This window comes from Oryza glaberrima, chromosome 10, assembly GCF_000147395.1.
Source record: "Oryza glaberrima chromosome 10, OglaRS2, whole genome shotgun sequence".
NCBI classification, from domain to species: domain Eukaryota; kingdom Viridiplantae; phylum Streptophyta; class Magnoliopsida; order Poales; family Poaceae; genus Oryza; species Oryza glaberrima.
The window spans coordinates 9,265,833-9,337,921 of NC_068335.1; the positions used below are offsets into that span (position 1 = coordinate 9,265,833).

General features: G+C 44.1%; 2 protein-coding genes and 1 pseudogene across 2 annotated transcripts in view; 2 read left to right on the forward strand and 1 right to left on the reverse strand.

The window, feature by feature from the left end:
• LOC127753241 (dirigent protein 1-like) overlaps window positions 1-1,430 on the forward strand; it is a 1,514-nt gene extending 84 nt beyond the window's left edge. Inside the window, exons 1-3 of the mRNA XM_052278717.1 lie at window positions 1-294; window positions 522-711; window positions 1,101-1,430. The exon at window positions 1-294 is cut by the window's left edge and continues 84 nt beyond it. Coding sequence (XP_052134677.1) covers window positions 2-294; window positions 522-711; window positions 1,101-1,145 — 528 coding nt within the window. The 5' untranslated portion in view covers window position 1 and the 3' untranslated portion in view covers window positions 1,146-1,430. The remainder of the gene's footprint in view (window positions 295-521; window positions 712-1,100) is intronic.
• An 11,878-nt stretch (window positions 1,431-13,308) lies between these two features.
• On the reverse strand, window positions 13,309-14,870 carry LOC127753048 (dirigent protein 6-like). Its single transcript, XM_052278505.1, has 3 exons — window positions 14,404-14,870; window positions 14,052-14,247; window positions 13,309-13,641 (listed from the first exon to the last, which is right to left on the reverse strand). The coding sequence occupies exons 1-3, from the start codon at window positions 14,781-14,783 to the stop codon at window positions 13,597-13,599; spliced, it is 621 nt and encodes a 206-aa protein (XP_052134465.1). The 5' UTR covers window positions 14,784-14,870; the 3' UTR covers window positions 13,309-13,596.
• A 7,151-nt stretch (window positions 14,871-22,021) lies between these two features.
• LOC127785813 (uncharacterized) lies at window positions 22,022-57,736 on the forward strand (annotated as a pseudogene).
• Window positions 57,737-72,089: the final 14,353 nt, after the last annotated feature.

Below are 72,089 nucleotides of genomic sequence, written 5' to 3' on the forward strand. Positions count from 1 at the left end.
AATGGCCTATTATGAGATTGCTCCTGTCGAGTGCCCACTTCAGCAAAACGAGCTGTACATGCACCTGTACCTACGCCAAGCTGACAGGGGACCAAACCGTGACCAAGAAGTAATACTGAACCCAAAAGTGCGACCCAACGATTTTGGTCTGACAGCTACTACTGCATGGACAATTTCTGATTCTCTTGATCCCAATGCAAAGATTGTTGCACGGGCAGAAGGTTTCCATATGCAGACTAGTTACAACAATACAAGCTGGTACGCTTCCTTCAACATAGTGTTTGAGGACGACAGGTAATTAATCCACAAGTTCTTATTCCAGTGAGGCTACCTAGCTAGAGTTTATTTCAATATATACATTATTCCCTGTTATATAGAGTATGCAAGTTGTATTCCAACCACAGTGGTTTATCAATGTGGTATATGAATTTTGATGAAGCTATTAAATTGTCTACTGTGAATAAAAGTAAATTTTTATCTAGCTGGTTTCACGGCAAATAATGCTCATGTACATCGAACAGGTTTAAGGGATCTATGCTTCAGGTGATGGGCACTACTCCGGCAGAAGGTCAGTGGGCCATCTCTTGTGGAACTGGGGAATTTGCCTTGGCTCATGGCATTATCAAGCAGAAAGTTATCCAGTCAACTCCTGGCGAAAATGTCAAAGAACTTCATGTCCATGCATTCTACACTCCAATGAATGATCCTGTGGTATCCATACCACCTTTTTGAATCTCTATATATAGGCCCTTTCCATTTTGTCATTATGAAATTCAGAAATTGGTATTTTGGTTTCCAAGCATTTTAATTTATTCAAATACAATATTTACAACTATAATTAATTACTTACTGAATAGTAATACTGGTGGTGTTTAAAATGTAGCTTTGTTTGACATACAAGTAGGAAATTATATATTGAAATTATTTATATATATGTAGCTCATTCATCTAACTAATTTCTTCTACGATTTACATGTTACATGGGAAAATGTGTGTTAATATAGACATTACTTGTGCACCTTATCTAGCTGCATATATATGCTGGAGCCTGGAGGTGATCATAACAATTGGAATGTTTTGGTTTATTCCATCATTCCTAGGTTCCTGGCGCTACTGATGGGAAGTCCTGGACGCTCGGGGCTTAAAACCAAAAGCTACTTCCATGCATGGTTTTGTGCTGTTCCAGTGTGTTACTTTGTATTGTGACGAACAATAATTTGGGCACCAAAGCATTATTTCTCAAGAGTAGGAAAAAATCATATCCTACTTCTTAAGTCGAGTAAAATTTGAATGGATTCATGGAAAGGACAGGTTCTATATCGATCCTGGCCTACTCAAAGATCCGTTGTGTAGTTGTAATTGTAATGTTGATTTCGAGCTCTATGGATGAAACTAGTAATAAATTGAAGTGAAGTTTGTTGTGTCGACAAAGGATTATGTGTACTGGATCACCTGGATTAATTATATATACCGTAGCACTTGGTTATTGTTAATATATTAATACTAATTAATAGGTTTACACATGCTCTCTGAACTTCTGACGGCCTCACATTTTCATAAAAAAGCCTACCTATGAATTACTTTTCAAAATCAGTGACTTTGTATCTAGGTAAAAAGCTATTCATCAGAGGTTTTGAAAGGATCGTTTAAACTAGGTCCATGTCTCTTGCACGCAGAGAGCTGTGGATGTCATATATTTTTTAGTACCTAAAAAATGTTTTATGCAATTATAATAAATCATCGGGAATAGAGTAATTTGTGAGGGATAAATTAAACTCGGCTAACTGACCAAGCCGACGAGGTATTGTACTGACGTACTATTTCGTTGATTGATTGCATGTCAAAGGGCTCAATATTTGTGCTACGCCAGAGGGTTGTCCATTGCCTCCAGCAATGGAATGATGGAAACAGACAATGCTTCGCCGACCAGAGCAAACGCACTCCAAATTAAAATACGCACGAGTTTATACGTAGTATCAAATACCTCTATACCTCATCAGATCTACTAGCTATAAGAGCGCGCTACGCCACAGGTAATTTTATCAAGCCTATATGATTTATGAGTTTAATTAGCATGTTTCAGTGCATATATAAAAAGGTTTGTCATGGTTCTCGTAATAATTCTTTTCCCCCAAGATTAATAAGAATGATGCAAACAGGGGGCCACCAATTATTCAAAGGTGGATAAGATGGCAATGAAGATAACATGCATAAACATTTTTTACATAAAAGAAAACAGAACAATATTTTACATGAAGTCGACATGTATGTGTACATGATATGATATTTATACGAAGGACATCAGGTACGATGAGTACTGCAGGACGCGATGTTTCTACAACATTAGCATTAAAACGGTGGTGATAATATACAGGGATATGGTGTTTTGCTCATCAGCAACGATGGCTTTGGCCGTTTGACCACATGCATGCTACGAAGAAGGGCACATGCAAGCTAGTTTAATTTCGTGGACACATTACTTGGATGGTTTAGCCATGTTTGGATTTCCTACCCACCTGACATACAGCATTGTTTCTCTTGCAAAATGGAAATCCATGTGATTCATTATTTGGGATGTATAGCTGGGTCAACAATAGACAGTGTTTCGTAATATGTTGTTGGTACACTGAAAATACTAATATGTATAATAATGTAGGAAGATGGATAATAGTTGCCTATGTGGGAAGAAATTAAGGATGATTGATCACGCTTGTCTTAAAAAATATACTCCCTCCGTCCCATAATATAAGGATTTTGACTTTTTACTTGCACTGTTTGACCATTTGTCTTATTCAAAAAATTTGTGCAAATATAAAAAAACGAAAAGTTATGTTTAAAGTACTTTGGATAATAAAGTAAGTTACAAATAAAATAAATAATAAATAATAATTCTAAATTTTTTCGAATAAGACAAATGGTCAAACAGTGCAAGCAAAAAGTTAAAATCTCTTATATTATAGGACGGAGAGAGTAGTAGCCAAGTCCTTCACCTTCTTTTTGAGAACAAAATAGTAGTCATAATTAGTGATACTAAATATAGAATATGTTCAACATCTTTTTTTGGCTATAAAAGTGACATTCTCAAATCAGTAGTTTTTTCATGACTACTAATCTTTGGTAATTGGTCACAATTCCATTTTAAATCACTATTACATAATCGATTTTTCTAGACAATACCCTCTCCAGGCTTAAGGCGGCTATAACTGTGTCTGGATGCTAAATTCGCTCTGTCGGATTGGTTCAAGGCTACATGTGAAAGTATACATTATCACAAACAGCCACTTAAGAGGTCCGCTTCCAAGTCTGACCATCCTCCTCTCGTCCCTCTCAGCATCTTCAAAGTTTTCCAAGTCCTAATTCTTATCTCCTCACCCCTCTCCTCTCCTCCTCATCTTTATCTCTCTCATCTCCCCTCTCTCATTTCTCACCTCCTCTATATCTCTTGCCTATACCTCCCAAGTGGCAGCCTGACAGCGGGCAGGTGCGGGCAGCGGTGGGCTCGAGTGGGAGTGCAGAACCTCCCAGGGGACCTAGTCGATGGCAAGAACCTCGAGCGGGGCGGCAACGGGCTCGGTGGCGGCGACAACAGAATCCGTTCTTTCTCAACTCCCCTCCTGCATGGATCCGTTTGTTGCCTCCCCTTCGAACGGGATCTACCGCCAGGTGGCACCACGACGGGATCGGCCGCCGGGTAGCCCCGCGATATAGGAAAAATCCGCTAGGGTTTCAGGTTTTGGGTTTCAAGTTTTAGTTTTATTTTTTTCATGATTTTTCTTTTAACAATGTAGTGACATAATTTACCGCTTGAGAAAAGTGGAATTTCGTGGACGGGAGTGCTATCTGCTTGTAAAAATAGCTACTTTTACTCACACCTCTGGGCAGGCAGACGGCCCAATTGCATGCAAAAATTAGCTTTGACGGTATGGGAAAATGCACTTTGTAGTTTTGAATTACCTTCTATTTAATCAATATATATACATATTCAAGTTGTCATGAATACATTTTCATTTTCTGAAATGTCCGGGCTGATTAATTTGTGATAGCGAACAGAATATGTATTTAATTAGTTCACATGTACATAGTATCTTCCTCCACATGGGCATATTCCATGTACTATCTGATCTAAATATTTAATGCATATACAGCCATTATTGATGGCTGGAAATAAAACCAAAATAGCACATCCATTCAATTGGTTCGCCAGATCCAAATCCTCGTGAAACAAATTATATACTTAAAGAACAAAAGTTTGTATGGCCAATCATCTCCAGCCATTTAATCTTGCATTCTGCAAGTATATATGCTATTTGTACGTACTTGATATACCCTGAGGGTGACAACACGTAGATCTTATTCACGTATCCTCACAAACTCTATACCTCACGCAGTCAAGCAAAGCATAAGAATGCGTAATTATATGTTATTTTAAGAAGAGAAATGGTTGTCAATAAGTCAATAGTGTAAAAACCGGAGGTGGTATATAATATGAATGCGTTGCACCTCCCTAGCTGCAACTATTCCACAAATTATATAGTACAAGTCTTCCAACCATATATTTTTCTGGATTAGTATCACTGTAAATATCCAGACATTAAATTTGTAAAAATCTCACTACGAGAAAAATCCATTTCACATACTATAACATTGATAAAAAAAAATCTGAAAACAATTGCAAAATCAAAAGCAGACAGTATTCAATCATGAAGTGAAAAAAACAATCAAATTTTCAGTATGCACTACTAATGGAATCCTCCATAGGTGCCAGTTTTTTCAATCAGTATCCGTCAGGTGGCACAGATGACTCTAGGCCATTGACGCCGATACCACAATCAATACCTCTGTGGTGCATGCGCGGCAAAAAATAAATTAGCTCGAAAATCACAAAATAAATCATGCGGGAGATCAGACAAGAAGCGGAAATCACAAAATAAATCACACAAGAGATGAGAGGAGAGGGAGGAGCGAGCGGGAGGCCACCGCCGCTCTTGGCTGGATCTCCTCCTCGCCGCTTCTCTATCGCATAGGACCTAAGCTCAGGAGCTGGATCTCGAGCCACCGCGTCGTCGGCAATACGCCGACCCATCGCGTGCTAGGGATGCTGTGCAGAGGAGATGCTGAGAGGGAGGAAGGCGACGACGATGAGGCTGAGGAGGCGCAACAGAGACGGGTGGGGGGAAGCGGATGCGCCAGGTAGGGGTGATGGTGAGGAGGTGTGCATGTGGTGGCGGTGGGGAGGGGGGGTGGAGGTGGGAGTGGGGAGGCAGGAGCAAATGTGGACGAGGAGGAGGAGGAGGAGGGATTAGAAGGAGGGGGCGGAATAAGAGTTGGGGATAAGGACTAGACAAGGGAGTAAATAAGGTCGGTCGGCTTGGATGGCTTCGGCCGGTTTTTTAGGTGTCGTATTTTAAAAAAACGATATCTATAATATAAATATAGATACCGGTTCTTAAAAATCGGGACTTATAATATATTATAGGTGCCGGTTCTTTTGTTAATATATTATACGTATCTTTTTTTTTAAAAAAAAAAGAACCAACACTAATACCATAGTGGCTGACTTTTATTTAGAACATACACCTATAGTTTCTCAAAAGTACCATTGTCATATTTTTCACCCTGCACAAGTGAGAAATGGTCAATAGATGCCGGTTTTAAATGAACCAGCATATATGACCAGTCCCCTATTAGAAGTATTTTAGTAGTGATGGTAATGTTTCTCAGCTTCTTGAAATAGAAATGGGTTTAAAAACATCATTATTAATTTTACAAAACTGGAATATTTATAAAGAATTGGAGATTTATAGACCTGTATTTATTTCTAAGTAAACTAAATTATAATTTGTGGCCAGCAAAAAAAATAAACCTGGATTAAAACACAAGTTAGATAAAATGAAGTGGTTGTTCTGGTGGACACCTACTGGTGATGATTATGTTCAGCTAATAGCTTTGTAAGATCATGGAAGATGAAGAATATATCTCGGGCCTCTGCACGAATGCATTAACACTATGTTCAGGAAAAAGAGAGCATTTGGACCAATGACGGATCCAGCCTAAAATTTAAGGTACGACGGAGTTTAGTTAATCGATCTAGATGTATTTGGTAGCAACCGACCCAAAACAACAAATAGAGCACATCTCATCATGCAAATAAGCTCAGTAACGTCAAGGTGGTGTTCATTGTCTTTCATATCTCAGTGCGCTCCCGACAATGGGCATCGCACTCGATCGAGAAAGGATCAGTGGATCTGGGGTGTGGTGTTGATCTCACCATCGGCCAGCAATGGCAGCCACCATAGTATCGCCAGAGTGGTATGTCCGTCCCTGATCGGTTCAAGGGCTGCATGTGAAATTAGCATTCCCTAACATGTGAATTACAAAAACAACCAGTAAAATGTGTCTAGTGCATATTTGTAAACGAAACTAGATCTAGTGACGGTAGCCCTTTCCACATCAGTGACCTTTGCTTAGTGACGGTAGCCCTTCCCGACACTCATGAGGCTGTCCGCCCGATTGAGATGACCTATCCCGTGGTAGTGAGAGAAATAGACGAAAGTTAGTAATGTTCCAATCAACCAAAGCCACAACGGATGACACGTAGTGGAACGGTATGACGCAATAACACGGGCAAGCAGTAGAATGTGTGTGAGCGTGAGCATTAACTTAAAGGCCAAGGCTCTCGCTAATGTGGTGTACTGTTACTGTCTATGTGTGTGCACGGCTGCCTCACGGTATATTTATCTCCCTAAACGCCATAGGATCGGTGAAAAGGTAACTTGCCACGTCATCAATTTTATAGATAACATCCCAAGCTTCTGGTTAATTGCATTTAGGTTCTAGCTATCGTGACCTGTTCGATCTCGGGCTAGGAGCGATCTAGCTATCCACGTGGCCAGCTTGGCTGCTCTTTCGGAGCCGTAGGATCAGCAAAGCAAGATTGGACGGTCCAGATCTCTCAAGTACGTCAGCACATAAAATCCCTAGCCGCACTCCTGACCCAGCCGACCACACCATCTCCTCCTCGCGTATCTCTCATGAGATGAGGAACCAGCGAAGAAAGCGTCGCCGCTTCACCCGTGTCGCCTCCTCCGCCGCCATCCCTTCCTCCCTCTTACCCGCTAATTCTGCTGAGCTTCTTCGCCGCAACCACCGTTCATCGTCCAAGTTTCACCGATGGTTGGATCCAGCACCTCACAGGTGGGGAGGTACGTGTGCTCTCCATCCCGGTCTAGAGCATCTACCGCCCTTTTTCCCTTCCCCTCCCCTGTAGTCATGTCCTTGCACACTGCTACTACTACTATACTACTACTATAAAAATATATTTTTATATGTATAAAAAAATATATACAAGTATGCAAATTTTATATACGACGTATACAAGTTTGTATATTGTCGTATATTAACTTTGCATATGACGTATACAAACTTTATATCGATGTATACAAATTTTATACACATATGTATTAGAAATTAAAAAAAACTAAAATACATCACGTATACAAATTTTGTATATATATATATATATGTATATATACACGTATACAAACTTTACATACGCGTATACAAACTTTACATACGCGTATACAAACTTTAAATACGTGTATACAAGCTTTGTATCCGTACGTATAAAAAAAGAAAAAAATGACGGTAAAAAAAAATGAAAAACCAAAGCAGGGACACATGTCCCCTACCCCTGCGCGTCCCGCCACCGCCCCCTTCGAAGCGCCACGTGCCGCGCCGCACCGGGGCGCGTGCGGCTGATCGCTAAATAGCGTTCCTGTTACAAGTAGGCAGATACTCACTTCCTATCGTGCTGGCTGGTCTGGCGAGAAGGCCATGTCTGGTTCATGATACGTACATTGCTACCAGTTCGTATCATGGCCGGTTGTAGTAATAATATATAATTCAATTCACCATAATTATATAATCCTTATATAATTCTCCATATCGTAACCGAATAAAAAATTCAATTCTCCATAAGTCATGTCTAATCAACTAAAATAATTGTCCTGTATTACATTGCACAATGTTGAACTAGCTCACAGTATAATTTCAGTGAGCTATGAACTAACTCACAAAGGGCTTGCAATTAACGCTGGGTTTTTTTTTAATGCATACGGACATTTTTGTGCTAGCATATGTATTAGCGAAAGATTAATAAGAATACTCTGCATACGGACACAAAGAGGCTGATGTGTTTATCAATTCCAAATCCTCGTGAAATGAAGAAAATAATTTTAGAAAGCAAAGACAATGGCCACCAGTGCCCAGCTAGCCTTTACTGAAGAAACAATCTGTCTTCTTTCCTAGTACACATGAGTATTCTACATTTGTACGTAGTTCATTACAAGTTGTCCATTCCAATGTGCACACCTTGCCCGACCAAACGAACAAAAGAATTATTATAGAAATTATTTTTTTACAATTTTCGATAATCTAGAAACATATATCTTCCAGTTGAAAACATTCTTCTTGTTTTGTCCGTGAAGTCATGGACAACCATTAAAACTGTTTTTCTCTGGCAGAGTACTAAGTATATATCGCCTTGCTTACACGCACAAGGTGTTTTCCTCTCTATAGGCTTGCTAATAAGCCGATCCATGCATTTCTTTTATGCATATATGGACATTTTAGTGGCGGCACAATCAGCCAAATTAGCATAATATTTCCCTCAAGGATCCAGAGCAACATGGTGGGCTTGCATAAGATCCAAACCATCCAAAAAATAGTAAATCAAACAATCCAGAAATAAATGTCTTTTTGGCAAGATAGAAATGTCCAGCTCTTATTTTTCTTTGAAACTAATCGCACAAGATAGTGCAAGTTTTATGTATTGATAAAGCAGGAGAAAAATACAAATCTAGTCCTGGAAGACTATAGTCAAGAAAAAAACAACCACACCACGCGTCTACGACAACACCTTCCGCAAGTGCGAAAACAAGAACGAAAGATCTTCGAAGTGACACATCCAAGAAGGGAAGGATACCGAAAGCGCCGCCGCCTTATGCTCTAGGGAGCCAGGACATGATTTTCACTTGAAGAAAGTAACTGGGCGAAATGAGATTATGCAGCAATGCCAGAGGAAAACGGCACCCATAGCCATCGTCGTTGCCGACCCGAAGGCAAAGCTTTCGCCCATAATTATTTGCCCCTCCCAAGAAAGTTTCCTGTCACACTCCTGCTGCAACCACTATTCGAAAACCTTCAATGCGTGGCCACCACGGGCGACGCCTCTCTGTTGGTCGGCCATCAAGAAGGGGCATGACCCCCTCCCCGATGCGCTCCAGCTCCATCCATGCAGTTGGGTTGGATGGGGAGAGGATAAGAGAGAGGAATGGATCCCCTCTCCCCCACACTAGTCCGCTCAACCTGGCCATCTTTTGTCGGCAAAGGCGCCATCGCAAGAGGACAATGTCCAGAATGGGGGCCATCAAAGAACCGCAGCACCCCCTTTGGCAGTGCAACCACCGAAACCGCCACTGTCTAATTGCCCGCATCCTCAGGCCATCAAACCGTCCCGTCATCGCCTTGCCACCCTCCACACCACGCCGATGTCCCCTCCGTCACCGCGCTCTCGCCATCGTTGCAGACACCACCATGCCCGCAACACCATCAAACCACCGGTGGCCTCCCCGCCGACGCTGACTCTGCTGCACCACACGATGCCGGATAGCTGAGTTACCTCACCGTGCACCTCGCTGGCCTCCCACTGCTGGCGTCGCCCACGCGCCACGGCTCCTCCCACCGGCCGCCGCCGCCGGATCCATGGTCTCCACCACCGCCGCCCCTCCGCGGTCACCATCCCCACCGTCATCGGCCACCGCCGCCTGCGCGCAGCTTGCCCCTACCATCGCCGTCACCATCCCCGCCACCGTCGCCGTCCCCGTCGCTAGCTGACTCCCCGCCAGATCCAACAGGAGCAACGCGGATCTAGCAATCACCGTCGCCACCACCCTGAGCGGCTCCCTAGGCCGTCTGAGCACGAGGTCAACGAGAAGCGAGAAGCCCCGCCGCCGCCGTCCTTGTGGCCGCGCGGCTTTGCCGGCAGCCTCTCGGGCGGCGGTGATGCGGAGGATGAAGGTGGGGGAGAGGGAGCGGTCGGGTCATCACCTCCTAAGCCGCCCCTGGGGAAGGGCGACGTGAGAGGAAAAAGTAGGCTCAAGTGCGTAAAAAGAAGTTGTCCAGCTCTCAATTAACCAAGTAATAAAGAGAACTTGCTCCCTGAGCAATTGTGTGGCGTGATACATTTGTCCAGTCTGATGACACCCGGATTATTACCCTATCTGCCTATCAACCCATAGATCGAGCATGTAAAAACATTCGTGGTATGTATAATAAATAATGAGTGAAGTGCACCAGCGGTCCATAAACTTGTCCAGGTGTGTCATCTAGGTCCCTTAACTCTCAAAATGCATTTATGGGTCCCCAAACTTGTCTTGGGTGTCATATAGGTCCATCCGATGACGTGGCATGCTACGGTGGTGCCTACGTCTCGATGGGGCCCCCACATGTCAGTCATATATATAAAAATAAAATTAAAAACCATATTTTCTCCTCTCTACCTCCGCGTCGAGCTCCGCCGCCTCAGCTCACCGGCATGCGCCAACACCACCAACCAATGCCGTGCGGAGCCACCTCCGCGTCGACCGCAGCCAAGTCCGCTTATGTCCGCCTGCGCGAGCTCCTAGCGGCGCCGCCATGAGCGACAATCGGCACCCTCCGATGGCACCACGCGACTCCGCAGCCTCCGCTCGATAGCACGTGTGGATAGATGCATGCAGTGCATGGCCCTATTCATGTGGCAAGGTGCAGGAGCGAGGCAACCTGCAGCCATGCCTGCGTGCTCGCGCGAGGCCACCTCCGCGTCAGCTTCGCTCCGCCGCCGCGGTTTTCCCCGGTTGGCCATGGTTGCACTTGGGTGGGGAGGCGACGTAGCCGTGCGCTGCGCGCAGCCGGCGGAGTCGCACGTGGTGGCGGCGGCGAGCCGTGCGAGGTCGCGACGTCGACAGCGGAGGTGCAGAGGAAACTGCCTCGGGCGAGGCCAGTGCGGCGTCGCTTACGGCGCAGAGGCCGGTGCACGGAAGCCAGTGCAACCGGCGGAGACGGCGGAGCTCGACGTGGATGGCCACGGCAGAGGTTGCCCGAGCCGAGGCGGGTGCGGCATCGCCCGCGGTGAGGAGGCCAGCATGGTGGAGCCGACACACGTAGGCCGGCGTGTGCATGCTGGTGAGCGGAGGCGGCGGAGCTCGACGCGGAGGTAGAGAGGAGAAAATATGGTTTTTAATTTTATTTTTATACATATGACTGCCATGTGGGGTCCCCACCAACACATAGGCGCCACCGTGGCATGCCACGTCATCAGATGGACCTATATGACACCCAAGATAAGTTCGGGGACCCAAAAATGCATTTTGAGAGTTTAGGGACCTAGATGACATACCCGTACAAGTTTAGGGACCGCTGGTGCACTTCACTCATAAATAATTGACAAAAAGGTTATATTTTGTTCTAAGGTTTGTCATGTTAAAAGAACTTGTTACTAAATATGTTTTCTTTGTCTTTGATGAGAATGTAAAGTGAGGGTGTGGTCATGGTGCATGAGTGACGAGGGGCCGATCTTGGTTTCAACGTTGTAGTAAAGCATTGCACATTATGGTAAAGCATTACACAAATATAAAGATTTACAAATATTCAAGCTAAAAGTTAAAGTAAATTTTTACACATTAGTAAAATTGGAGTGAAAAAAATAACATGGTTATTAATTTTCCATGGCACTATATGTTCTTAATTTAATTATTTAGTAACTATGAAATATAAAATTGTGAAATATCGAGGTCAAGAACAATCAAAATTGACAAACTCAAAATAAATGGTAGTTGCAATGGCATGATCCAATAAACCCAAAAATCGATGCATCGGTTCAAATCGAGCCGATACTTCAAGTTGCTCCCCGGTGCACAAAATCATTTGACAAGAACAAAATCATCCAAATCAAATACCGATATCATTTGATTATGCTATTTACCATAATTTTGAAACACAAAAATCCAATAAGGACATCGACTACTAGAAATCCCCAAATCAATTGCTCACTGGAAAATCCAATACTCATCTAGGTCGTTGCCGTCGGAGGCCACCATCGGACCCCGTGGCCGAACACCGGCAGGTTGCCCGGAGGAATCTGTAGGACTGTGGAGGGATTGTGTTGGCGAGGCACAGCTTCGGGCCTCCCTGCTTTCACTGACTGGCCGAGGAGGAGGAATCGAGGTCATCATGGCTAGCCGCGTGGCCAGGGATTGTGAGAGAGGAGAGGGATAGTGTGGTGAAGGGAGGTCTCGAGAGGGGGAGAAGGGGGGGGTTGTTGTCGCCCGCCGACGTAAGGTGGGGCAGCGGACGACGGCGAAGGTGAATGGGCGGCTTAGAGAGGGAGCGAGTCACCACGTCGATGGCCGCCGTGTCGGGGGTAGGTGTCTACTGTGACAGGAGAGATAGAGGGGAAGGGCGAGGTGGAGAGGGAGAGGGAGGTAGAGGAGAGACGAGTGGACACAAGAAGGATCGAGTAGATAAGGTAGGCGTCGGGTAGTCGCTCATACTATAGGTACTAGTTTTTATTTAGAATAAGCACCTGTATTTGCTCAATGGAGCTAGTTCTATATTTTTCCATCCCGCGGACGTGGGAAATGATCAATAGGTGCCGGCTTTAAATGAGCTGACACCTATGAGCCGGTACCTATTTGGAGTTTTGTTCTAGGTGCTGATTCTTACATATTATCTAAAACTTATTGAGAATTGAGGACTATTGGGTAGGGGATCTTACAGGCATGTTCTTAATTTCTATCTCGCCCAAGTACTAATTTTGTATAGAACCGGCACTTATGAGACCCTATAGGTGTTGATTCTTAGGACATGTTTGGGGAGCTTCTAGCTGCTGCAGCTTCTCTTAGAATCTCTAGCTCCTCAAAACAGAATCTCTAGCTCATCAAAACAGTCCAGATTGTCACATAGTTACTTAATCTGGAAAAATGAACTAGAACCCAGAAGTTGGAATACCCAACTTCTCTAGATTCTCAGAAACTGGCTACCAACTAGCAGATTCTCAGAATCTTAAGCTCTCTCAAACAGGACCTTAATTGTATCCCGTCCAAATGGATTCGGTAAGCAGGAAACACCTCATAGGCTCCGATGTTAGGCAAATCGGCACGTATGGTGCCGGCAGGCCTCTATGTGATGTTTGTGTACTAGTGTCTGTGCGTGCAAATCATGTGGATTTTTTTTGACCGTATACAAGTAAAACATTATTGAGGCGAGTCATTTCTCTACAAGATAAATTTCGTTGGTTCATTCATTATTCCGCGGACAAACACTTCACATAACATATGGAAGGAATAAAAAAACACATACACAACAACAAACTGGAAAATAATTCATCATCTATTCAGGACTGATGATATATAATACCACCAGAGAAGGCCACACATTATCCTTGAACTGATCAGACAGAGAAAGGCGGTAGGAAAGAACATATTGGTAACACCATATCTTGACGCTGCAGTGGTGGTGACTGGTGACACGCCACAATATTATTTCCATCAATTCTTTTCATGGCAGACGAGTAGCATTTGCGACCGATGTTGTACCACGAGCCTGAACATAATGACATAAAATGAATTACTGTTATACATTCCATTACATGCACAGTTTTATTTTCTTCATATAACAAGTAAAGTAAGATGTTTATTATGACATAATAAGATGAATAACAGTTATTCAAGCTGTAGTCCACTAAAATATCATGGTGACTACAACGAAAATTTGTTTAGATTAACAAAAACTAGCTAGACTATATAAATAGGTCGACCCTATATAGGAACAACGAAAAAAAAAATAAAATCTTCAGATTCCTGTTATCATTAAGATCATAACCTCTGCATATTAATACCGTGTCGGGGGTAGGTATATATTCCTAACCTCTGCATTAAGAGCTTGATGAAAAAATTCATTTATATTTATCGACACATGGTTGAAAACATTGGACTGAATAAAAAGCTACTTACAGCTTGTGGATTATCTGCAGTATAGATTGCTCGAATATTAAGTTCTCGAACAGCATCCTCGCTGGTAGAGCTTGGGTCCGTTGTGAACTTTATACTGCCATGGGCCATTGAAAATTCTCCAGTTCCACCAATAACAGACCACTCACCACTGCTTGCAGCAATAATCCCCATCACCTGAAGTGTGGATCCCTTAAACCTGTTTTGATAAAAAATATAAAGCTTCATAAATATCAGAGAAGATTATAGAAGTGACAGTGCATACAATTGAACAATTAATTAAGTCAATAAGGTACTCAACACTATAGCAGGGAAATTTAAATTATACTTCAAGTTATGCTAGCATAAATTTCACCTGTCATCCTGGAACACAATGTTGTGGGAAGTGTACCACATGTTAGCATTGCTTTGACCAGCCTGGACATGCATGCCTTGTGCACGTGCAACGATATTATCATTGGGATTGGTTGTAGCTGTTAAATACCAGTCGTCAACGAGTGTTGTACCGAATCCATTAGGATAGCTCGAGGCTATCACAAATTCTTCATTGCGGTTTGGGTGGTTTGCTCCAGCAACGAACTGGTGCAGGTACAAGTGCATGGTAACCTCATTTTGGTCAGGGCAACCACAGTCCACAGGGCATATATCATAGTAGGTGCTGGCAGCCATGCTGAATGTTGGAAGCAAGAAGAGGATGAAAAGTGCAGAGCTACTGTAACTAGCCATGGGGAGCATCAGCAAAGTGTTGATGGGCAGCTAGCAAGGGGCGAGGGAGGGAGCTAGAGCTTGAATGTCAACTGGAGCTAGCTAGTTTCTCAGCTCTGTGATGGAGATTAGGAATAGACAGAGATGTATTTATAGAACGCTAGGATTGTTATAATGTAGACCCGTGAATGGTTTGTTTTGAATTGAATGTTGTATTAAAGTACACCTTTGTACAGTGACATAATATTCCATGCATTACACAACAAATGACGGCATGACGTGGGTGCAGTCGGCGGTTCGAAACAGCGAGCAACGATCTCCAACTGTAAGGATACGACTGCCTCCGCAATGACGAGCTCCACGCGGACCAGCTTCGCGCGACTACAGCGCCAACGTCGCCGTCCCCGTACCCGTGCGACTCCGGCACCTACATGGCGCCCTCCGCTAGCCATGCGGCTCCGTCGCTTTCGTCGTTCGCGTCAGGCCCCGCAGGCCTCCGCGCGCCGGCCTTCGCGCCCGCGCGGCTCCTTCAGCCGAGCCGAGCTCCGCGCGCTGGCCACCGCGCCGCGGGCGACGCCGCACCCACCTCGGCCCGGGCGGCCCCAGCCGACCCTCCGCGTCGAGCCGCACTCCGGCATGCAAGCGCCGGCCTACGCGCGTCGGCTCAGTTACAAGCTCCGGATAGCCTCCGGCGCGGCCCGAGCCGGAGTTCACGAAGACGAGCTCCGGGCTAGCCTCCGGTGCGGGGCACGCCTCCGCATAGAGCTCCGGCGTCGCTCACCACCGTGCGGCCCCGAGCAGTCCTCCGCGACCGCCGAGCCTCCGAGACAAGCTACGGCTGGCCTCCGGTGCGAGCCACGCCTCCGAGCGCGTTGAGCTCCGGCTCCCACTAGTACAGATCCTTCTATCTGTGACGGGCTCTAATATGCTTAGAAATAGCGGGCCGTCATAAGAAAGTCATCTCAATCGGGCCGAAAAGTACCCGATTGAGATATGGTCGCACAGACATGTTAGATGGGCATAAAACTTAAGCCCGTCACGGATGACACCTATTAGTGACGGGCCGTAGTTTAGGCCCGATTGAGATAATATTCCATATCTCAAACGGGCCTAAAGTTGCGGCCCGTCACAGATGACCATCATCTGTGACGAGCACCAACTTTAGACCCGATTGTGATAACATTCCATATCTCAAACGGGCCTCAAGTTGTGGCACGTCACGGATGACCATCATCCGTGACGGGCCACAACTTGAGGCTCGTGTGAGATAACAACTAGGCCCGTCACAGATGACTCATCAGTGACGGGATATATACTTAATCTCTATCAGGCATTAACTAAAGCCCGTCACCGATGACTATTTTTCCCTTTTTCATATGAAATGTTTATATTTGTAAGTTGACTATAGCAAAATAATTAAGTGCAGTATAATAATTCATTTTATGAGTCAAAACAATTTTACGGGTAGTAAATGATTTTAAATGAAAAAAATGTCAACAACAAAGTTGTATAACTTATCAACTTTACAACTTTTAGTTTGGTCATTTTTCTATATAACATTTTTTTGAACCGTTTGAATTTGAATTTGAAAATATGACAACTTCAAACAACATTTTCAAATACTAAATGATTTCAATTGAAAAAGTCATCAACAACAAAGTTGAATAACTCATCAAGATCTAAAACTTTTATTTTTGTTATTTCTTCATCCGACGAAATGTTAGTTATATTATTCACAAATTTTACATACATGTGTTATAGTTTATAAAACCAGATAAGAGATATGTCAATTTTGTGAACAATGTTACTATCACTTTGTCGTATGAAGAAATGACCAAAATAAAAGTTTTAGATCTTGATGAGTTATTCAACTTTGTTGTTGATGACTTTTTCAGTTGATATTATTTAGTATTTGAAAATGTTGTTTGAAGTTGTCATATTTTTAAATTCAAATTCAAACGGTTCAAAAAATGTTATATAGAAAAATGACCAAAATAAAAGCTATAGATCTTGATGAGTTATACAACTTTGTTGTTGATGACTTTTTCAGTTGAAGTCGTTCACTGATCTAAAATTCTATTCAAAATTTGAATTTTAAATTTCAAATTGTTTAAATAGAGTCAGATGGAGAAATGACCAAAATAAAAATTTTGCACCTCGATGAGTTCTACAACTTTGATTTTGGTGACTTTTCCATTTAAAATCATTTAATAACCTCAATTTGACATCCTGGCCGAGGGCTTAATAGGATTAATAGAATACCAATACCAACAAGTTATAACTACTTTTCCGGAAGCCAATCTCCAAAGAACTTTGATGTTAAGCATGCTTAGTCTAGAGCAATTTTAGGATGGGTGACCGACCGAGAAGTTTGAATTTCCCGCGTGGGTGCACACGAGTGAGGGCAGGGCTAGTCAAATAATAAAATTTATTTATTTTTGGATTATACTTATCTGTGACGGGCATGTGGCCCGATAGAGATAGGTCATCTATGACGGGCTATAGTTTGACTGGTTGTCTGGGTCAAAGCTATCGGTGATGGGCTTCACTTAAGGCCCGATTGAGATATATTCATTCGTGACGGCCGTTTGCCCGATTAAGATAACTCTTCACATTAGTGACTTCTAGCCTGAGTGTCCGTTCGGGCTCCGTCGCCGCGTTGAGCTTCGGCCGCCGCGGACTGCACTCCGGCGGCCAGCTCCGGCTCCGCCCGGCGGCTTCGGATTTCGAACTGCCGACCTCCGCGCCACGGCAGCAGTTCGGATTTCGAACGGCGCCGTTCATGCGCATGGACCTGTTCGCACGGTAGCGTGTGTGGATAGACGCATGCAGTGCGTAGTCCAAATCGCGTGGCAAGGTACAGGAGCTAGGCAACCTGCAGCCATGCATGCGTGCTCGCGCGAGGCCGCCTCCGCCGTCTCAGCACGCCCGCGCAGGGCCCCGTCGCCCCCGCGGACACCACCCCCGGGCGGGACGGAGCACGCCGACCGCTTCCGGCTCCGCTGTGTCGGCTCCGTCTCTTCGCCGGTCGGCTTCGTCCCGTCCGAAGCCCCTCCGGCGCCCCGAGCTCCGGCAGCCCGGGGTGCACTCCGTGCGACGAGCCTCTCTGGCCTCCCGCCACGGAGCTGCCCTACCTTGGAGTCAAGCTCCAGCAGCCCGCCTTCGTGCGCGCGGCCGTGCTTCGGCCTCTCGACCTTTTGCGAGCAGCCAGCCGTGCGTATGCATGGCGCCGTCTACGTGCTACGGCGTGGATCGCACGAGGGTGGTCATGCCACAGACCCGGTCGGCTGCACTCCTGCACGCCGTCACGCCGCGCGATACTCACCACATCGGCCGTGGCCAAGACCGGCGCTTCGCTCCGTGGTCTCCGTGGCAAGCTGCCTCCGCAAGGAAACATGGCCAAGCAAGGCACAATGTCGTCACCACGCGCGAGTCGCCTCGCCATCTCCGTCGGTTCCTCCGCCCGGCTCCGCTGGCCCGGCTACCGGCACGACCTCCGCCGTCCTCGGTGCCTCCGGCAGCCCACGTGCAGCCGACGGAGCCACCTGCGGCCGCGGAGGCGACGGCGCACGCGGCTCCGGCACGCGGCCCCGTCTTCTCTGCCGGTCACGCAGTGCTCGGACACGGCGTCGCCTCCGTCGGCTCCACGCACCCGCGCCGCGGGCCGCCTCCGTGCGCGCGCGCGCGTGAGCGTCTCCGACGACTCTCGTGGCTGCCTCCCCGCCGGCAAGGTCTCGGGTGTCTCCGAGCCAAGCCCGCATGCGCGTGACGCGCCGCCTCCGCGCCTGCCTTCCGAGCTGTCCATCACAGCTGCGTCCTGGGTGAGATGCAACTACAGGCAGCCATGCATGCATGCGCATGGTACTGTCCACGTACAAGAACAACAAGTGTCGCCGCCCAAGGCCGCACCTGCGCCAGCTCGGCTGCCTCCGCGCGACAGGTCAGGCCGGAGCAGGCCACAGAGCAAAACCTCGCGCTGGCACAACTGGCAACGGAGCGTCGCGACCTTCCATCGCACGGGGGCGATCAGTTCGCCGCCCGCACGCGGCTCCGCGGCCTTCAGTTCGCCGCCCGCGCGCGGCTCCGCGGCCTCTGCACCCGCGTGGGGCTCCACCTCCACGTCGACTCGGGCGAAGCCGCCTCAGCTGGCTCCACCGGTCCACGCGTGACTTCGCCACCGCTCGCGCGACGCCGCAGCAGCCACCGGACCCGCGTGGCTCCGGCTACACTCCGCAAGCCCACGATGAGCGGCGCCGCGACGGCCCGCGCCGGCCTCGCCGGCCCCGCACGCCTCCGCGGCGCCGCGGCCGGCTCCGCCGCCACCGCGGCCTCAAGCGCATCCGCGGGCTCCACCGCCTCCTCCGGGCGTGGCTCAGCTCCACCGCTTCCGCCGGCTCCGTGGCCGGTGTGGCCCGTCTCCGCCGGCTACGTGCACCAAGCGCGCCACGTGCGACTACGAGTAGCGTTGTCGCCTCCACGCGGCTCCGACGTCTCCGTGGCCGAACTAGCTCACCGGCGCCGGCCTCCGCCCCGTGGGTAATACCGCTCCCACCTCGGCCAAGGCCGCCTCCCCCGGAGCCCGGCCTCCGCGCCGTGGACGTTGCCGCACTCGCTACGGGCGGAATCCCCCATCATCCCTCTACGGTGTGGCGGCCTCGGGCCACACAACACCAAGACGGCGCGCCTCCACCACGTGCCGCGGCCAAACGAGCTGCCTAGCTCGCTCGTGGACAGCGAACGCGCCTTATGACTCCGGCCACAGTGCCGTCAAGGTATAATAGCATGCAATTACATTTCAAGCAAAAAAAAAAAAAAGCCAATGTCGAGACCGCTCCGGCACGGCCGAGCGAAGCAATCTCCGCAGCTCCTCTCAAAAAAAAAAGTCACGTTGAGATCGCTCCGGCACAGCCGAGCGAAGAAAATCTCCACGACAAGCCAGTGTTGAGACCGCTCCGGCACGGCCGAGCGAAGCAATCTACGTGGCCGAGCTAGCGTCGAGACCGCTCCAGCACGGCCGAGCGAAGCAATCTCCGCAGCTCCTCTCAAAAAAAAAAAAGAGTCGCGTTGAGACCGCTCCGGCACAGCCAAGCGAAGCAATCTCCGCGACAAGCCAACGTCGAGACCGCTCCGGCACAGCCGAGCGATTCCGGCACGGCCGAGCGAAGCAATCTCCGTGGCCAAGCCAGCGTCGAGACCGCCCCGGCACGGCCGAGCGAAGCAATCTCCGCAGCTCCTCTCAAAAAAAAAAAAAGAGAGAGTCGCGTTGAGATCGCTCCGGCACAGCCGAGTGAAGAAAATCTCCACGACAAGCCAGCGTTGAGACCGTTCCGGCACGACCGAGCGAAGCAATCTCCGTGGCCGAGCTAGCGTTGAGACCGCTCCGGCACAGCCGAACGAAGCAATCTCCGCGACAAGCCAACGTTGAGACCACTCCGGCACAGCCGAGCGAAGTAAATCTCCGCGGCTTTACTCAAAAGGATAGGTTAACAACGGTGGTATATATATATATTGCAATCTTGAGCTTTGCAGGTTTACAATTCTAAGCCTCGGCCAAGGCTCCGCAAGTTGCTCCGAATTCGGAGCCCCTCCGCAGGGCACCCCGCGTCCGAGCATCTCGGCAAGATGCTCCGCAAAAAAAGAAAAAAAAAAAACGGGAAGCTGCGTCAATAGCCACGCGATGGGCTGAAGCCCCGTGCGGGCTCTGCGCCTCGCATCGCGTCCAGTACGTCGCGCCACTCGTGCGGTTGCCCGGCCTCATGCATGTGCATGGCCCCGCGCAAGAAAAGCAAAGCTAGCCATGCATGCGCGTGGTCCTGTGTGAGTTCACACAGTAGCACGTGTGGATAGATGCATGCGATGCATGAACCTATTCACGTGGGAAGGATTGGAGGCTGCATGCACAGTTGCGGCCAGCCAGCCCCGCAGTCAAAGCGGCGCACCGCGTTGCACTGCCCCGTCGGCTCCGCCTCAGCTGGCACATGCGGTCGCCACGAGAGCGCCTCTGTCGGTTGCTGCCGGCCGCGCGCGGCGTCGTCTTCTCCGCTCGTCGCGGCCATGCATGCATACCACCGTTCGCATGGCTCCGTCGGCCCGCGCGCCCACGCGGCTGCCGTCGCCTCCGCGGCCAACCGGCCTAGGCTCAGCAGGCGGCACCCTCCGCGGAGCTACGCCGAGCGCCGGTCCGTGCAACGCGGTTCGCCTCCGGCTCGGCACCCTCTGCTGGTCCTGCGCGACCCTATCAACGCGGTTCGCCTCCGTGGCCGGCATGCGGTTGAGCTGCAGGAAGCCATGCGCATGCATGGTCCCGTCCTACGTCGTGACTGCATGGCACTCCGTCGGCACGCCGCCTCCGTCGGCTGCACGCAGCTCCGCTGGCTCCGTCGGCCCCGCGCACCCGTGCTGCTGCCGCTGCCTCCATGGCCACGCTCGGCTCTGTGTGTCTCCGACGACCCCATTGCCTCCGCCGGTTAAAGATGATCTTTAGTCCCGGTTAAAAAGGGTAACAGGCATATTTGATCTTTAGTCCCGGTTGGTAACACCAACCGGTCTTTAGTCCCTGTTCAAATGCTGTCAGGGCTTGTCAGGCCCCCCCGGGATCTTTAGTCCCGGTTGGTAACACCAAACGGGACTAAAGATCCCGGTGATCTTTAGTACCGGTTGGTAACACCAACCGGGACTAAAGTCCCACCCCTTTATATATGTCTTCTTCCTCCTCTAGCCCGAGCAAGCTTCAAAATTTCTTAAAAAAAGAGGGGAGGTCATGCCAAAATTTATAGTGAATTTACTTTGGTGATTATATACAAATCGGAGGTGCCTAAAAGGTTAGCAACTTCATCCTCCAATGTTTTTTTTGGTCATATTACATTTGGAGCTATGTTTTGCACACCTTTTTGTCTCCAAAATTTTGTTGTAAGTTGATGAGAGAGAAAATTTGTGTGGGAAAAGAAAGAATATATAGAAATTTTGTTTATTTGCTAAATAAGGTTTTATAAAATAGTTGAGTAGGAAAATATAGTGAAAGTTAATCTTAAATAAAAGAAAACAAACTAAATTGAAAATTAAAAGAATTTAAAACTTCAAAAATAATAAAAAAGAATTATTTGGTGGAATATTTTATAATTTTTGTATGAATAATGATATGTCATTATTGTATGACTGTTGAAAGAGATTGTGATTATTTTATCATTATTGTATGACTGTCATTATTGTACGAATGATTATTTGTGTACGATTTTTTTTTTCATTTCATGTAGATGGATCGGCAATGGATGTACGCTGACCGGCGGTCCAAAGAGTTTATTGACGGCGTGCATTATTTTTTGAGAGTGGCCGAAGCTAACAAGCAGAAGTGTTTTATTTGTTATCCATGCAATAAGTGTAAAAATCAGAAGGAGTATTCTGCATCCAGGACTATTCATTTCCACTTGTTTGAGTCGGGGTTCATGCCAAGCTATAATTGTTGGACATCCCACGAAGAGCAAGGGGTTGAAATGGAAGAAGATGAAGTGGAAGACGACAATATTCCAGACTTTGCTCGGTATGCTGGATTTGAAGGAAATCAAACGGGCGAGGAGGACAAAGATGCTGATTATAACGACGTTGCGGATGATCTTGGTCAGATGTTGCAGGATGCCAAGGAGGATTGCGAAAGTGAAAAGGGGGCCCATAAATTGGACAAAATGTTAGAGGACCAAAGAACGTCGTTGTACCCAGGTTGCGAGCAGGGGCACAAAAAGTTGGATACCACACTGGAGTTCTTGCAATGGAAGGCAAAAAATGGTGTTAGTGACAAGGCATTTGGCGATTTATTGAAACTCGTCAAGAACATTCTTCCGGAGGAAAACAAATTGCCCGAGACAACGTACGAGGCTAAGAAGATAGTCTGCCCTCTAGGACTGGAAGTTCAGAAGATTCACGCATGTCCGAATGATTGTATCCTATATCGCGGTGAGGAGTACAAGAACCTAGAAGCATGCCCTGTTTGTAAAGCACTACGATACAAGATTAGACGAGATGATCCAGGGGAGGTTGACGGGCAGCTAACGAAGAAGAGAATTCCTGCTAAGGTGATGTGGTATTTCCCTATAATACCACAGCTAAGGCGTTTGTTCAGGAACAAGGGGAATGCTAGAATGATGCGTTGGCATGCTGAAGAATGTCAACAGGACGGGATGCTGAGACACCCCGCAAATTGTTCACAGTGGCGAAACATTGACAGAAAATTTAAAGACTTTGGAAAGGACGCACGAAACATACGGTTTGGTTTAAGTACGGATGGCATGAATCCTTTTGGAGAGATGAGCAGCGGCTATAGCACTTGGCCCGTTACGATGTGTATCTACGACCTTCCCCCTTGGCTATGCATGAATAGGAAGTACATAATGATGCCGATTATTATTCAAGGCCCCAAGCAACCTGGTAATGACATCGATGTGTTCCTAAGACCACTGGTCAAAGATCTTAAACTGTTGTGGAAGAAGGAAGGTGTCCCCGTGTGGGACGAGGACAAACAGGAGGAGTTTAACCTACGAGCGCTGCTGTTCGTAACTATCAACGATTGGCCTGCACTTAGCAACCTATCCGGGCAGTCAAACAAGGGGTACAAGGCTTGCACTCACTGTATGGATGAAATAGAAAGTACGTATCTTAAGCACTGTAGGAAGGTTGTGTACATGGGTCATCGTCGATTTCTTGCTGTAAACCACCCAGTACGGAAGAAAGGCAAGCACTTTGAACATAAGGCGGACCACCGTACGAAACCTAAACATCGCAGCGGGAAAACAGTGTTTGCTATGGTGAAAGATCTTAAAGTAGTGTTTGGAAAGAGGCCTGGCAGTCAGCCTATAGAGTGCGAAGATGGTCACGCGGCGATGTGGAAAAAAAACTCCATATTTTGGGAGTTACCCTATTGGGAATTCTTGGACGTCCGCCACGCAATCGACGTGATGCACCTCACTAAGAACCTTTGTGTAAACCTTCTTGGCTTCCTAGGTGTATATAGAAAGTCGAAAGATACACTAGAAGCACGTAATGATCTGAAGCATATGGAACAACGCGGCGACCTTCACCCGGAACCAATGGAGAAAGGCAGCCATTACTTGAGTCCAGCCAGCTACACTCTTAGCAAGGCAGAGAAGGAAAGTATGTTTCAATGTTTGGAGAGCATCAAGGTACCATCTGGATACTCCACGAATATAAAGCGAATAATAAGCACGAAGGAGAAGAAGTTCACAAACCTAAAGTCTCATGACTGTCACGTGTTGATGACACAGCTGCTACCAGTTATAATAAGGGGTATCCTCCCAGACAATGTCCGGGCAATAATAACAAAGCTATGTTCTTTCATGAACACAATTTCGCAGAAGGTCATCGATCCGGATATGTTAGAAGCCCTTCAGAATGATGTGGTGCAATGTTTTGTCAGCTTTGAGTTGATATTTCCACCTTCATTTTTCAATATAATGACGCATCTGCTTTGTCACCTACTGAAAGAGATCGGTATTCTCGGGCCTGTGTTCCTACACAACATGTTTCCTTTCGAGAGGTACATGTGCGTTCTGAAGAAGTATGTTCGTAACCGTGCTCGTCCAGAGGCAAGCATCGCCAAGGGGTATAGAACAGAGGAGGTCATTGAATTCTGCGTAGAATTTATTAAAGACCTTCGCCCAATCGGGGTACCTGAATCACGCCATGAAGGGAGACTACGGGGAAGGGGACTCTCAGAAGGAAAACAATAATGACGGTAGACAACAATTTATTCCGTAAAGCCCATTTCACGGTTTTACAACAATCTTCATTGGTGGCTCCTTACATCGAGGAGCACTTGGCTCTAGTTCGCGCCAGAAACATCGGTAAGTCCGATGCATGGATTACACGGCATCGCATTGATACTTTCACTGCATGGCTGCGACAACATCTCATGGGTAACAAGACGATTAACCAGCAACTGGCCTTCCTATCGAGGGGTCCATCTGGCTCGATCGCGACATTCCAGGGATATGAGATCAATGGGTACACATTCTACACAAGAGCCCAAGACATGAAGAGCACGAACCAGAACAGTGCTGTTCGTATCGATGCCATGGGACACGATGGTACAACTGGCACGTATTACGGTGCCATCGAGGAGATATGGGAACTTGACTATGGACCTCTCAAGGTCCCTCTGTTCCGGTGCCAATGGATTAGGTTGACTGGTGGAGGCGTAACGATTGATGACAGTGGGATGACAACGGTTGACCTTAACAAGGTTGGATACTCGGACGAACCTTTTGTCCTTGCCAATGATGTAACGCAAGTTTTTTACGTGAAGGACATGTCTAGCAAAGGAAACAAGGGCAAAGGGCCTGACGAGCCGAAGCGCCACGTGGTTCTCCCAGGCAAAAGAAAAATCGTCGGAGTAGAGGACAAGACTGACGAGGATTACGATCAGTTTGATGGGCAACCCCCTTTCACGGTGACGATTGACCCAAGCATCCTCCTATCAAATGAAGACACCCCTTACTCACGTAGCGATCACATGGAAGGAACAATAGTGAGGAGAAAGTATGTGCGGACAACCGTCACCGCCGATGTATTGCCGTAATTGTTGTAAACTATTTTGGATGTATTGAATATGCTAGTTATATATGATTATTAACAAATTTATATCATGCATATGCTAGGTATATATAATTATTAGAATTTTTAAAAGTTTTAAATCATGCATGTGGGATTTACATATGTTAATTAGAATTTTTAACAATTTAATATCATGCAGATGCTAATTATATATGATTATTCGAATTTTTAGTAATTTTAAATCATGCATGTGGTATTTACATAGGTTAATTAGAATTTTTAACAATTTAATATCATGCATATGCTAATTATATATGATTATTAGAATTTTTAAAAGTTTTAAATCATGCATGTGGGATTTACATATGTTAATTAGAATTTTTAACAATTTAATATCATGCATATGCTAATTATATATGATTATTAGAATTTTTAGTAATTTTAAATCATGCATGTGGTATTTACATAGGTTAATTAGAATTTTTAATAATTTAATATCATGCATATGCTAATTATATATGATTATTAGAATTTTTAACAATTTTAAATCATGCATGTGGTATTTACATAGGTTAATTAGAATTTTTAACAATTTAATATCATGCATATGCTAATTATATATGATTATTAGAATTTTTAAAAGTTTTAAATCATGCATGTGTGATTTACATATGTTAATTAGAATTTTTAACAATTTAATATCATGCAGATGCTAATTATATATGATTATTAGAATTTTTAGTAATTTTAAATCATGCATGTGGTATTTACATAGGTTAATTAGAATTTTTAACAATTTAATATCATGCATATGCTAATTATATATGATTATTAGAATTTTTAACAATTTTAAATCATGCATGTGGTATTTACATAGGTTAATTAGAATTTTTAACAATTTAATATCATGCATATGCTAATTATATATGATTATTAGAATTTTTAAAAGTTTTAAATCATGCATGTGGGATTTACATATGTTAATTAGAATTTTTAACAATTTAATATCATGCAGATGCTAATTATATATGATTATTAGAATTTTTAGTAATTTTAAATCATGCATGTGGTATTTACATAGGTTAATTAGAATTTTTAACAATTTAATATCACGCATATGCTAATTATATATGATTATTAGAATTTTTAAAAGTTTTAAATCATGCATGTGGGATTTACATATGTTAATTATAATTTTTAACAATTTAATATCATGCATATGCTAATTATATATGATTATTAGAATTTTTAGTAATTTTAAATCATGCATGTGGTATTTACATAGGTTAATTAGAATTTTTAACAATTTAATATCATGCATATGCTAATTATATATGATTATTAGAATTTTTAAAAGTTTTAAATCATGCATGTGGGATTTACATAGGTTAATTAGAATTTTTAACAATTTAATATCATGCATATGCTAATTATATATGATTATTAGAATTTTTAACAATTTTAAATCATGCATGTGGGATTTACATATGTTAATTAGAATTTTTAACAATTTAATATCATGCAGATGCTAATTATATATGATTATTAGAATTTTTAGTAATTTTAAATCATGCATGTGGTATTTACATAGGTTAATTAGAATTTTTAACAATTTAATATCATGCATATGCTAATTATATATGATTATTAGAATTTTTAAAAGTTTTAAATCATGCATGTGGGATTTACATATGTTAATTAGAATTTTTAACAATTTAATATCATGCAGATGCTAATTATATATGATTATTAGAATTTTTAGTAATTTGAAATCATGCATGTGGTATTTACATAGGTTAATTAGAATTTTTAACAATTTAATATCATGCATATGCTAATTATATATGATTATTAGAATTTTTAAAAGTTTCAAATCATGCATGTGGGTTTTACATATGTTAATTAGAATTTTTAACAATTTAATATCATGCAGATGCTAATTATATATGATTATTAGAATTTTTAGTAATTTTAAATCATGCATGTGGTATTTACATAGGTTAATTAGAATTTTTAACAATTTAATATGATGCATATGCTAATTATATATGATTATTAGAATTTTTAACAATTTTAAATCATTCATGTGGGATTTACATATGTTAATTAGAATTTTTAACAATTTAATATCATGCATATGCTAATTATATATGATTATTAGAATTTTTAACAATTTTAAATCATTCATGTGGGATTTACATAGGTTAATTAGAATTTTAATGCATTATTTACTATTTTAGAAACACATATGCAAGGAAATTCAATATTCAGTGCCATTATCGTTAGTCCCGGTTCTTAACCCTAACCGAGTTTAAAAAGAATTTGGAAATAGCGGGAAAATATCTGAGAACAACCGGGAGTAAAGATATCTTTACTCCCGATTGTTCTCACCAACCGGGACTAAAGATCTACGGGTATATATACTCCCGATGCGCCCTCGTCTTCTCCACCAACACTTAGAAGTTTTTCCTCCGATCTCGGCTTCTCCTTCGCCGCCACTGCCTAGGGTTTCTCCTTCGCCGCCACTGCCGCCGACGCCGCCGTCGTCTCTGGCCATCGTCCTCGTAGCCTCCGCCGCCGACGCCGCCGCCGCATCTCTTGGGTGAGAGCCGCCGCTGCCTCTCTCTCTCTCTCGATCTCGATCTCTCTCTCTCTCCAAACCGCCGCCGCCTAGCTCTCGTTGCCGACGCCGCCGCCGACGTAGACGCGTCGATGCCGAGCGGCCGCCACCGCCGACGTCGCCGCGTCCACGCGGCCGCCACAGCGACGACGCCGATGCCCCTGCATCGTCTTCTCCACGCCGCCGCGACGACGCCGATGCCACACCGCGTGACGCCGCCGGGCCACGCCGCCACGCCCCGCCGCCGCCACGCCGCCGCGCCGCGCCAAGCCGCCGCGACGCCCCACCGCCGCTGCGACACGCTGCCGCCACGCCGCCGCGCCGCTGCTGCCACGGCTGCCCGAACGTGAACGAGGAGGGGATCGTACGTGGAGAGGGATGCGGAACTAAACGTGAACGAACGCGAACGAATGTGATTGAAACGCGAACGAACGCGAACGAAGGTGAACGAACGCGAACAAATAAAAAATAAAAAACTACAAAAATAAAAAACTACAAATTGGCTCCTTAAGGGAGTTGCCCGTGAAATATTAAGTGGTTCTAGGATCCGTCTACATAAATCCTCGATTTTTACATGCCATTGGTTGAATGTGGTTCAAACAATGCCTATATAAATAAGTTATGGATCACCATCACCAAATGTTTTATGTACCAGAGAATTGAATTACAAAATCAAATTAATTTCACAAAATTCTATAGTGTTGTATTTTTTTTGATAAACTCGCTTAAAGTTAGGAATCCTTGACATAGAACAAACCTAAAATAACTTCTCATATGTATGTAACGGAGGGAATATTTATTATGGTATTCTGGTAGACATGATCTTTTAGCGTTATATCTATTTTTACATTTTTTTATTAAAATATTTACAAAACAAATTTCCATTTCAAAAATTTACAAATCTAGATGCCTCACGCCCTCTGGGTCGGCGTTTTCTAAAAATCTCCTTTCTAGAGGGCGTTAAGGGATCTAAATATAATTTTTTTATATGCATTCAAACCCTTTTCACTAGTTTTAATTGCTTAAAAACTAGTGATGCTTATTTGACTCTGTAAATGATTATAAATGGAAAAGTAATAAACTACGTCGAGATCTACAACTTTTATATAAAGTTTATTTTCATACTATGTCTTTTGAACGGTAGATCTGAGATTTTTGTTAAAATAGGTTTTATATTTTGTAACAAACATTTGGACATCTAAAAGATCTTCAATGAAAAGATTGTTTAACTACAAAGTTAAACAATACATTATATGTTCCTTTGCGTTTAGACTAATACATTTTTTTTTGCATGTTGGAGAGAAGACGTCGTGTCGCGACCGAGAAAATTTGCATTTTCCCGAACGCTAGTGTATTAATCCCCGTCCTAGGAAAAGCCGGGGTACACCACACAAACATGATACAAAAGGCACATCTTTATTATATCGATAATATTTACATTATTACAAAGGCACTTAAGGCCTGACAATCAAAAATAAACAGCAGCGGACTAGCGGGCCTACGGCTCCATCTTCACAGGCGCTCATCTGGGGTATAAGCCAGGACTCCACCTAAGACTTCTTCTCCAAAGCTTCTCTTACTGAAGGGGGGGGGGGAAGATTGAGCAAGAATGAGTACAACCACAGTACTCAACAAGCCACACCAGCAGATGCATGATTAATGCAAGGGGGGTACAAGGGGTAATAATATAGGGGTTAAGTTTTGCAGTAAACAGCATTTAAAAGACACTTTGTTGCTCAAAGCTACTTTGTAAACACGATCCTAGAGCTACACAATATTTTTAAACAAGGCCGTGAACCCACACGAACCTGCCTTAACCCAAGGCCTATGATGATTCAGACCGAACTAGCAACCCGACCCTAGGTCCCAGCTCGTCCCAAGCCAACCCAGGCCAACCATTACACATTTTAGTTGTTAAGCAGGTTTTAAGAATTAAAACACTAACTTGGGTACATTGCTAGGCTTGCCCATAACCGAGGGCGCGGCTATTCGAATAGATTATACTCTGATCAGAGGTGTACATCTTTACCCACAAGACACATCTTCCTCACGTGTAACCACGTGCCACATACCACCACGGCATACGGACGGAAGACGTGACATAGTTCCCAACCCATCCTAGCCATAAACAAGAGTACTGACCCAGCCCCGCCTACGGCCGGAACCTCCGGGACAGGCAGGCAGGATTGAGCCCCTAGCAGCAGGACACCAGCCCTGTGCCATGACATCTCGACTACCGGGCCGCAGCTCGTGTAGTCTTCATTTGTCCTAGAGATGTCCATCGACCCCCGACTTCGTCCATCTCCATCCGTGTACTTTTGTTTATAACCAGACTGAGCCACAAACTAAGCCTTACCCACTAGACATGTGGAAGTACGGTAGTGCTTTGCAACAGAGGCCCGAGCTTAATCCTTATATTGGCCGGGGTGTTACTTCCCACAACTGGCATGCACCCAAACCCCACCGAAAAACAGGTTTTAGGGGTTTTGAAAGAGAAAGAGAGGTGTATGTCCAATTCCACATAAGCCAACCATTCCGTAGTGTCCAGGTGATATGAGAATTCCCAAAGTCTAAAGTTATAAAACCACCTATTGTTGCCTAATTAATCAGCGAAGCATCTACCTAAATTCATACTAGTGGAACCATGAATAGAGTACCCACTAGTTGGGGTTTTGTTTATCCTAGGGTGAACAAGGTAATAATATCAATAGCAATAATAATAAGGTCATAACAAACATAAATAGGCATGGCTAAATAAAACAGTGATAACGCGGGAATTTAAATAAAGCGATAATGCATTAATTTAAATCAAAATAATTTTATAAACTGGGATTAAATATGCTCAAGGATGATGTGACTTGCCTTGCTCAGAGATAACGGCCTTCCGAACCTTCGGCGACGACCGCGAACCATGCTTCGGGAACCTCCAGAACGACAGAAGCTACGCGAAACACACAAGCAAAGCTACAAGCCTATAAAGAAGCAATAACAATACATAAAAAGAAAGGCACAAGGTTCTTTAGGTTATAACAAACATTAGGAGACTTGAATGGTTCGATTCGGAGTTCGTATGACCAAGATATGATCATCCGAAGTTTAATGCTGTTACATGGAGATTTTCGGATTATTATAATTAGTTTTGCAACTATAAAACATGTGTAAGCGCTAGCCTAGAAAAGACAGGAAGGTTGCGCTTGTTGACATGCGGACCCCACATGTCAACCTAAGGGACCACGGCAGACCGGGTACACAGAGACGGTCCACGGGTCGATGGAAGCGGACCCCGTGTGTCAACCGAGGCGAGTGGCCGACAAACGGACTCCACTAGACACCACGCGGGCTGCACACGTGGAAACCACGCGGCTACCGAGCGGGCACACTAACACAGTCACCACACGCACAAGCGAATGACTACCGACACCGGTACACGGGTACCGGGGTCGACAACCGCACAATGGGCATGGGCGACACCGAAAGGACGAGGACGGGGGCAGTGAGAGGACGGATCCTTACCACCACGCGACGAGGCGTGGGAATGACGACAACGAACGGGCGCGGCTGAGACGAACGGCGAGAAGACGACTTCGGCGGCGATCCTTGGACGAAGGCGAGACGCGGCCGGCACAAGGCTTGACGACGCGGAGCCGAGGACGAAGACGATGACGGGGCTGCAGCAGCACAATAGACGGACGCAGACGACGGACGAGAACGGCTTGACGGAGGGACGAACGCCACGACGACCGGGAACGACGGGAGGACGATGACGACGACGACCGGGGCCGGCGAGGAGGCGATGTGGGCAGCCGGCGGCAGCTGCACGGAGATGAGGACGGCGTGGAACACGCCGCTGCGAATCCGACGACGGAGGCGGCACCGCGAGACGACGAGCCGGCGAGGACGAACGATGACGACGACGACGAACACCGGCGAGGTTCGGTCGAAGGGGAGGCGAGGCGGAGGTGGTGGCAACGTTTGCCGGTGCACAAGCGGGGTGGAACGGGCGGCCGAAGGAGACGTCGATGAGGAGGAAGGAGAGGCCGGCGGCGGCGGCGGTGTTCCGGCGAAATTCGAGCGACGCCGTGGCCTGGTCGAGGAAGAGGATGGCGCTGCTGTGCCGGGAGAGGCAGCGACGACGAAAGCCGACGCTCCGGCAAAGCAGCACAGGCGGCTGGAGGTGGTACAGTGGCGGCAATGCCACTGTACACCAGCGAGGACGCGTCTCCGATGGTCCCCGTGCGAAACGGAGGGTAGGCCGGCGTAGAGGGGACACCTGCGAGGCCGAGGAAGGTGGTGGCGACGTCAGCCGCCGCACGGGCGAGGCGGCACAGGCGGCTGGAGGGTGGCCGGCGCCGAGGAAAGAGAAGGAGGAGGCGGGGAGAGGTGGTGCGGCCACGGGGGAGCTCGGGAAGGGGCTAAAACGAGAGAACGCACGGAGGGGGTTCCATTTTATAGGGGAGGAGAGGGAGCTGGCCACGGGAGAGGCGGGGAACGGCGGCGGAATTCGTGGCCGGCGGCCATGGAAGGTGGCCATGAATGGCGCAGCCGTTCCGGTCAAAATAGTGCACGATTAAAGGGGAGATTAGGGGGAAAAGGGAGAGGAAGGAAAGGGGATTAATTCCCCCTAATCAATTTTGGAATTCCCGGTTTGAATGAGGCGGATTTGGGGGAGCAAAGGCGCTAGGTTTCCGGGAGAGGGAGAGGAGGCCGTGCGGGAGGAGGAAGACGACCTGGGGGTAGGACCCACGCGGGGCGCGCGTGCGGCGCGCGTGCGCACGCGAGACGCCGGCTCGGGCAGGGGGGCGCGGCTTGGGCTGGGCGTCCGGCCCAGGATGAGAGGAGGGAGAGGCGGCCCGGGGGAGAGAGGGAGGAGGAGGGAGCTGGGCTGAGGGGAAGGAGGGAGGGGAGGGGCGGCCCAGAAGGAGGAGGAGAGGAGAGAGTGGGCCGGGAGGGGAAGGGGAGGCCCAAGAGAGAGAGAGGGATGGAAAAAGAGAGGGAGGAGGGAAGGACTTTGGGCTGGGCTCGGCCCAAAGGAGGAAGGAGGGTTTATTTTTAGTTTTTCTTTTTAGTAAACTTTGATAAAGGTTGTTGTTGCTTAATAAATATTTTTGGTGCTTTGAAAATTCAAGTAAAATTTGAGGGCTCCTTTTAGACCAAGGAGAATTTAACAAAAATTCTCCGGACCACATTCGAATTTTTCTTGTATGTATTTTAGTGTTTGCCAATTTCTTTTCGAATTTTAATTAATTCTATTATTCCTTTTAGAAAATGATTTTTATTTCGGGATGAATTTATCAGGACGTGACACGTCGTCGTCGTCGTCCCTCAAGCCGAAGTGGTAGCTAGCTCTCGAAGGAATTCGCGCAGGCAAGTGATGTAAAGATGTGATTGTTAGAGATATAATATAAGATTGTTAGATTTCTAATATAAGATTATTAGATTATTAGAGTTAGCATATGTGAGTGTTAGAGATTATTAGATTATTAGACTTAGCATATTTGAGTGTTAGAGATTGTTAGAGATTTAATATAAGATTATTAGAGGTTTAATATATGAAACTTAATTAGACTTAGCATATGTGAGTGTTAGAGATTTAATATAAGATTATTAGAGGATTAATATACGAAACTTAATTAGACTAAGCATATGTGAGTGTTAGAGATTGTTAGAGATTTAATATAAGATTATTAGAGGTTTAATATATAGAACTAAATTAGACTTAGCATATTTGATTGTTAGAGATTGTTAGAGATTTAATATAAGATTATTAGAGATGTAATATTCAAAACTTAATTAGACTTAGCATATATGATTATCTAGGGTTCTAATACACGACACTTAGACTTAGCATATATGATTATTTGAGTTTTAATACAAGATTAGTAGAGTTTTAATATTACGCTTAGCAAATATTTCTTCTATGAACAGATGGCTGATCGCGATGAGAAACAGATACTGTACGATACAATCGCAGAGGGAAGCAGCCAGTACTGGAACGAAGAAGAGGGGAACGAGGATCCGAACCAGTACTTGAACGAGGAGGGGAACGTGGAGAGGGATGCGGAAGGGAACGAGGAGGGGAACGTGGAGAGGGATGCGGAGGGGAACGAGGAGGAGGCTAGTGGAAGTCATCCCTCCGCTAGACAGAAGAGGGCACGCGGACAACGAGGTGCCGCAAAGAAGATAGAGGGTCGGCACATCATAACTGAGGTGGACGAAGACGGCCGACCTAGTGCCCCGGCAGAAGCAGCCAAGAATTTTGTACGCCACAGCGGTTGGGTTGTGAGGGATAACGTGCCTGTCAGCAAGGTGTACTGGCGCAGAACAAGGGCACGCGGGGATGATGACAGCTTTGTCCCGGAATCAGAGAAAGAGATGCTGTGGACCACAATGCTCGAGACGTTCACGCTCCTGTGGGTACGGAGAACACAGTGAAACAGTGGACTCTTAAGAAAATGGCAGAACAGTTCCAGAGCTTCAAGAGAGATCTGTACAAGAAATACATCCTGAAGGGACTAACACTGAACTTCGACGTATTCCCAAAGCCAAGGTATCATTGGGACGTGTTCGTTGCTTACAAGACAGGGCAACAAGGGCAAGCGATGATGGTCAAAAACAAGGAAAACGCTGCCAAGAAGAAGTACCATCACCACTTGGGGTCAGGTGGCTATAGCGTCGCAATACCGAAGTGGGAGGAGATGGAGGCAAGAATGATTGAAAGGGGTATCGAACCGGCCACCGCTAAATGGCCGGATCTATCGAAGTTCTGGTACTATGCTCACGGTGGAACGCTTAACCCAGTTGATGGCTCCCTGGTCTTCAGCGATCAGATACGCGAGGCTGCCAGTCGACTAACGGACGCAGTGGAAGCCTCTTCTCAGGGCACGTTCCGACCCGACAGAGAGAAGGACGAGCTGTCACTCGCCCTACAGACTCCCGAGCATCCAGGACGAACACGAGGAACAGGCGTGATTCCCTGGAAGATTGGATTCAAGGAGGACATCCACACGTACAGGAGTCGGATGAGGAGCAAGAGAGATACCGAGGCCAAGATTGCAGATCTTGAGTACAGGGTATCGAGCTACGAGCTCAGCATGCAAGAGGAGGTGGCCCGGAAGGTGGATGAACGCATGGCAGCACATCGGTCACACGATCCCCAGCCGTACATACCTCCTCCAATGGTCAGCCCATCAGGCAATCGTAGCAGCTGCGCCTCAACGGGGCAGGTAGGATCACATGGCATGGACGCCATGCAAACCCAGGACGAAACCACCTACCCCGTTGATGAGATCACGCAACGGACACCATGTGAGCTGCATATTCCCTTCAAGAACTTATCAATCAAGGTATGCTCGATGTAATATATGATTTTTGACTCGTACGTTCCGCAAGTTGCAGCTTAGGTTGATTACTAATAGATAACCTCTCATCACGTGAAGGTGGCGTCGGGAATGGCTATCCCAATGGACATTTCAGGGACTTACCACTGCAGGCCGATTCCAGCAGGATACTCGAGGGTCGAAGTTGAGCTGGTGGAAGCTGTGTACGAGGACCTCGAGTTGGACTACCCAGGAGGAGACGGTGAGACGCATCTACGAGACACAAGCCAACGCTATTATACTATGGCGCAAGCGGTACATCATCCTCCCTGGGCGACAAGCGGCGTCTCGTGCACCATCTCCTCCGGCTCCGCCGTCTCCTCCTGCACCATCTCCACCGGTTCCTCCGCCACGTCCTCCTGCACCATCTCCTCCGGCTCCTCCGCCACCTACTCCTGCACCATCTCCTCCGGCTCCTCCGGCTCCTCCGCCTCCACCTCCACCGTGTCTGCCTGCACCTCCCAAGACAAGGTCTTGCAAGGCTCCACCTCCTGCTAGCACAAGGGCAACGAAGAAGGCCAAAGTTGACACCACCAAAAACAAGGAGCCGCTGTACGATTGCAGTCAAGAGGAGCTTGACGCTTATGTGGCAGGAGAAGTGAAGAGGCAACTCAAGCCTCGGAGTCCTGAAAAGAAGATACCTATTGACCCGAGCGTGAAGAATTTCTTCAAGGGAATGTCCACCGCAAACAAGGAGGCCTTAAAGCTATCGGACTATGACCGAACACTTAGGAAAGCCTATTACAAGAGGTCCAAACCAGTTCCTCAGCTCGAAAAACAACCAAACCAAGTGGTCGAGCCATTGGTGACCGGCGAAGACTTTGGCATAACGGATTTCATTTCGGACACCAGTCTAACTGTGGCTCAGTTGGTTGGAGGCGCACCAATCCCGAAGGCGGAAGTGGCATACAAGTTTGAACTCGGTAAACCGCTTGTCAGGCCTGAGCAGCTGTAGTCCCTACCGACACAAATGTACAAATTCCATGAACGGTACATGGAAATGAGCGCCAAGTGTAGAGAGATGTTTGGAGCGAGGATCAGAAACCCCAACTTCTTGCAAGGAGAAGATGTTCTATGGATTCATTTCAAGGATGTCTTCGATCTGTACCATCTGGACGCCCTCGACGTCTCTCTTTTGAGCGCATGGATTTTGTAAGTATCTTTGAGTTCGATTTGTTTCGTTCAATAACTAGCTCCTGTCATATATGTAAACAATAATAATTTCATTTTATCGTTGTAGAATGGAGATTCAAAGGGCCCGACGGCGGGGGGTTTATGATACTGGGTTCATCGACCCTCGGAAAATCAACACCGAAATGATCGACAAGTACGAGAAAGACACAGAGGACAATCTCGTCCATCTCCTAACACAGCAGCATTTCAAGACGTTCATACTATTGCCATATAACACAGAGTGAGTTTTTATTGTCGTTCGAACAAATTTCATTCCCATACATATAAGATGTACATTCTGATATTTATCTCATCTCACGCATATTCCAGATTCCACTGGGTCCTGTTCTTTTTCGACTTGGACGCATGCAGAGTCACTGTGTACGACTCAATGAATAAAGAGGAGAAGGTTTTTGACAAGGTCTTCCAACTGATAGACAGGTAATATAATGCCATCTATTCTAAAGTCGCGGGACTCTGTTGCTATTATGTTGATCTCGGGTAATAATTAATTAATCATAGCTTGCAACTGCACATGTAGGGCTTGGGATCGGTTCCGTCAATTGGTCCGCGGGACTTGGAAAGAAAAACTTGGACGGAGGTTTCATTTTCCAGTGAGTACATGCATGATCCAAAATTATATTGAATTGAATCTCTAGTTACAGTTAATATAAAGAGTATATTAAATCTCTCATCGTTTCTCATGTAGTGTGCAAAGCAGGAACAGGGAACTAACTTATGCGGCTACTACGTATGTGAGTATGCCCACTGCCTATCAAACCAAATATAACCCCACGAGAGCTCGATGTACGTATACATAAACCATTCAAAATTTCATTGCGTATCGATTTGTTAAGTTGTTTATTAATTTCATATATTGATATGTCATTATTTTTCGAATGATAGCGTATTCACATGAGGGAAAATCTCACACACTAGGATTTTATCACGGCTATTCAAGAACAACTGATGGGGTTCATCAACGAAGAAGTCCTTAATCCCGATGGTGAATTCTACTACGACGGATCGACAATTCATAACGTCGGTCCTTCCTCTTCTGACGTAACGCCGGCGTCGAAGTCGTAGCTATAGCTAGCGAGCAAATGAATTGTACTATACATGCATGTATATATATATATATATATTTATATATGTACGTACATTTACTTTAGTGTTAATATATATTTTGGTAACATATATGCACATAAAATGTTAAGTGCTTTAAATTATAAATATATGTGTAATATATGTATTTATACATATACACATACGCACATACATATATATATATATGTATTCTATATATATGCATAATATATATATATATATATATATATTACAATGCATATATATGTATTGTAATATATATATAATCAACCATGCAGCAAACAGGGCCATGCAAATAAAAAATATGGTCACGGATCTTTAGTCCCGGTTGGTGACACGAACCGGGACTAAAGATGGATCAGCCGGCCACGTGGCTGACCGATCTTTAGTCCCGGTTCGTGTTACCAACCGGGACTAAGATCGATCTTTAGTCCGGTTATTTCACCTGGGACTAAAGATAACGATCTTTAGTTCCGGATTCGTAGTCCCGGTTGGACAATCGGGACTACAGGGGGGTTACGAACCGGGACTAATAAGGGTTTCTCCACCAGTGGGGAGAGCTCTCTCCGATTCCACTAATTCTCATCCTCTCTCATCCACTGATCTTCTCCTCACGAGATTTAGCTTGGGCTTTCTCCCTTTGGAGAGAGGTCTTGTTATGCATGTTGGATTTTACGACAACAATATGCCTGCTATATATCTTCAACGAACAAATTGGATTAATTGGTGCAATTAAGTCTTACATTTGTTGAGTGTATGCACAATTTAAACCAGCGATGCTCCATTCGTGATCTGCAAATTTTCACTGTTAAACTGGTAACTTTGAAGAAAACCCTGAATAACCTCAGATTCTAGATTCGAACATGAATTTTATGGCTAAGCTAATTCTGTTTCGAAAGCAGGATCAGGAATATTATGTTTTGTTCTTGTATATTTCTTTGAGATCCGAAGCCACTGCTTAATGGATGTTCGTTGAAAGCATTCACATCTGCATGTAAGTTTGATTTTGACATTGATGAAACTACACGAGCAAGATAACCCATGCATTGCAGTTAAGCACTACATGATGGTACCTTCAGTACATCTGTATAGATAGATAATATTCTAAGAGTGTTCTTGAAAATAACATTTCTGTGCCAGGTAGATATATTAAAAGTTGTATAAAAATTATACCAACTAGGAAGGAAGCCCGCGCAGATGCGCGGGCAACTTATTTATAAAAGATTGTTAAAAAAAGTTGTATTTCACTATATTAATTATAAGAACCGCTTATTTATTATTTATAAAAATAATGCTAAAGAAATCCCATCTCGCCATATTAATTAATTATAAGGACCGTAGATCCCCTTATAATTATATGAAAATAAATATCTAGACCACAAATTTTGATATACCAAATGACAATAGTATCTTTCATATTCAAACAGAAATAACTATGTCTCGGATATATGTATACTCGCCTGTCACCACTATTTATTATCATTGTATTATAAGTTGTATGCCTTTTTAATAGATGGGATTACATCCATACAAGAAAACAAACTTAATATGTCATTAATACAACAAAAAGATCATCTCTACTTCATACCTAATTGTTCATGCCTCACTTGGGTTTAAATACATGTATAAATATTTTGAAGTATTGCTCCTACCAATTCATTGGATAAAACAATTAAAATTAGATATAAATGCCCCTCTAATGGGTGAAGCCGACCGTAGCCACCAAGGCTTTCTTCTCTTATGCCTTGAAACATGTGTCCTTTATCATCATAGCCGTGCTCCTAAAAATCAGTGTGGAGCATAATTTTAACGCTTAATTCATTATCAGCTAAAGAATTACATCCATAAGTAGGTTAGTTAAACTTTATTGCGAATAGTAGCCTCTCACCAGGGTCACCTTTACTCAGTCCTATGCATGCCCCCGCCATTTCTACAGTAGCAGAGTATACTATGTTATCCATGCTTAGTTCCCTTCAGGGAATGACACACATAGATAAGATGGAAGTGAATTTTTTTTTTAGTTTTGAGTCCATTTATGAAATAGAGTGACACATGTTTATGGCGTTAATTGGTCCACTAAATTTTAGCAGATATAATTATCTCATCTGAAAATATGTAGAGTTGATCTTGAGAAGTAATTGTTCATGAACATATGAATATGAGTTTTGATATTTTTTTTAATTATTGATCTAATTCATATATGCATGTTCGTGGGGTAATATATAATGGAACAATATATGTTATCATGTTTATTTGTGCTGATTGTTAAGACTATTTATAATAACATGAAGATTGATAGAATGTGGTTCCATTTAATATTTTTTTATTCAAAAGATAGTTAACATATTTATCAATTTTCTACAGAAAAAAGTGGGTTGTAAATGAATATAATATCCACTATCAGTTCTTAAAAAGCATGGAGTAATTGTTAAGATTATTTAGATAAGAAAGACATAAAAAGGGTTAGAATATTGTTCCATGTGATTACTTTTTAATCAGAATTGCTATATATATGTCATGAATTTCACTTTGGGCCATATTTTATTACGAATGTCTTATTTTAGACTCCCCTTTAACCAATATTTTTATTTTGGACTGGGTACATATTAATGATCTCGGGTATGTCGGCTCCTAATAATCAATTAACTGTCACAGTTATATGTAATACCATATTTTTGATGTATGACGTAGATGGATAGAAGCATTGAGGTTGGTCCAAAGTATCACAGAGGTAAAAATACGTTATGCAAAGTAAAAATATTGGTTAAAGTGTCACATCCTAAAAATCCTAAAAATATAAATTGTTGTTTAATTGGAATTATTAGAATTGATTTTAAAAGCCTAGAAGAGAAGATCTAATTTTAAATAATAAATTCCAATATAAAATTGGGCCAGATAAAATTTCATTAAATACTTTGCTTGATTCTATAATTCCTAGATTTTTCTGGGATTTATTTGAGCTAAGGAAGTATTTTTAATAAATAGAATTGCATTTCATGAATAATTTAAATTGAAAAAAGGTTTTTAAAAGTCTCTTTTGGTTTTGGGCCGAAAGTCGGCCCAAAAGTCTCTCTCTCTCTCTCTCCCTCGGCCCAAGCCGGCTCGCAGCCGCCGCCCGCGCGCGCGTCCACCCGCTGACAGGTGGGGCCCACCTGTCAGTCTTCGTCTTCCTCGTGCCGCCGCCGCCGCCCGAACCCTAGCACCGTGCCGCCGCCGTCTCCTTCCAAATTCGGCCGCGCCTTTCCTTCTCCGGTGAAATCAATTGAGGGGAAATGATCCTCGGGATCTCCTCTACCTTTTCCCTTTTGGAAACTTCATCTAAATCGCTTTAGAAATTCGTGGATTCGAACTCGAATCGGATTCGTCTCTCCCTCTCGAACCCTAGACCTTTCCTTCGCGTCGCCGGTCGCCGTGGGCCTTCGCCGCCACCTCCTTGCCCCTATAAAAGAATCCCCAGGTCCTCCGCTACCCGTCGCCACCCTCACCTTCGCCTCTCGTCGCCGGTAGAGCCCTAGCACCGTGTAGCTTAGCGCCGCCGTCGCCGCCGTCGCTCCAGCCGTGTGCCGCCGTCGCTCCGGTCGTCGCCGTCGCTCGGGGAGGCCGCCGTCGTGATCGCCAAGTCGTCGCCGACCTCGTCCGTCCTTCCGTCGTCGCTGTCGACCGCCGGAACACCGTCGCCGTCGTCAAGCCGAAGGTCGCCGCCGCTTCTTCCTCGTCGCTGTCTCCGTCCGTTGCTCCTCCGCCGCTTCTTTGGTCACCGGTGAGTCCGCCGTGCCGTCCGCTACCTGTAGGTGCCCTCCGTTCGTGTCGTCGCGCCGTCGTTCGCCGGCGAGCTTGCGCGCCCGAGCTGCCGCCGGAGATGACGTCATCGCTGACGTCATCGATGCCGTCCGCCGTGGTCCGGCCGTGGACCGGTCGATCTCGGCCGTTCGTTTTGGATGGATCGATCTCGGCCGTCCAATCTTGTGAACCGTCGCCGTGCACCCGGTCCACCGCAAACCCTAGCCGCTGACGCAATAATCCCCTTTTTCTTTTCAAAAATAATTCATTATTGCGTCATAATTCAATTAAAATCCATATAAGTGTTTTAATCCGATTTAATCTTTAAAAATTCATAACTAATTCATCTTAGCTCGGATTTAGTTGGTTCAAGTCTCTAAATTTTTCTAAAATTGAGATCTACTTGTTAAAAATATCCACATGTACTGTTCATGCTTGTTTATATGCTATTTTGGTGTTTTTGCTCTTTTCTCTTAAGATTCCGACGTTTCCGGAGAGTCCGTTTTTGCAGGAGAAGAATTTGAAGAGTTCCAAGGCCAGCAAGGCAAGTCACACAGATCCCAAACAACCCTTTGAGCATGTTGATCCCGTTTAAAGCTATTGTTTCTATTCAACTATTGCACTTATTTTCGAATGTCATTGGGTGGAATTAACCTATTGTTTGCTATAGCCCTTTTGTTCTTGTTTACTTTATTCCTTGATACCTTGGGTTATTATAAATTGACTAGTTGAGCTTTATATATTGGTTCAGCTAGATTTTAGATGTGATTGCTTAGTCATGCTTAGAAACTTTAGCACACTTTCGGGATAACTTATGATTCACTATTATTTAATGATGGCTTAATGATAGCTCGTGATGGTTAATCATGATTGGTTAATTAATTGATTTGCCAACTAAAACCTGATAATGGTGGGTTGTGAGCACATGGTTTTGATGGTCGTGCTCATGACAATTAAGGACCGGTTCACGAGTTTCGGTTGTGAAACATTAACCGTGCCAACCACAAGCCAGCGTGGGCAACGGCTTTACCTTTTGTATAGCATGGTTCATTGCGGGGCACCAGACTGAGAAGTGGCGGAGATAAGCCCACGGGGGTCGCTGGGGAGTCCATGCCTTGTTTATAAGGGGGTGATTATGATCCAGGAACAGTGCGCTGTGGTGGATTGTGTTGTGCGAGGGGTACTGTCACAGCTCCTTTCCGAGGTACCGTGGTGGTATTGAGGCACATGGTGACATGTTATGGGGCTGTGTCTTGTGGGTACAGTGGTACACCTCTGGCTAGAGTAAAACTATTCGAATAGCCGTGCCCGCGGTTATGGGCGGGTCTAACAATGTCTTTCGTGATTAGTCTCACACCTCTCATCATAATAAAAGATGCTATAACTGGTAATAATTTGATTAGCTCCTGGTTTGGAATGGTATATTCCTGGTTTGGAGATAGAACTGCGCAGCCGGGATGGGTTGTTCAGAATGGTTGGGCCTATGCAACAGGGTATGTTGTATAGCGTTGGGTTAATATTGTTTAATTATTACTTAACTGTTTTATTAAATTCTGAAATGTTTGTTAAATGCTGTTTATGCAAATGAAACCCTACTATGCCATCCTTTGTTATCCTGTGCACATGCATAATTGCTGCGTGGCTTGCTGAGTATGTCATATACTCACCTTGCAATCATTCATCAGAGGAGGAGTTCTACAGTGATGCTGATGGTGTGGAGGATTAGGTGTAGCCCTGGTTAAGATGCCTGTGGAGTAGAGTCGTCTGCGCCGTTTATCTTATTTTCCGCTGCTTAGATCTTTATTGATTGAGAGGAACTATCTACCTCTTTAATGACATTTTATTCGCTTATTAATTAAGAGTAATAATTGTACTCTATTATTAATTTGTTATTGTGTGCCTCGGCTGATTCCTGAACGAGGGTTCACACACATGTAAGCGTTTGGAATTTTGTATAGAAATTCCGGGCGTGACAGGTTGGTCCAAAGTATCACAGAGGTAAAAATACGTTATGCAAAGTAAAAATATTGGTTAAAAGATGGTACAAAGCGAAATATCAGTAATAAAAATGTGCCTTAAAGTAAAATTTACTTTTAATGTTGAGATTCGTGCTATAGCATTTAGCGATGTGGTAGAATGTGGAGAGATGTAAAAACTGACACTAACTGCCTTCTTAACTGAGCTATTGCTACTACTCCAACCTCTAGTACTACCAGTACACGACCAGTAGAAACGTTAGATGCTAGGCATCCACGCGACTGTCAAAGTGCAGAAAGAGACAGAGGTAATAATTAGCAGAATCTCAATGTGCATTTACATTTATAATTATAATTATAGAGTACTACTGTAATTAGGGTGTATTTTATATTATATAGGAGTGTAATTTTTAATCATTCGTTTTTTTTCAAAATTTAAATATTGTTTTGTATTTTTAACCAAGTTAATTTTGTTTAAGTTTACATCATCATATTAATAAATTATGTTGCATTTTGTTTGGTCGTAACCATAGTGATCTCCTTTTAATTGTACAATGAAATCTGACTGTTTTAGCGTTTGTTTTATGTCAGAAGAAATATACGGTCTCTTTTTTTATTAAAATATAGTTAACATAGAATACCCTAGCAAATAAACTGGAGAGAAAGGAGCCACAGCAGAGGGGTAGACTGACCATGTACAAACTTACTAATTTAAGGATTAGGAAAACATGGTCAATAGTTTTTCTTATGTACGTACAGATGCATGTTTTCATTTTTTTCCTCTCCTGTACATGCATATATGCATACATATATTTTCTCCAGATGAATAGCATATATTTATTTTTCTCTCTTACAAATACACATTAGATTAGGAGAGACGGATTAATTATTTTAATATGATTTGATCTAATCTAATCTAATGGTTCAAAATAATAATTCACCTGTACATGCGAAAATCAATTGTTATATATTTATTTTTCCCTCTTGCAAATAAGGATGAGATTAGGAGAGGGATTAATTACTTTAATCTGATATGATCTGATCTAATCTAATGGTTGAAAATAATAATTCACCCGTACATGCGTAAATCAATGGTTCAATATTTAGCTTTTATTTTTTTCAGAATATTTTGGATTTTATTGATCTTAAGTTATAAGTTTAATTCTAAATTAAATTATGACCATTTAACTTACCATGTTTATATTAAATTTCTAGCTATAAAATAGGGTGTAGAGAGAAAAGGAGGAGATATATGTGGGCTGCACGTACATATATAACCTTTTTTTGCACGGTACGTGACTACGTACAAAGGGAAAGAGTTACGTGTGGGAGGAGGGGGAGGTGGATGTGGAAAGATATTTTAGATACAATGGGTCTACCGATTTAAATAAAAATATTTAAATGAAAACGGATGGCAAGATGTTTTGCTTTTTTTCTTAGAATTTCTAGGAATTTCTATTATTTATTAGAATGTCATGTGGCGGCTTAGGAGCGTTTTGTAGGATGTCACGTGGCGGTTTGAGAGCGTTTGTAGAAAGTTCAATGGACTTTTAGTATATAATAGATAGATAGATTTCCCCTAGGCTTCCAGCTATTTAAGCAATAAAGCAATAAAAATGACAGTGAAGTACAACACTGTGCACAAACCGTTGTGCATTAGCTCTATTTATCTGAAAACAATCACGCCCCTTTTCTATCATTCTACCCTACTACAAATCATGCAATATTTTAAAACGATATCTTAAAAGCTGAAATGTAGCAAACAGCCCTTCCCTCGTCTTCATTTCATTCCTTCCTAGTCATGCGATGCTACTAATTTCCACAATCAGTTCCCATGGCCGAAACATCCATTAATTCCCAAAAGTTTAGCTCTGGTTGCACTCAATTAATCAATGTGCAACATTTTACAAAAGCCATGCATATATATTTTCTTCACTTGTTAGGAGTGGGTGTCATCAGGGAGCAGCGCTAGAGCATATAGAAAAGGATGAATACAAAAGGGTAAGAAGGCCTCTAGTCAGCAATAACAGGCGATCGTATAAGCCTACCAAGAGGCAATAAGAACATACTAGATTTTGAACAAAGAGGACGACACTGATTGCAAAATACTCCATTGCAATCTAATTACATCTGTATCTTCCTGTTGTGTGAGAGCAGAGATGCACAAACTTGAAAATAATTTTGCAGGATAATACCACATAATGCAAAAACGTAATATTATTGTTGGTTTCCTGAAATAATATTATTGAAAGTAGCAATAGCAGAACAATTGCAAGGCAAGATCATGAGGTGCTGTATTAATCCTCAACCTCTGCTACCATTGTTTCAATTAATTTGTTATAGAGCATAGCATACCACCAGTATTATCACTAGTAAAGGTGATCTAAGCTAGTCATTGATTTGTAAGTTCTAGTAGATAACGTGATAGTATAAATTAATAGACATATTCCATTTAATTAGAAAAATAATATGCCAATATTATTCTAGTACATGTAGAACAATCGTAAAAATCAGTTCCTCCTTTTCTCCCTTCTTGCAACTTAAGTCAATTCTTTTACTAGCCTCTAATTAACAAACATGCTTACCATAGAATGTATCATGCTATGTCTGAAGACCATCTCTCACACACTCCCAGTGTAGCTTCGCCAATTTTCAAGCATCCAAGAAGAAAATAAATAGCGGTCAACCACCTCAACAGTAGTATACAAAATTGAGCACATTAAAAGATCATAAGAAGTGATGATAGGATATTGATTTAATTTCCTTTGGATGAAAATGACACCAAACTAAACCTCTCAGTATATAAAGCATCGATCGTCCCACGAGTCGAGCAATATTTGTACATCTAATGAAGACTGCCAACATAGAAGTACAACTTCCAAAACGAAGATAAATAAAGCATGATTTCCAGTATAATGACCTTTCAGTATTAAATTGATTATTGTGTTATTATTGTTGGTATACTGGTATGCATGACTCATCAAAATAGAAGGGTCTATCCTTGATTGAATTAGGATTGGGAGGAGTTGGCCACTTGGTGATGGGGGCGCCCAAAGTGGTGCTCCATATTTTCCATGACATTCTACTAATCTTTGTAAGAGGCATACGTCACTCCAGGAGTATTATAATAAAATGAGTAAATTTTGTTAGCAAACCTATGGGCTTGGGCCCCTAAAGACCCAGCCCATATACACTTATTGGGCCCACACCTAAACCTTCTATATATGAAATATGACTATATAAGGAGAAGGGAGCTACTCATTGTACACTTGGTGCTATGTGAATGAATGAGAAGTAGTCTCACCCCATGTCTTGTTTCTCCAACTTTTGTAGACATTATGCAACCCCTTTGGACTACACATATGTAGCACAGGGGTTGCATAATATGTATAGAACTGGAAATATTATGACCTCTCCTAGCAGCAACAATTGAATTTATTGGCCTAGGAAGTGTCACACTCATATTACCTATAGAACAATTATGCACTTTATAAAAACATCTATTGTATATCCCCTTGAACTCTCTACAAGTATGATGATTTAGGCCGCACTAACTTTTATCAACGGATTTTCCATATTGGTCTTAGATTTATAAGAATAAACATTACAACTCGTATAATCGTAGCACATATATGCATCATTTTCCTAAATCTGGAAGATGATATAATGTTTGGGAGATGCAGTGATGGTGATTATATGGTTAGTCGTGAAATCAAGGAGGGAGCTCAGGGGAATGGGGGTACAAAGGTATATTCATTAATTGATTCCTTAGCGGGTTGAATCCGATTAATTCCATCAAGGATCTGATTGCCAAGGATACCTCTTTGGTCCCCCCCCCCCAGGTCGGTCGTTCATGAGGTGGGCTATGGGAGGGCAACATGTGTCTCCATCTCGCTTGATCTCCTGATCCTTGTCTCCACAAATGTGGAACGATGCATTAGCATCATGTATCCCTGGCCATGTTGTATAAAATGGTTCTCCCAGGTAAAATAGAGCCTACAGCTGACAAGGCATGAGAGTTGTTCTAAAATGTGGATCCTTGTGTTATCACCAATAACGAATAGTTATGCTCCAGCAAAAAAGCAAAAAAATGGATGAAGAAATTGGTAGCAAGTTGGTATCATGTTCCGGAACTTTAAGCTGAGAATGCGATGCTGTTGGATGCTATATTTTACCAAATGAAAGAATATTTTTTAGATAATACCAAATGAAAGAATATAGTTCGATATACACAATCCACACGCAGATACACACAGCAGCCTCATTGGATATGTTGCACATGACTTCTAAGCTACTACAACGTAATAAACTGCCAGTATAAATAATCCAATAGTTTAGATTGATTTGCCTAATGTTAAATTGCGTGTTAATTCCTTTTTTTCCTATAGTAAAACACCATTAGGTGTTTTCTCCACTCCATCCCATTTCATGTTCCCCATCGTCCTTTACATCGAAGGGATCAGGACGATTGGCTCACTGTGGACGGGGCCATAATGCCTTGATATGATGCTGAGAACCAGAGCATGAAGTTATTAAAATGCCCTTTTAATTTTCTTAGAATATTAGTCCTTGTTACTATAGTGTAAAAGGTTTCCACCACAGTTCCATGACAAAAGATTTGGTGGTGCAGAATATCTCTTGTATAAAACAATTCAACTCTCTGGAAGTTCCATGGGTCAAATTCTTTTGTACCCACTAATATGCAAAATCGTTTGCATATTGTCGCATTTTCAACCATGTAAAGGTTAATTATATTGATATAAAATAGAAAAAAATATTATACTACCACTACTGGAGAACCGATCTTTGCTTGATTGGCAAAAACAACAAATCTCTCAGATGTTTAACGAACCGGTGCAAAAAGAAGGTCTTAAGCACCGACTAAAACACCCAACGGTCAGGTTCACACTTTAGCACATTGCCATCTTTAGTACCAGTTGGGATCACCTTTAGTCCCGGTTCACACTTTCTCAGAGCATGTTGATCAGGCCTCCTGTTATCTTTAGCACACTTCTTTAGTACCGGTTGTTGATACAAACCGGTGCTAAAGATAATATTGATATTTAGTACCGGTTGGTATTATCAACTGGTACTAAAGATCATTGCCTTTTCATACTCTTCTTCCTCCTCTAGCCCGAGCCATTGTTGCAAGTGAAAAGAGGAGGAAGAGAGGTGCTGCCAAAATTTTTGGTGATATTATACAAATCGAGGAGATCTAAAATGTTAGCAACTTCAACCTCAATTGATGCATGGTTAATATTTTACATTTATAGCTATATTTATATACATTATTATCACAAAAAGGTATATGAAAAAGATGAGAGAAAAATTGTTTAGGGAAAATTTGGGTACTTCATAGAATTAGAAACATTTGTATAAAACTGTTAAAAAAGACAACAAAGGAGAAATATAGAATATGAAGAAAAAATAATAGAAAACGAAGTCCATTTGAAAATTATTAAAATAGTTAGAAACAAGTAGAATGCATTAAAAATATGTTTAAAACTTTAAAAAAAATAAAAATAAGGATAATATATGGAAATATATATTTACAATTTTTTGAGACTGATAAAACTTATAAATAATTAACCATGACTCTGATTAAGTCCATTTAAAACTCGTTAAAATCATTAGAAATTAGAAGAATACATTAAAATTTTGTATCGTCAGGTTTCAATTTAATTATGATATTTTAAATTACTATATGATTATTTAAGTAGTTTCACTTTCGTGGTCTTCCTTTACATTTGTTGTCCTGTTGTAGATGAATCAACAATAGATGCACACCGGGGACCGATAGTCAAATGAGTCTATTGATGGCGTCCATTATTTTTTGAGTGTGACCAATGCCTACAGGCCTAAGGGTTTTATATATTGTCCATGCAAAAAGTGTAACAACCAGAAGTAGTATTCTACACCAAGAACTCTTCATATCCATTTATTATAGTCAGGATTCATGCCTAGCTGTAATTGTTGGACCTCGCAAGGAGAGTTAGAGGTTGCAATAGAAAAAGATGATGAAGAAAACAACAACATTCCAGACTAGGCTCAGTACGATGGATATGTAGAAAATACAACAGACAAGACGGACAGAGTTGTTGAAGAAAACGATGGTGCGGATAATCTTGGCCGGATATTGTGCAACGTAAAGTAGGATTGCGAAATGAATTGGATGTCCAGAAATACATGAATCTGCCCAAACAAACAGTCCATAACTAATCTACCAATATTGGAGAAGCGATCATGAGGCTCAATCTGCTGACGTTCCAATCTAAACGCACTACCACAAAACCCCTTATAGATACCGATCATTTAAAACCAGCACCTGTTTAACCGTTTCGCACCTCCACAGGATGGAACAGTAAAGAATCGCCACCTCTAAGCAACTATAGGTGCTAGTTCTAAATAAAAACCAATAACTATGGGTATCGGTTTTCTCTAGAAGAACCAATAACCATAATGTCGGTTTTAAAAAATAACACCTATAAAAACGCTTAGGTGATCTGAGCCAAGAGCTGAGCAAAACCTCCTCTCTCTCCCCCAGCACCCTTATTCACTCCTCACGCTACCTTATTCACTCCTCTCCGCCTTTCTCCCCCTCTCCCCCTCCTCTCTCCCCGCACGCCCAAGCCCCGACGTTGGAACTGACACCCCATCCTCTCTCTTCACGTGCGCTAGCAAGCTCCGACTTGGCGCCGCTCCCCCTCCTCCTCTCTGCCAACACAGCCCCACTCTCTTCGTCGCTCCCCCCTCGTCTTCTTCGCAGGCACGGCTCCCCTCATCCTCTTTGCCGGCACCTGGAGGTTGGGGCCGCTGAATCTACGACCTCCCTTGGTGATGGGTTCACGATAGACCTCCTCCTCTCCCACGAGATCTCCGTGCGACAATCCGGCCTTCCCACGGCACGCGGTGGGAGCCTCTCTCCCCCCTCCCAAAACCCATCTTCCTCCTTCACTCCAACCTCCTCACTTTGTCATCATCGTCCTCCATGGTCAGCCGCCATCTTCTTCTTGAATCTTGTTGTAAAAAAAGTTGCTTCCTTCTCTTCTTCTTGATTGTTCATCTTCTAAGTTGCAGTGTAGGTTTGGGGCACGGATGGGGACGGAATCAAAGAGGACAATATGACAAGAATTGGGCATCCTAGTGCCGCAGCTCCTCACCACTTAATCTGTTCTTGAGTGACAAATTTCTCGGGTGATGTAGACAAAGTGCGTCTCATCAGAGTGGATTTTGATTCGAATGGTTATCCCTCATGGGGTATACCGAAGTAAAGATGAAAATCAAATCCCGACTGACGCAAAGTACCCAGCTGGTGGCCCTCGTGGGACTTAATAACTGATCCAGACCTTGAGCATAGAAGATAGGTTCATAGCCATCAATTCCCGTTGGTGATGGCTGATATAGCCCGCATGGAGGCGAGGTCACCAGTTGAGAACTGCGGAGGAAACTGGTGGCAAAAACGAGGTCACACATCAATGGCGATGGAGTTGGCTAATCGCGAAAGCTTGGGCACCATTCGGCAATGGAGGTGAAGTCAACATAAGTACGCATATATAAAAATTATCTCTCAGATGAAAAATATACACAATAGAAAATAAATGTGACTTAGCTTTTTTGGTATTTCCGAGTTAGGAATAGGATTGCCATCTTGATTATCAAGCCCAAGTAGGCGGTTGTAACGGAAACCACATCATCGGAACTCAACTTGTTTGATCGTTCTTCCCGACTTGATTTACCCATACTAATCCATCTTGTTTGCTGATGTGATGCAGCAATGAGTAATGCCAACATGCATGAACGGTGCCAGAACTTGATCAACTTATTTTTAATAGATTGCATAAAAAACCCATATACTTGTAGGCTGATGGTTCCTGATTAGTCGGCCAGGTTGTCATGCATGCAGAAAGTGCTTGACTGACATTGTGTCAAGGTGGCATTCACGTTACGTGCGGCCGGCATGAGTAAGTAGAGACAAATGGCGTGCATACGACAGCTGCTTGGCGTGCAAATGCACGGTTGATTGGCGGCCTTGTTTATCTGTTGGTGATTCGCCAGTTGGTTCATCTGAGACCATGCATGCTGTGGGTGCTAGGTGGACAGTCGGCCAGTCAAGTCGTACTAGTCGTACTTCCATGCTTGAGGCCAGTTCGGAATTGATACACGAAAGCTCATAGTTGATGAAACATAAACAGTATTTCTGACGGCGGTGTAGACGTGAGGATCCTTATGCATGCTGATGCCGGAGATATATTGATGCCGGACCAGGGTGCGATACTTGTGCTTGAACCAGTAGGCCTCCGAGCATTTATATCAGTCGGCGTGTCACAAGACGCACGGATCGGTGCCAGTTCTGACAGAATCGTTAGTTAGTCACGGCATACGTGGCTTGGTCAAGGATGCGAGACCGCTCATCGATAGCAGCAGAGCAGTGGAGACGAGGTGGTCGTGTGACGAAGTCGGCCTAGGGTGGGAGCGAGGTTGCCCTTAAGTCCAGGGGCGGATTCACAATGGGGGCGGAGGGGTCTTAAGACCCCACTACCGCTTCCGGGACAGTGGAGACCCCCCTAAGCCCCCACTAATTTTTTTTCTATAGATCCATAAGATATGAGGACTGGAGGTTCGATTTATACTGATATAGTTTATTCAGCCCCCACTACTATATTTTTCTATTTTTCTAGATCTGCCCCTGCTTAAGTCAGTGATAGTATCGTGGAGGCAAGGTAACCAGTAGAACTTGATGTTGTAGCCGTTGATATATGAGCTTGATACTTTGAGGAGATTGGAGTTTGCTAAAGTGGAATGCCTGCTAAATTTTAGTGATGCATACTATGCAGTCCCCGACTCTTTTTAGTTGAGAAACAACTGATCATAGAGTCCAAAATTGTAGTTTCTTGTCGTCGAATAGCCATTGCTTGAGTGGAGATATGCGTTTAATGTGCCAACCAACCTCCCTAGCTTAGCTTCAAACTCGACAGGCTTAGGGCTATGTCAGAGTAAAGATCTAGAGGATTGGAACAGGAATTGTTGTAGTAGATTGGCACAGCGTCGTATCGGATGGCGTACACCGGGATGTTGAGGTTCCTGGATGTGTCGAGGTCAAAGTTGACGCAATGAAAACAACTAGCGATAAAGATGTGGTCACCCTCAGCGGCAACAGGATAGACCAGCGGTAAAGGCGGAGACACCAGTCGGTAGCGATGAAGGCGACTGGCGGTGAAGACGAAGACACCCATTAGCGGCGGCAGAATAGGCCAATCATGAAGGCGGAGACACCAGTTGGTGGCGATGTAGGCGACCGGCGGTGAAGACAAAAACGTCCATCAACGGCGGCAGAATAGGCCAGTTATGAAGGCGGACAGACCAGTCAGCAGAGGCGAAGGCGGCCGGCGGTGTTCACGGTCATTAAGTGCTGATTTCGACCGTCAACTACCTTAGCAAATGAAGGAAGAGCTAACATTTTTTACTGTTGACGCGAAAAACACACACTGGTCTAGGAGATCTGCTTAGCTCTGGTGCAGGACCAAAGGTTGGTGAGATGCGGGCATGCCAGTCAGTTTGACCCTGCAACTGACAAGATACGTAAACAACAAATCAAATAGCTGATCGGCTAACAAGCCGATGGAGTAGTTCCAGCCGATGCCGATACTAGCCAATAGCGATAGGGTTTCGAGCTATCGGCTATATGTCCAATGTAGATTCTGACTATTGTTGTAAATACCAATATAAAGGCAATCAGCTGAATAATATAATATAGCGATAATATAATCCAGTAGAAACCAATCGGCTAACAAAGATATGATAGAACAAGCACTGATCCGAAGGTTAAAGCATACATCGGCTGAAGATCCGATGTCATAAAATCCAAACGATTAGATAAACAACGAAACCTTTGTTGCAATCGGCTAAATCCAACTTGTATGTGATCCTTGTAAGCCGATGCATCGTCTAGATAACTATCGGCTAGCACCCCGATAAAACATTAGCATGAACCTATTGGCTTAACAAGATTTACATTATCAACAACAATCTAGTAGGTCAAACCTAACCGATGCAGCACGAGATTGTATGTGATAATCTAATACTCGATAAGCTGATAGATCTGTCTAATGTGATGGATATAACAAATCCATTTATAACATCATTGTGATTGTAGAGATATATCGGCTAAGACAGAAGATCAGACCTAACCGAGATAGTCCCAACTAAACCAATGCATCTCTAAACACAATGCAATTAGAGGTATAAGTAAGATATCAGTTAGGCAAATATATCAACCAAACCAGAGCGATCCTAGAGATCGAAGCGATGCAGCCTTGAACAACACCAATGTAGCCAATAGATTCACCAGGGCCGACGGAACGTAGGACTTACCTCTTCGCTGGAGATCAAAAACCGATGCAGCCCCGCGTCAGGTGCCAAGTTCCACCGGATGATAAGTAAAAATCTCGGTAAAGAGGGTGGCGATGCGCCGAGAGTAATTGTATTGATCTGTGTGATAATTTACAATGACCCCGGGTTTACATATTTATACCCATGGGGAGATACTAGACCTTGTAGGAAAAGAAAGAAACTTTCCTAAAGATAAAAGGAAAACATAAAGTCCTTATAGGACACTAAATACACTTTCCTAAAGATAAAAGGAAACTAACAAACTATTCCTAATTAATAGATAATTTGCCATGCCGCAACATCCTTGAACTCAGTCACTTGTGGATAAGCTTCCTTTAATAGATTAGTTTTCTTAACCGAATATAGCAGAAATCCGACTATTGGCGATGTGATAATTCTCTTAGGGGCCTACCAAATTTTGTCATTAACACATGCCCCCCAATTTTGGAGTGTGAGAACTCATGCTTCGAAATTATCTTCTTTCTGGTCTTGATAACTCCAAAATTGATCTTCCTTTGCTTGCAATCGGCTTTCATGAGCCGATACTGTTTGCATTAGACGAGCCAAACTACCAAACTCGTGGCAAAAGAATTTATCTCCGATTGGTGCTGACAATCCTTAGAATGCAAGATCTGCTAGTTGCTCATCAATTAGGCTCAAACTATAACATCGGCTGCGGACATTATGAAATCTCTAAATATATTCCTTAGCTGATTCTCCCTCTTGCTACTCAACGGATATTAAGTCTGAAAGCTCCAACTCATCGATGCCAGCAAAAAAAAGTATGTATGAAACTTCTTTTCCAGATCGGCCCATCCTTTGATAGAGTTTGATGGTAAAGAAGAAAACCATGTGAAGGCCGATCCAGTCAAAGACAGTGGAAACAATCTAACTTTCAGAGCTTCCTCAGCCGATGCTTCTCCACATTGTGCTAGGAATCGGTTGATGTGTTCCATTGTAGATATATCACCTTGCCCAGAAAATTTGGAGAAGTCTGGAACCTTGTATCGATGTGGTAATGGAACCCTATCAAACCATTCAGGATATGGCAGCCGATACACATAAATTTGTTCCTTGGGTTTAAGTACAAACTACTCCTCTATTGACTTTGCGATTCTATCTTCCAAATCTTCTCCATACTGATATCTTTGAATTCCTTCTGGCCGATATTGTTGATATGCCTCATCATGCTGATACTGATAAATTTGCCCACCGAGCCGATATTGTTGTTGTTCTTGAATCCGCCCCCCGAGCTGGCGTCTTTGAACAATTAACTCATCAACTATCATTTTGATCAAATTTCGCAATGTATCCACCAAAACTCTAGATTGATCGAACAAGGCATGATGAACTGCTTCATCGACTATAGCTTGAAGTGTTTCAACCACCGACTTAGAAGATTGTTCCTTCTTGGCACTGACTTCCTCTTCAGACATGTTGGGTGCAAAAACTCGTGTCCCACTAGGCGTGCCAAAAAATGTGTTGACGCGAAAAACACACACTGGCCTAGGAGATCTGCTTAACTCCAGTGCAGGACCAAAGATTGGTGAGATGCGCGCGTGCCAGTCAGTTTGACCCTGCAACCGACAAGATATACAAATAGCAAATCAATGAGCCGATCGGCTGAGAAGCCGATGGAGTAGTTCCAGCCGATGCCGATATCAGCCGATAGCAATAGGGTTTCGAGCTATCGGCAATATGTCCAATGTAGATTCTGACGCTAGATGTAAATAACAATATAAAGACAATCGGCTAATGATAATATAATATAAAAATAATAAAATCCAGTAGAAACCAATCGGCTAACAAAGATATGGTAGAATAAGCACTGATCCAAAGGTTAAAGCATACATCGGCTGAAGGTCCGATGTCATAAAATCCAAACGATTAGACAAACAGTGAAACCTTCGTTGCAATCGGCTAAATCCAACTTGTATGTAATCCTTGTAAGCTGATGCAACGTCCAGATAACTTATCGGCTAGCACCCCGATAAAACATTAGCATGATAATCTAGTAGGTCGAACCTAACCGATGCAGCACCAGATTGTATATGATAATCTAATACTCGATGAGCCGATAGATCTGTCTAATGTGATCGATATAACAAATCTATTTAGAACAGCATTGTGATCGTAGAGATATATCGGCTAACATTGAAGATCAGACCTAACCAAGACAGTCCCAACTAAACCGATGCGTCTCTAAACACAATGCAATTAGAGATAGAATTGAGATATCATGTAGTCAAATATATCAACCAAACCAGAGCTATCCAAGAGATCGAAGCGATGCAGCTTTGAACAACACCAATGTAGCCAATGGATTCAGTAGGGCCAACAGAACGTAGGACTTACCCCTTCGCCGGAGATCGAAAACCGATGCAGCCCCGCGTCAGGTGCCAAGTTGCGCCGGATGATAAGTAAAAACCTCAGTAAAGAGGGTGGTGATGCGCCGTGAGTAGTTGTATTGATCTGTGTAATGAATTACAATGACCCCAGATGTACATATTTATACCCATGGGGAGATACTAGTCCTTGTAGGACAAGAAAGAAACTTTCCTAAAGATAAAAGGAAAACATAAAGTCCTTATAGGACACTAAACACACTTTCCTAAAGATAAAAGGAAACTAACAAACAATTTCTAATTGATAGATAACTTGACATGCTGCATCCTCCTTGAACTCGGTCACTTCTGGATAAGCTTCCTTTAATAGATTAATTTCCTTAACCGAATATAACAGGAATCCGACTATTGGCGTTGTGATAATTCTCTTAGGGGCCTACCAAATTTTGTCGTTAACACTTACACATATGTTAGTACTAAAAAATGTAATTCTACTAATCTTGGAGAAATACTATGCGTGCAGACATTATACATCAAAGTGAAGGAGAAATGAGCCAGCATGAAAAGAGACACACCTCCCACGACTCATGTGCAAGCCCAAGGTCTGACCTCACCTCCTCTGATCTCCACCATCCACATCAATCCCTCAGTCACTCTCAATGAAGGTTATGCATGGATCCTGACCTCCAACTGCTATACAAACCGTCATTACGATAATATAAATAGGGATAAGCTTCTCACTTCACAACGCACACTCAAGGAGCAATTCTCTTATTCCATATATTGTTTTATCTCTAGTAGTAGTATAGTTAGGCTTAAAGTAATCTTCGGTCCTACCGGTATGTCAGTACTTTAGTCTTCTTGTAACACTATAATTGTAATAAATTATTAGTGTTCATAGTACATATACTTTATTAGTTATGTATTCTATGAATAGATTATACTTCATTTATCTGCTTCACTTCATTAGGCTTGTTGATCTATGCCATGGTAATAGTTCAATGATCTTAACGGATTGCACTAGTTCTAACTTGTCCATTTGAAGGGTGGGAGTCCTAGGGAAATTAGTGTCATTATTTATTAACATAAGCATGGTGATTAAGTTAGTTAAATGCCGTTGGATACGGGTGCCCTCACGAAAAAATGAGTTAGGCGGCAGCTCCTGATAGTCCTGTCCACCCTCTGTAGTCCTGCATGTCCGGGTATGACGTAAGAATTAGTAAAATTTCAACGACGCTGGCAGACTAGTATGGAGTGGTTGCTTTGTAGTGCCTGGGTGCCTAGAACTAAGTCCTAGCCTTGTATGCATGTAATTGCTAAGTATAACTAAACATTAGTAATATAGAAGTACATATGAACCTTAGATCTATTTAGTCCTTCAGCACTATGAATCTCCTGTGTGTCACAATACCCAATCTATTATTATTACCGTCAACCCCTAGACTTGGTATATTAATTATAGCATGATTACGAATATATAATCCAACTCTGTACACCAACGCCTTTCCTGCGGAGAAACAGATACACTACACTGGGAATACTCATGGGAAAAATGTTACGACAGTATCAATACGCTTGTGGATTTATATGTGACGTTATCAAATATCGATAAGCAGTGAGGATGAAGACGCCCATCAGCCGCTACGGAGTCGACTAACTGTAGTGGCGAAGAAACCAATTGGCGGCGACGCTGCCAGCCCAGGGTGAAGACGACGTTGCCCGGACATCAACAGCATAGGAGCCCACCAACCGTGGTGGCGCCGAAACCAATCGGTGGTGACAGTGAAGACGATGTCATCCAACGGTGAATGAGTCCACTAACCATGGCAGTGAAGAAATTAGTCAGTGATGACGGAGGAGCCAGCGGTGAAGACGATGTTGCCCATCAATAATGGTAGCGGAGTCCACCAAGCGTGGCAACTAAAAAAATAGTCAGTGGCGATGGAGGCAGCCGGTAGTGTACATGAAGACGCCCATCAACAGCGTCAGAATAGGCTAGCTGTTAAGGCGAAGGCACTAGTCGGTAGCAGCAGAGGTGGATGGCGGTGAGGACAAAGTCACCAAACAATGGTGTCAGAGTCGAATGGCCGTGGAGGTGAGGATACTTGTCGGCAGCAGTGGAGATGGCTGATGGTGAAGACCATGACACCCAACAATGGTGACTTAGTCACGCAGCCGTGGAGGCGAATGCAGCAATTGGTGGTGGCGAAGGCTACCAGCGGAGGCAAACCGACGGTGAATACGAGGTCGCCCATTAGTGGCAGCAGAATAGGCCAGCCCTGAAGGCGAAGGCATCAGTCAGCGGCGGCAGAGGCAAGTTGGTGGTGAAGACGAGGTCGCCCATCAACGGCGGCGGAGTCCACCAACCGTGACGGCAAAGAAACCAGTCGGCTTCGATGGAGGCAGCCGGCAGTGAAGGTTATGGGTATACCTCTTCCTAAAACATGGAACGTTAGTTGGAATGTGTTCCTAAGTTGTCTAGAACGTCCCCCTATCTCTCCATGGTCGTACCACACCATGACGAGGGCAATGCTTGTCTATTTTCCACTGCATGATGGTGCTGACACTCGTACATGCACGGCAGGACGTTGGCAAGCAGCAGGGGAGCAACAACATTGTTCGTCTCATCCATATGAGTTCAAATTTAATGAAAGTTAATCAAACTATAGATTTTATTTGGAACTTTTGGATTGCCTTTCCATCATTTGCTCCATCGTGCCGCATTTCTCTATCAGACCGTTCTACTCGTTACTTCATCATACCTCCTACTGGGACGACTCTCGGGACGAAGTTCCATTCATTTTTGGGACGAAGTTCCATATAGTTCCCGTTCCTCGATTTGGAATGAAGTTCCCGGAATGAGGAACGCACCCACGTTCCACGTTCCATGTGACATAGGATGAGGAGAGTGGGGTGAGGATATGACTTAGATATTTTAAGGAAGAGGAGAGTGGGCATCGGACTGGTGGGCTAGTGCCAGATGGGCCTCTTAATAGGCTTGCATGCGAAATTTGATTTTTGCATATGGGTCTTGATTTTTTTCAGGATCAATATTATCACAGTAGGCGATATTACGATCCACCTGGAGGTTGGAGAGGGGCATATCCGTGAAAATTGAATCTGTATTTCGAGTTCGTATATATGGCTGATGTCTTGATAGTCTTGGTGGTGGCACTATGGCTTTTCTTTTTACAGATCAGCCAAAGCGTTGGCAATTTCATTTCTTTATCAAACCTTTTTTTGGCCTTTCACTACTTTCCTTGTAGTAAAGTGCTTTGCACTTGGTGATGTCATGGTTGTTTGCATCCTTAGTTGCTGCATAACTGCGGACACTGGTGGAGAAAGCGTTTGTAGTCCCGGTTCGTAACCCCCCTTTAGTCCCGGGTGAAATAACCGGGACTAAAGATCGAGCTGACCTTTTTTTTTTATTTGCATGGCCCTGCTGTTGCATGGTTTATATATATATATATATATATATATATATATGAAAGCACTTAACATTTTATGTGCATATATATATATGACCAAAATATATATTTACATTAAAGAAAATGTGTACATGCAATAGAAAAATAGAAATGTATTAATTACAATCCATTATGATGTCCTAGCTAGCTACGATTTCGACGTAGTAGTAGTCGTTATCTCAGAAGCTAAGGACCTATGATTTGTATTTCCGTTGTAGTAGAATTCACCCTTGGGATCAAGGATTTGTTTGTTGATGAATCCCATGAGTTGTTCTTGAACCTCCGCAATAAATTCCTTGTGTGTGAGGTTATCCCTCATGCGAATAAACTCTATGAATGTATGAAATTAATTAGTATACAACAAATCGATACGTACGCAATGAAATTTTGAATTTATTTGTACGTACATCAAGCTCTCTTGTGGTGATGATTTGGTTTGCAAGGCAGTGGCAATACTCGCACACGTAGTAGCCGCACAAGTTAGTTCCCTGGGCTTGCTTTGCGCACTATATATAAATGACAAACGGCGAGAGATCTAATTAATATATACTTGTATGTATTTGAATTGGAGATTCAATATAAATATAGAGCATGTGTACTCAATGGAAAATTAAACTTCCGCCTAAGTCTTTCTCTTCAATTGCCGCGGACCAAATGACGGAATCGATACCAAGCCCTACATGGAGTTCGAAGTAGCAATTAATTATAACAAGATTCTTAATTAACATAGGAACTTATGACAGTACCTGTCTATAAGTTCAAAAACCTTGTCAAACGTAGACTCTTTTTTATCTATTGAGTCATATACATTGACGGTGCAGGCCTCCAAGTCGAAGAGTAAAATGACCCAGTGGAATCTGAATGTGCGTTAGATGCATTACATATGAAACACTTAGCATGTTCATACGGGAATGAAATTTGGTATAGGAAGACAGTAAAAACTAACTCTGTGTTGTACGGCAATAGTATGAACGTCTTGTAATGTTGCGCCTTCAGTAGATGGACGAGATTGTCCTCCGTGGCTTGCGGATACTAGTCGAGCATTGCAACGTTTACTTTCCGAGAGTCGATGAATCCAGTATCGAAAACCCCCCGCCGTCAAGCCCTTTGAATCTCCATTCTACAATGATAAAAGGAAGTATATATTATATATAGTCTACTTATATACAAGGACCTAATTAAATAAAGGAAACATAATAAGAAATCTAACTTAATGATACTTACAAAATCCAGCAACTCATAATAGAGACGTCGAGGGCGTCCAGCTGGTATAGTTCGTAGATACCCTTGAAATTGATCCAGAGAATATCTTCTCCTTGCAAGAAGTCTGTGTCCCTGATCCTCGCTCCAATCATCTCTCTACCGGTGGCGCTCATCTCCATGTACAGTTGATGAAATTTGTACATTTGTGTGGGTAGGGACTGCAGCTGCTCAGGCTTGACAAACGGTTTACCGAGTTTGTACATGTATTTCACTTCCACCTTTTCGATTGGTGCTCCTCGTACCAATTGATCTGCAGTTAGCCCGGTGTCATTAATAAATTCTTGTATTCCAAAATCTTCACCGGTCACCAACGGCTCGATCTCTTGGTTTGGTTGCTCTCCAAGCTGAGGGACTGGTTTGGACTTTCCAGAAGATGCTTTCTTAAGTGTTCGCTCATAGTCCGATAGCTTTATGGCCTCCTTGGCAGGTGCAGACATACCCCTGAAGAAGTTCCTGACACTCGGGTCTATAGGAATCTTCTTTTCTGGACTTCGAGGCTTCAATTGTCTCCTGACTTCTGATGCCACATAAGCGTCAAGCTCCTCTTGCGTGCAATCGTACCCCGGGTCCTTGTTTTTGGCGGTGTCAACTTTTGCCTTCTTCGTTGCCCTTGTGGGGGCAGGCGGTGGAGCTTGGGGGGCCCTTGACTTGGAAGGTGCCGGACGAGGAGCTTGCGGAGGAGTCGGTGAAGGAGCCTGAGGAGGAGTCGGTGCAGGAGCCTGAGGTGGAGACTGTGCTGGAGCATGAGGAGGAGACGGTGCAGGAGCCTGAGGAGGAGATGGCGGAGCCGGAGGAGATGGTGCACGAGACGCCGCTTGTCGCCTAGGGAGGATGATGTACCGCTTGTGCCATAGTATAATGGCGTGGCTTGTGTCTCATAGATGCGTCTCACCGTCTCCTCCAGGGTAGTCCAACTCGAGGTCCTCGTACGCGCCTTCCACCAACTCAACTTCGACATTGGAGTATCCTGCTGGAATCGACCAGCAGTGGTAAGTCCCTGAAGGGTCTGTTGGGATGGCCATGCCCGACGCCACCTTCACATGGTAAGAGGTTATTTATTAGTAATCAACATATATAAGCAGGAACTTGCGGAATGGACCAGTCTAAAATCTATAAACTACGAGCTTACCTTTATTGATAAGTTCTTGAAAGGGAATATGCAGCTCACATGGTGTCCGCTGAGTGATGTCATCAACGGGGCAGGTGGTTTCGTCCTGGGTTTGCATGGCGTCCATGCTCTGTGACCCTCCTGCCTCGTTGACACGTAGCTGCTACGATTGCCTGAAGGGCTCACCATTGCAGGAGGAATGTATGGCTGGGGATCATGGGACCGATGTGCGGCCATGCGTGCATCAACCTTCCTTGCCACCTCTTCTTGCATGCTGAGCTCGTAGCTCGATACCCTGTACTCAAGATCTGCAATCTTCGCCTCGGTATCTCTCTTGCTCCTCATCCGACTCCTGTACGTGTGGATGTCCTCCTTGAATCCAATCTTCCAAGGAATCACCCCTTTCCCTCGTGTTCGTCCTGGATGCTCGGGAGTCTGCAGGGCGAGTGATAGCTCGTCCTTCTCTCTGTCGGGTCGGAACGTGCCCTGAGAAGACGCTTCCACTGCGTCCGTTAGTCGACGCGCAGCCTTGCGTATCTGATCGCTGAAGACCAGGGAGCCATCAACTGGGTTGAGCGTTCCACCCTGAGCATAGTACCAGAACTTCGATCGATCCGGCCATTTAGCGATAGCCGGTTCGATACCCCTCTCAAGCAAGCTTGCCTCCATCTCCTCCCACTTTGGCATCACGACGCTATAGCCGCCTGACCCCAAGTGGTTGATGATACTTCTTCTTGGCGGCATTTTCTTTGTTTCTTTCCATCATCGCCTGCCCTTGTTGACCTGTCATATTTGCAACGAACTCGTCCCAGTGATCCCTTAGCTTCGGGAATGTGTCGAAGTTCGGTGTCTGCCCCTTCAGGATGTATTTCTGGTACAGATCTCCCTTGAAGCTCTAAAACTGTTCTGCCATTTTCTTTAGAGTCCACCTTTTCACTTTGTCCTCTGTACCTGCGGGAAGGGTGAATGTCTCGAGCATTGTGGTCCATAGCATCTCTTTCTCCGAATCTGGGACAAAACTCTCACGATCTCCATGTGCCCTTTTCTGCGTCAGTACACCGTACTGACAGGCACGTTATCCCGCACAACCCCAACCGCTGTGTCGTACGTAGTTCTTGGCTGCTTCTGCCGGGGCATTAGGTCGGCCGTCTTCGTCCACTTCCGTTATGATGTGCCGACCCTCTAGCTTCTTCGCGGCACCTCGTTGTCTGCGTGCCCTCTTCTGTCCAGCGGAGGGTGGACTTCCACTAGCCTCCTCCTCCTCGTTCCCCTCCGCATCCCTCTCCATGTTCCCCTCCTGGTTCCCCTGCGCATCCCTCTCCACGTTCCCTTCCTCGTTCAAGTACTGGTTTGGATCCTCGTTCCCCTCTTCTTCGTTCCAGTACTGGCTGCTTCCCTCCGCGATTGTATCGTACAGTATCTGTTCCTCATCGTGATCAGCCATCTGTTCATACAAGAAATATTTGCTAAGTCTATAGGTCATATTTTCTTTAACAATCTTATATGCTAACAATCATATATGCTATATGCTATCGTATATTAGAACCCTAGATAATCATATATGCTAAGTCTAATTAAAAATCAAATAATCTTATATTAAAACTCTAATAATCTTGTATTAAAACTCTAATAATCTTGTATTAAAACTCAAATAATCTTATATTAAAACTCAAATAATCTTGCATTAAAACTCTAATAGTCAACTATGCTAAGTCTAAGTGTCGTATATTAGGACCCTAGATAATCATATATGCTAAGTCTAAGTGTCGTACATTACAACCCTAGATAATCATATATGCTAAGTCTAAGTGTCATATATTAAATCTAATAGTATTAATTGCATTAAAAATCTAACAATCATATATTTACATCACTTACCTGCGCGAATTCCTTCGAGGGCTAGCTACCACTCCGGCTTGAGGGACGACGACGAAGACGTCTTTTCTGCAACATACAAAAAAATGTATTAGGCTAAACGCAAAGTAACATATATTGTATTTCACGTTTGCGTTCTCGTTAAGTTTGCGTTTCGTTCACGATCGTTCACGTTCATGTTCTCGTTAAGTTCACGTTTCGTTCACGTACATTCGTTTGTTCATGTTCGTTCACGTTAACGTACACTAAGTTCAGGTTCGCGTTCTCGTTAAGTTCACGTTTCGTTCACGTGCATTCGTTCGTTCACGTTCGTTCACGTTAACGTACGTTAAGTTCACGTTTCGTTCACGTACGTTCGTTCGTTCACGTTAACGTACGTTAAGTTCACGTTTCGTTCACGTTCCTTCATGTTCACGTTAAGTTCACGTTCGTTCACGTTCGCGTTCACGTTCATGTACGTTCGTTCGTTCACGTTCACGTTAAGTTCAAGTTCGTTCAAGTTCACGTACGTTCGTTCGTTCACGATCGTTCGTTAACGTTCACGTTGTCGTTAAGTTCTCGCCTAAGTCACGTTTTGTTCGTTCACGATCGATTGTTCATTCACGTGGCGGCAGCGGAGTGGCGGCGTGGCGGTGCGGCGGCGGCGTGGCGGCGCGGCGGTGGCGTGCCGCGGTGGCGTCGTGGTGTCGTGGCGTCGTGCCGCCGCGGCGGCGTGGCGTGGCCCGGCATCGTGGCGTGGCGGGCGTGACGCGGTCCGGAGGCATGGCGGCGGCGTCGTCGGCACTGCCGGCGCGATGTCGTCGGCGGTGGCGGCCGCATCGAGGTCGGAGTCGGCATCGGCGGGAGGCGGAGTCGTGTTCGGCCGCGTCGACGTCGGCGGCGGCGTCGGCAATGAGGCGGCCGGCGGCGGTTTAGGGAGAGAGAGAGAGAGAGAGAGATCGAGGTCGTCGAGAGAGAGAGGGAGGCGGCGGCGGCTCTCACCACAGAGGTGCGGCGGCGGCGGAGGCGGCGACGACGATGCCCGCGAGACGACGGCGAGATACGATGGCGGCGTCGGCGCGGGGATGCCCTAGGCAGTGGCGGCGAAGGAGAAGCCGAGAGAGATCGATCGGGGAAAAAATTTCTAAGTGTTGGTGGAGAAGACAAGGGCGCGCATCGGGAATATATATACCAGATCTTTAGTCCCGGTTGTTCTCATCAACCGGGACTAAAGATATTTTCCCGCTATTTCCAAATTCTTTTTAAACCCGGTTAGGGCTAAGAACCGGGACTACTGATAAACGCACTGAATATTGATTTTCATTACATATGTGTTTATAAAATAGAAAATGATGCAAAAAATTAATGACAGTTACTTCGAAAAATTATTTTGTCTATAGTAAATTAAGTGGATAAAATGTAATAAGCAAATATATGATTTAAAATTAATAAAAATTCTAATAATCATATATAATTAGCATATGAATGATATTAAATTGTTAAAAAATTCTAATTAACATATGTACATACCACATGCATGATTTAAAATTCATAAAAATTCTAATAATCATATATAATTAGCATATGCATGATATTAAATTGTTAAAAACTCTAATTATCATATGTAAATGCCACATGCATGATTTAAAACTTTTAAAAATTCTAATTATCGCATATAACTAGCATATGCATGATTTAAAATTGTTAAAAATTCTAATAATCGTACGTAATTAACATATGCCATACAACAATTATATATATATATATATGGATAATCAATACATCCAAAATAGTTTACATCGTGTACACAATAATTAGGGCAATACATCGGCGGTGACGGTTGACTGGACGTACTTTCTCCTCACTATTGTTTCCTCCTTGTGATCGCTCCGTGAGTAAGGGGTGTCTTCATTTGATAGGAGGATGCTAGGGTCAATCATCACCGTGAAAGTGGGTTGCCCATCCAACTGATCGTAATCCTCGTCAGTCTTGTCTTCAACTCCGACGATTTTTCTTTTGCCTGGGAGAACCACGTGACGCTTCGGTTCGTCAAGCCCTTTGCCCTTCTTTCCTTTGCTAGACATGTCCTTCACGTAAAAGACTTGCGTTACATCATTGGCAAGGACAAAAGGTTCGTCCAAGTATCCAACCTTTTTAAGGTCAACCATTGTCATCCCACTGTCATCAATCGTTACGCCTCCACCAGTCAACCTAACCCATTGGCACCGGAACAGAGGGACCTTGAGAGGACCATAGTCAAGTACCCATATGTCCTCGATGGCACCATAATACGTGCCAGTTGTTCCATCGTGTCCCATGGCATCGATACAAGCAATGCTGTTTTGGTTCGTGCTCTTCATGTCTTGGGCTCTCGTGTAGAATGTGTACCCATTGATCTCATATCCCTGGAATGTCGCGATTGAGCAAGATGGTCCCCTCGTTAGGAAGGCCAGCTGTTGGTTGATCGTCTCGTTACCCATGAGATGTTGTCGTAGCCACGCGGGGAAAGTATCAATGTGATCGGACTTACTAATGTTTCTGGCGCGAACTAGAGCCAAGTGCTCCTCGATGTAAGGAGTTACCAATGAAGATTGTTGCAGAACCGTGAAATGGGCTTTACGGAATAAATTGTTGTCTACCGTTATTATTTCTTTCCTTCGGAGAGTTCCCTTTCCCCGTAGTCTCCTTTCATGGCGTGATTCATGTACCCCGATTGGGCGAAGGTCTTCAATAAATTCTACGCAAAATTCGATGACCTCCTCTGTTCCATACCCCTTGGCGACGCTTGCCTCTAGACGAGCACGGTTACGAACATACTTCTTCAGAACGCCCATGTACCTCTCGAAAGGAAACATGTTGTGTAGGTACATAGGCCCGAGAATGTCGATCTCTTTGATAAGGGTGACAAAGCAGATGCGTCATTATATTGAAAAATGACAGTGGAAATATCAACTCAAAACTAACAAGACATTGCACCACATCATTGTGAAGGGCTTCTAATCTATCCGGATCGATGACCTTCTGCGAAATTGTGTTCATGAAATCACATAGCTTTGTTATTGTTGCCCGGACATTGTCTAGAAGGATACCCCTTATTACAACTGATAGCAGTTGTGTCATCAACACGTGACAGTCATGAGGCTTTAGGTTTGTGAACTTCTTCTCCTTTGTGCTTATTATTCGCTTTATATTCATGGAGTATCCAGACGGTACCTTTATGCTCTCCAAGCATTCAAACATACTTTCCTTCTCTGCCTTGCTAAGAGTGTAGCTGGCTGGACTCAAGTAATGGCTTCCTTTCTCCTTTGGTTCCGGGTGAAGGTTGCCGCGTTGTTTCATATGCTTCAGACCATTACGTGCTTCCAGTGTATCTTTCGACTTTCCATATACACCTAGGAAGCCAAGAAGGTTTACGCAAAGGTTCTTAGTGAGGTGCATCACGTCGATTGCGTGGCGGACGTCCAAGAATTCCCAATAGGGTAACTTCCAAAATACAGAGTTCTTTTTCCACATCGCCGCGTGACCATCTTCGCTCTCTATAGGCTGGCTTCTAGGCCCCTTTCCGAACACTACTTTAAGATCTTTAACCATAGCAAACACTGTTTTCCCGCTGCGATGTTTAGGCTTCGTACGGTGGTCTGCCTTATGTTCAAAGTGCTTGCCTTTCTTCCGTACCGGGTGGTTTGCAGCAAGGAATCGACGATGACCCATGTACACAACCTTCCTACAGTGCTTAAGATATGTACTTTCTGTTTTATCCATATAGTGAGTGCAAGCCTTGTACCCTTTGTTGGATTGACCGGAAAGGTTGCTAAGTGCAGACCAATTGTTGATGGTTACGAACAGCAGCGCTCGTAGGTTAGACTCCTCCTGTTTGTCCTCGTCCCACACGGGGACACCTTCCTTTTTCCACAACAGTTTAAGATCTTCGACCAGTGGTCTTAGGTACACATCGATGTCGTTACCTGGTTGCTTGGGGCCTTGAATAATAATCGGCATCATTATGTACTTCCTCTTCTTGCATAGCCAAGGGGGGAGGTTGTAGATACACATCGTAACAGGCCAAGTGCTATGGCCACTGCTCATTTCTCCAAAAGGATTTATGCCATCCGTACTTAAACCAAACCATATGTTTCGTGCATCCTTTCTAAAGTCTTTAAATTTTCTGTCGATGTTTCGCCACTGCGAACCATCGGCGGGGTGTCTCAGCATCCCGTCCTATTGACGCTCTTCAGCGTGCCATCACATCATTCTAGCATTCCCCTTGTTCCTGAACAAACGCCTTAGCCATGGTATTATAGGGAAATACCACATCACCTTAGCAGGAATTCTCTTCTTCGTTAGCTGCCCATCAACTTCTCCTGGATCGTCTCGTCTAATCTTGTATCGTAGTGCTTTGCAAACAGGGCATGCTTCTAGGTTCTCGTACTCCTCACCGCGATATAGGATACAATCATTCGGACATGCGTGAATCTTGTGAACTTCCAGTCCTAGAGAGCAGACTATCTTCTTAGCCTCGTACGTTGTCTCAGGCAATTTGTTTCCCTCCGGAAGAATGTTCTTGACGAGTTTCAATAAATTGCCAAATGCCTTGTCACTAACACCATTTTTTGCCTTCCATTGCAAGAACTCCAGAGTGGTATCCAACTTTTTGTGCCCCTGCTCGCAACCTGGGTACAACGACGTTCTGTGGTCCTCTAACATCTTGTCCAATTTATGGGCCCCCTTTTCACTTTCGCAGTCCTCCTTGGCGTTCTGCAACATCTGACCAATATCATCCGCAACGTCGTTACCATCAGCATCCCTTTCCTCCTCGCCCGTTTGATTTCCTTCAAATCCAGCGTACTGAGCAATGTCCGGAATTTTGTCGTCTTCCACTTCATCTTCTTCCATTTCAACCCCTTGCTCTCCGTGAGATGTCCAACAATTATAGCTTGGCATAAACCCCGACTCAAACAAGTGGAAATGAATAGTCCTGGATGCAGAATACTCCTTCTGATTCTAATACTTATTGCATGGACAACAAATAAAACCCTTATGCCTGTTAGCTTCGGCCACTCTCAAAAAATAATGCACGCCATCAATAAACTCTTTGGACCGCCGGTCAGCGTACATCCATTGCCGATCCATCTACATGAAATGAAAAAAAATCGTACACAAATAATTATTCGTACAATAATGACAGTCATACAATAATTATAAAATAATTACAAACTCTTTCAATAGTCATACAATAATGACATATCATTATTCATGTAAAAATTATAAAACATTACACCAAATAATTCTTATTTACTATTTCTAAAGTTTTAAACTAATATTAATGTGTTGTACTTCTTTTAATTTTCATTTTAGTTTGTTTTCTATTATTTAAGATTAACTTTCACTATATTTTCCTTCTCAACTATTTTATAAAACCTTCTTTAGCAAATAAACTAAATTTCTATATATTCTTTCTTCCCCACACAAATTTTCTCTCTCATCAACTTACAACTAAATTTTGGAGACAAAAAAGTGTGCAAAATATAGCTCCAAATGTAATATTACAAAAAAAAAACATTAGAGGATGAAGTTGCTAACCTTCTAGGCACCTCCGATTTGTATGTAATCACCAAAATAAATTCACTAGAAATTTTGGCATGACCTCCCCTCTTTTTTTAAGAAATTTTGAAGCTTGCTCGGGCAGCTGGAGGAGGAAGAAGACATATATATAGGGGTGGGACTTTAGCCCCGGTTCATTACACCAACCGGGACTAAAGTTACGATCTTTAGTCCCGGTTGGTGATCCTGGGGGGGCCTGACAAGCCCTGACAGCATTTGAACCGGGACTAAAGATGATCAACCGGGACTAAAGATCAAATATATCCGTTACCCTTTTTAACCGGGACTAAAGATCATCTTTACCCCCTGTTTTTATTGCAACCGGGACTATTGTGGAATTCGGCCGACCGACGAAAGATGGTTTCTCCACCAGTGGGAGTTGATCACTTCCCACATTTAAAAAAAAAACATGAGCAGATTGTACAATAATAAGCTGAGACGAGGACCTTGCATGATAGGATGCATGTGGAATACATACGCATTAACATGCTATAGTTTCATATAACCAGGCCGATCCGTCTTTATTTATGAAAACGTATCTAGTCTTTGTAGGACAACCATATGGACCTTGATATATAAAACCTTTGCTAGCTGTTGATCTAATCTTATACATGCATTGTGCCAACTGAAATATACGTGCTATACCCTGACATCGTGTGTACTTTTTAAATGGCCGCGTATATATATCTGCAGTTCTCAAAGTACATATATCAGCGTACATATAATGCTCACCACATCCAAATCCTCGTGAAACAAGCAAAAACAAAAAAAAAATGAAAAATGTATGATAGGACACAAATGTGTCCAGACTTTAATAAAAAATTAATCAGGTTTCTTGCTTTAAGCAATTATGCTACTTACGTATTTGTATAGTCTGGACAAAATGATGTATAGTCTGGACACATCGGCTTGACACGATTATTAATATTAGACCTGGCTAGCTGTTATCTGTACACGTACATCATTTACAGCATATTATCTCTCGTGGCACAAACGACATGAACAATTTATACTATAGCCATTTTTTCAAGCCAGCCATTTTTCATTTCTCAAGCCAGCCATTTTTTGTCTTTTCTCAAGCCAGCCATTTTTCTCCTATATCTTCTTTCAATTTTATTTCTGACATTTGGGCTGCCTCCATCCCTGAGAAAAATATAACACTTCTTATATTTGTTTTCTCTTTTGCGGAACAGAGTGGATATATTAAGTAATAGAAGAAATTACAACCCTGTTATTATTAAAACTTTCTATATTTCGTTTGCAGAGACAAAATGCATTCTGCTGTCCAACATCCAAATATAAATTGGGGTGGCTCTTGTCCTTTATGTTTACAAAATCAAAATATGCCCGACATATTTTGTATGTTGTCTGATTCCTTAATTTATCTTGTGAGTTTGTAGAGATGCTTCAGGCTGGGATCCTATCACTACTAGAAAACAGATTTTTCCAAATGCATGATTTCCGCAGGCGGCCTCTCCATCTTTGTAGGCGGTACAATCACCCGCCAACAAAAATATACTCCGTGGAAAAAAAAATCTGCCGCTACCACCCACCACATCGCCGCCGTCGCCTGCTGTGGAGGGAGAGGGAAGGGAGGGGAACCGGATCTGGGAGGGAGGTGGGCCGCACCGCCGCTGCTTGCTGTGGCTGCCACTGCTGCCCTCCCCCCTCCGGTCGAATCTCTGAGGGAGGGAGAGGGAAGGGAGGGGAGGCGCCGCCACCGCCACTAGCCGGATCTGGGAGGGCAGGAGGGAGCTAGGGGAGGGGATCGCTGCCACCGTCGCTCCCTCCACGCCGCCTCCGCCGATGCATGCGGTGCCCGCCGCCCCGCCCTCCCTCCTCCGCCTGGATCTGGGAGGGAAGGGAGGGTAGGGAAGCGCCGGCCGACCAGATTTGGGAGGGACAGAGGGAGCTAGGGTAGGGGAGCGCTGCCGCCGCATGCAGTGGCCCTCGATCCCCCTCCTCTGGCTGGATCTAGGAGTGGGGAAGGAGGAAGTTGAAGGGAGCGTCGCCTCCACACCGGACTCCCCTCCTTCGGTCGGATCAGGGAGGAAGGGGAGGGTTATGCCGCCTGCTGAGAGCGGTAGAGGGTATTGACAGAAAACACGAGGCCTGGGAGATCTGCTTAACTCCAGTGCAGGTCCAAAACTCGCCTTCGGATGTATGAGCGTGCCAGTTGATTTGATCCTGCAATCAACAAGAAATAGAACAGAGAAACCGCAATTAATCCTATAAATAATAGCCGATCGGTTAGGTGCCGATGACATATCATTTATTTCAAGCCGATGTCATGCGTATATCGATTGGCAAATATCAATAAGTAAATTAGAACTAAATCTACTCGATCAGCTATAGATATTAATGATATATAATCCTTATATCGATATATACTTAAATCAAGTGATTGGGATAGATCGGTCGTCTTGCCGAGACAGTATAAATCACTTAGATCGAAATATATATTAATAGTGGGATTATATACATTTATAGCATAGCCGATCAAGTGGATCTAGCATGTATCGGCTAATACTCCGATACTACTCTATATTAAGATGTTAAAGCAAGTAGAATATACCAAACAGAAGCCTAATATACCTAGATGCGACAAGATCCTAACATAAAGGGAAGATTTAACATATAGATTAAGCATATGGAATAAAAGTAGTTAAATCAGATAAGATCGGCTGAAACTCCGATACTACCCTAATCGGCAACCA

Coding starts and splice junctions, on each gene's coding strand:
- LOC127753048 (XM_052278505.1), bottom strand. CDS start 14,783: ATGCTCCCCATGGCTAGTTACAGTAGCTCTGCACTTTTCATCCTCTTC. Junction 14,248..14,403: donor ATTGTGTTCCAGGATGACAG/GTGAAATTTATG, acceptor TTATCAAAACAG/GTTTAAGGGATCCACACTTC. Junction 13,642..14,051: donor CTGCAGATAATCCACAAGCT/GTAAGTAGCTTT, acceptor CATTATGTTCAG/GCTCGTGGTACAACATCGGT.